Raw genomic sequence first — 72089 nt, 5'->3', positions numbered from 1 at the left:
CAAGAAGCATATTCCATTTCTAGGTAGAACAAATTACTCCTAGTCTGATCACCTCTTCCTATTAGACTTCCTTGAGAATCATAGATTTTGGCAACTCCATTTTCAAATTCAACCTTGCATCCTATGTTGCCTAATTGTGAGACACTTAACAAGTTATAATTTAGGCCTTCAACATAGTATGCATTATCACATGATATCTTTTTAGTAAGCTTGATACTACCTTTCCCTTTGATCTGACATGGTGCAGTGTTACCAAATCTAACACTATTTCCTTTATATGAATAAAGGTAATGAACTTACTTTTATCTCTAGTCATGTGATGAGAGCATCTACTGTCTATGATCCATTTGTTATTCTTGTTCATGCAGGTTACCAGGGAAATTGCTTCATCTTCATCTGATTCATCTTTCATAGCCACATAGACTACTTCATCATCATTCTCATCAGAGTCTTCTTCAACAATGCAGCATCTTTTTCCTTTACCTCTGTAGTCCTTGTTGTCCTCTTTCTTGTTCTTGAGGTTGCCTCCATCCTTGTAATTTTTCTTTTGTGTGCATCTGGCTGCAATGTGACCAACTTCATTACAATTGAAACAAATGATTGGCAACTTACCTTTGAATTTGCCTCTTCCTTTGTGAAATCTTCTTGCTAGTAATGCCTCCAATTGGTCTACATCATCTTCATCATTGCTACTGTCACTAGATGCATACTTTCCTTTTCCACTCTTTTTCTTTTTTTGCACCTCCTTGTTGTCTTTTATTATTGTCTTGGATTTGAATGTAGATTCAAAGTTTTTAGGCTTGTAGTTGTCAAAGTTGGATAGCTCAAAGGTAGTGAGTCTTCCAATTATTCCTTCAAATGACAATGTGTTGTCTGGTACACACCTTAGCTCTTGGATGGCTGATAATCTTATAGTATAGATAGCAAGAAAATTTCTCAAGTATTTTCTACATACTATTTCTTCTAATAACTGTCCTCTTGGGCTTCTTATGGTACTTACCACTTCTTTCATTCTTGCACCGTATTGAGCAACATTCTCTCCTTCTTCCATTTTCATGTCATCAAACTTTCCTCTTAGGCTCTCTCTTTTGGCTCTCTTGACATTATCATATCCTCCATAGATGTTTGATAATGTTTTCCACATCTGATGTGCAGTATCACATTCTTTGATGTCATCATACTTGGCATAGCTTAGTGCTGAAGCAATCTCTAACATCGCTTGATTGTGCTCCTTCTTGTTCATGTCTTCTATAGTGAGGGGTCCTGTAGGGTCTACATGATCAACTCTAATTGAGGCCTATGCATATTCACCTATTGATCCAAGGTGTAACTTCATCAGACTTTTCCATGCAACAAAGTTGTCTTTTTTTAGCTTGGGAACTTCTCTCTTGGACATCTTGATCTTCCTACTGCTAGTACCTTGAAACAAATCAGCAGTGGGCTCTGATACCAATTGTTAGAATTATTTTAGAATAACTAAGAGCGGGGGTGAATAAATTATTTAAGGTCCAATAATGTCCAATACAAATTTTTTAATAAAATGGGGGTGAATCAGAAGTACTAGCCTTTTTACTTTCTAGTCAAATCCTTAATGGCATATTATCATGCATGCAATTAAATATTGAATAACCATGAAAAGTAAACATGCATCACCACATAACACAAAGGAATTTGGTGACCTAGAAACCCTCTAGGAATAAGAAGGTAAAAATAGGGTGGGGATGACACCCAAAAAATTACTATGCAATTGATTTCAACCACTTCTGATGGTTTGCCTTGTTAAAGGCCTACCCTATTAAAGGCTTTACACACTATCAGATGTGACCCTGTTAAAGGATTTCTACACCCTATTAGGAGTGTTCCCTATTAGAGGACTTAAGAACATTCAACTTAGAATGCCACCCTATTAAAAGATTTACATAGAGCTATTATGCCCACCCAAGTCCATGGGATTTACAATCACCTTCTCAAAAGAATCTTTTATCCCTCTCTAAGGATCTCCTATCATTCTCTTGAGGATCTCTTATCCTTCTCCTAGGGATCTTCTATCCTTTTCTTGAGGCTTATCCACCTAGCTGTTAAGATAACCTGGCAGTTTAAGATTTCAATGTCTAATACAATGGTAAAAAAGTATTAGAAAGGTATTGAATTGATAAATATTGCAACTCTAACCTTGCAGATTTTAAATCACTCTTTTGTTCTTTTCTTTGCTTGGCTTTGCTTCCTTGTAGTGCTGACAGCTTGTCCACCCTTCAAGAGTTGTCTCCTTGGGTTCTTCCACTCATTATGCAATGCACTCTATGGTCACTTGATCAACTCAGAGTCTTAATCCTCTGTACTTACTCCTCACTATGTCCTCCTTTTGACACTTCACACTAGCATTCTCTTGGGTTTTTCACATGACCACACTTTGATCTCTGACCTGTAACTCCTTATAAAGAAGTTATTTTCTTCATTTCCCACTCAAATCTTCCCACTCATTAATTTGATTTGGTATGAGAGAATGATATTATTTTCCCTCCAAATTGTTTCTTCCAGAAAATTCATGATAAGTCTATCAGTATTCACTCAAAACTGGTTTGCATGGTTTAAATGAAATTGTATGACATCTACTCATCATCCTTATCATCCAACTAATTCACAAAATTCAATGTAACAAACTTATCATTACTGATCTAGAAAATTTTTTGTCTTATCAATAATGCAGAAACTCAACATCATTGGTTTACTGATGCTTGACACCTTCTGTGTTACTCGACTTCTACTACATTTGTTGATGCTCAACACCTTCTATGTTACTTCGCTTCTACTACATTTACTGATGCTCGACACCTTCTATGTTACTCAGCTTCTACTACATTTACTGATGCTCTACACATTCTATGTTACCTAGCTTCTACTACATTTACTGATGCTCAACACCTTTTGTGTTACTCAACACCCGAAGGATTGCTCGGCACACACTGAAGTTTAACTTTCTCGACTTTAACTAGCTTGCTCGGCACTCACAAATGAACTTAGTTAGGTTTTACAAATGACTAAGTTAAACCTTACATCTTTGATGTGTCTTAGTGTGTCCATTTCCCTATGTCTTAGAGTATGTCATCAATACACTATTTCATCAATGGCTTAGCTGATCCTTATACTTCATTACAACATCATAACTTCAACCTTTCTCTAGGTGCTCTAGTTACATCTTATTGACATCATTCCTACAAGTAGCAAGTTTGACATCAATGAAAAAACAATGATTGAAAACATTCTTTACGAGTTCCATCATTCTTAATTCATGATCTTTTCAATCATTTCCAATAGGTACCCACCCTTATTTATATTAACTAACAGGTGCATGAACATTTACATGACTTAAAAAAATGAAAGAAGAAGAAGTCAAGAAGAGAATAGCCATGAGATGATCTGAGAGTCACTAGGACTTCTACAAATGCAATTTTTGCTTTGTCTAGGTGTTTCTAGGAGTTAAATTATGGTCAAAATGTGTTTCCAATGCATGGAATGCTCAAAAATAGCAACTGGCAGTTAACTGTCGGTGCATTGCTTCTTCTTCAAAATTGTCAGTTCACCTCTTGATTTGGTGCACCTTTGGAAAGTGTACCTTTGAAAAATAACACCATTAAAAAGAGTACCTTGATAATAGGACCAAAATTGACAAAGAATTTATAACTCCACAATTTTCCAAGAGTGAGAATTTTTCTAACTGCACAATTTTTGGTTTCCATCATTTGGGTCTTGTTGACCTTCAACCAAAATGATGTGTGGATGTTCCCCTTTGAAATTTTGGATGGTGAAGGTGATTTTTTGAGGAGATAACAAGTATAGATATTCATACTTTTCCCTCACGTCCCTGTGGAAATCATGAAGTGAGACTTCTTTGGCATTCCTTGGAACTTGAAAGTCATGGGTTTGAGTGTAATTTTAGCTACTACAGAAGAAAATGAATCCATAGTAATGTTGGCAACCTCATGGGCCTCTGGATGTTTTAGATATGCACACTTGTAGACATATAGAGATAATTCATTCACCAAATCTTCAAATTGTCAACCTGCACAGCTTTAGGGAAGTGCACAAGATGCCCAATTCACCCAAAAATCAAAGTTCTCAATTTTGAAAATAATTTCTAAGTTTTTCTCAAATGAGGTCTAGGACAACTCTTGTGTATTTATTTTTCTCAATTTTTAAAATTATTTAGGCCCATTTGTGCACTTATCCACTTTACTCTTCAAAAACTTATAAAACTATGTACTTGTGCACCTTTGCATCTTTGGGACCTTAGGTATCTTCAAGACATTAGAATTACACACTTTCATACCTTGAAAAACTATACCTTTAAAAGCACAAGGTGCTCAATTCACCCAAAAATCAAAGTCTAATTTTGAAAATAGTTTTTGGATTTTCACATATGGGGTCTTGGAGCACTCTTGTTTATGTATTTTGCTCTTTTTAATGATTTAGGCTAATTTGTGCACCTATGCACTCTGCTCTTCAAAAAGATGCAAAATTGTCCACCTTAGCATCTTTGGGACCTTAGGCATCTTGAAGACTTTATAATTGCACATCTTCACACCTTTAAAAAATATAATTTCAAAAAGTGCACCTTCAAAAAGTGCAAGACGCTCAATTCACCCAAAAATCAAAGTTCCCTATTTTGAAAATAGTTTATGGGTTTTTCTTAGATGGGGCCTTGGAGAAATATAGTGTACTTATTCTTCATCTTTTTTATGATTTATTTCCTCTTTACAGTCCAACATTGTCATAGACTTGAACTCCTTCTACTTCTTCTATTTGAAATCCTAAGACGCCTATTTTGAAAATGCACATGTAATATAATGGTAATTTTTTGTGCTATGGACGATGATGATGCCATGATGACCTACACAAAAGATAAACATTAGTATACTAATGATAGGGGTTAAAAATGATGTTAACTAACCAGACTCCTAAACCTAAACTACAAAATTTCCACTCCCTAAGGCACCTTGGAAGATACCCTATTCTAAGCAATGATCTTTAGTGAGAAAAAAGGGGGTCCCCATTTCCAAAGTAAAAAATAGTGCATGTGTTGTAGAACTACAACCAAACCAAAGGCCTCAAATTTCCTATCATTGATGGTAATACAAGCATAAGCATCCCTAAAGAGCATTTCAATCAACTAGAGAAACACTTGACCAAATCTAATGGCTTGAAGCATAGAAAGAATGAAAGGCCATCCAATATGGTCATAAACCTTGGCAAAATCAATTTTGAGGAAAAGTGTTTCCTTCTTAGATCTATGAGTTCATTCCATACCTTCCCAAATAAAAATGATATTATCAAGGATATATCTAGATTTGATGAAACTAGACTACTTGGGCACATAATCAAAGGCTAAAGATGGTGAATTTTGTGAGCTAGGGCCTTAGCTAAGACCTTTTAGGAGACATTTATTAAAGTGGCAGGTCTCTAGTTACAAATGTTTTTAGGGTCTCTAGCTTTGGGTATGAATTTAATGTTTCCTTTGTTGATAATTTTACCAAGGGACTTAGAGTAGAAGGCTTCAAGGTAGATCATGTGCAGATCGGGCCTAATAGGATCCCACAAACCTTTGTAAAATTCACATGGGAAACCATCACACCTAGGAGCTTTGTCATATGCCATGGAGAAGATGACTTCCTTGAGGTCATTAAGGGTACGCATTTGCTCATAGAAAGCATGTTACTCAACTACAAGATATTTTGAAGTAACAACAATGCATTCCTTCAAACTTTGGCCCCTATCAGCTAAATTTCCCTTCATTGCGAACAACTTCTCATAGTGTTGGAAAAAATATTGAAGAATGTCAGGAAGGTCAAAGAGGATTTTTTTGTCTTCCCTAATTCTTTTGATCCCCAAAGAGGTATGATGAGCTCTGAGAGCCTAGAAAAATTCCTTTGATGCTTGGTCTCCAACTTAAAGCTTTAACTTCATATCTAAATTTGGCTATTGGCGAAGTGTTAAATTAGTTGTAAATCTAGATCTAGGACCTAGGAACTATAGTTACTATTTTGTAAATTTCTTGAAAAGTGCTAGGGACAAGTTAATAGGTTAATTTATTTCCAATTTATCTAAATCTTATGAAAATTTTTGAGGACTTGAAATTGTGTTTATGCCTTCCAAATCTAATCCTACAACTCCATATCATGTTCCTATATATATATATATATATATATATATATATATATATATATATATATATATATATATATATATATATATATATATATATATATATATATATATATATATATATATATATATATATATATATATATATATAAAAGAAGGGAAAGAAGGTTGAAGGTAAGGGATTTCCCTAATCAAATCTCTATTTAGGAATCAACCTTGAAATGAAAAAGAAAAAGAAATGGAAAGCCTGATGCAATGTAGTAGATGTTGGATACCATGTTGATGCAATTACCTCTTAAAATATAATCAATTATGTTGATACAATAGTTTTGAATCAAAACAAAAAAACTAAAATCAAATCCCATAAGATAAACCTTCAGTTGTAGATCCTATAATTTTCTAGAATGTTTTATTGGGGAAGAGGGAAGAAGAAGACTTGAATTATGAATATGGATCTCCTTAATTAATGTAAAAATCATTTTCTTGGCCTCCAATAATGCAAAGAAGCTAGACCTATGGAATAAATCACCTTGACTTCATGTTTGGAATAAAGACTTGAATTCTTGATGGCTCTTGATAGCTTCTTTTTTTGGCATAAATGACTAAATGATGAAGGACAACTTGATGGATTTATTGGTGTTCTCATTTTTAGTTGCTAAGCCCAAGTTTTCTATTAGTGTCTAACACTTACTCATTTCCAAGGAAGCCTTGGTCAGTCATCACTACAACTGATCCATCTAGAGAAAGTTGAGCTACAAAGGGCTTTTTTATATTTCTTCACATGTGGAGAGAGCAAAGATTACCAATCACTCTAGTACAAACTGAGTCAACATACATGTTGAGTAACATAATAGAGATTAAGCATTGGTAAATTTAATTAATGTTGAGCCTATAGAAGCTGAGTGAGAACATGAATCTTAGTTATGACTGAGCATTGGAACATTCAAGTGCCAAGGAAACTAGTTTTGACATGTGAGTTTGTAATGGCACAAACACTTATGTAAATCATTTTAGCTGACTTCTACACAATATTTAAAGATTTTAGATGATTAAGGAGAAGATTATGTATTTTTCCATAAGGATTTAGTCCCAAGAAATGAAGATTAACCAATAAGAAAATCAAAAGGATGAAATATGGATCATTGATTAAGATCTAGAAATTTCTATGATTATTTATTTAAGCAGGGTTCTAACCCTAAAATTATATTCAAATGAAATGGAATGGAAGCTATGAGAAGTGTGAAGATGAAAAGGAGCAAAAAAGCTTAGAATAGAGCAAGGAAGGATAAGTTTGAAAGGAGATCAGACAGAGCAATCTAGCGATGAAGGACAAAATAAAGCATATAAGATAAGGAAATCAGTTTGAGATATTAAAGAGAGGAGATCTATAAATAGCTTTTACAGAAAACTAAAGGATTAGGTACTAAGATATTCTAATAGATACATCAAGGAAAATATCTTAAATAAGTAGTTTTAATAGACCTTATTTAAATCTCCTACTAGAGTCCTTCATTGTAAGTGTAATATCCTTTAATCGAGGTAAGAACTAATAGTCTTGTAAATATTTTTATAGAGTAGACCCCTCATAGGGTAAATCATCAAAAGTGATCAAATTTTAGACCTATTAGGTGAAATTTTTTGTTACAATAGTAAATATTTGTGGGTTTCATCCCCACCTTAGTTTTACCTTCATCTTGAAGTTTTTTTAGGTTACCAAAATCTTTGTGATATGTGTTTATGTTTTCATGGATGTTATGATTGGATAGATTTCATTTTAGCATTAAAATTTTAATGATTATACAATATAAAATGTAGTATATGAGATGGATTAGGAGTGAATGGAATCAAATTGAGATATTATTTTAATAGTCAAAAGTTTATAGATCCCAATTCACACCCCCCCCCCCCCCCCATCTCACTATCTAGTTTCCCAATAAGAATTCCAAAAATTATTATAAAAGCACAATTCTCTTGATAAGAAGTCTAACATCTTGAGAGGATTAGATATTGGAAAAGGAGGAATACAAATTAGGAAAGATCATTGAGAATTAGATGATTGAAATCTAGATCATACTGCAACAACTTGAAGGAGCAAAAGAATAGTTAAGGAAATCCTTAAAGATAAATATAAAGAATTCCATTCAGAAGAATGACACAATATATAAGGAAGTTGATGTCAAATAATTTCTTAAAAGTGGAATTACTAGTGATAATGATGCAACAATAGTAGATCTATTAGAGAAGAAGAACATTCTAAGTAAAGACATCAGAGAACTTAAAAGAGAATAGGGAATTCAATCAGTGAAGGAACAAAAGAAGAAATCTAAAGAAGATAAGATCATGGTTCAAGAAGACAAAAGAAAAATGGCTGCCAGGCTTGAAGAAAGATTATTTGATGTGTAGAAGCTTACAAATACTCAGCTAGACATGATGAATTAGTTGTTACTTGCAAATCAAGAGTTGAATAGAAAGGACATGGAGATTACAAATCTAAGATCATAGGGTAACTAACTAATGAATGAGTTAAGAAAGAACTTTTGGAGAGAATGAACAATCCAAGTGAAGCTATCAAATACTTTGAAGAACTAATGAGATCACCAAGGTCATCTAGTGATACTTTTGGTCTAGGACATATCAAGCACTCTTTATCTACTGAAGTGGGAGAGTCATCAAAGAGTGGAGAGAAAAGAAATGCAAAATCTAAAGAAAAACCTACTTGTCATCATTGTGGTAAACTAAGACATACAACCAACATTTGTAGAAGCAAGAATGGTATGAAAAACCCTAAAACTAATTTTACTCGCAATTGTTTTAATTACAAGAAACAAGGACACAAAACACATGAATGCAGTTCAAAGACAAGCAATGCACCCACTACACCTAGATTTTAAGGACATTGTTACAAATATCAGAAATATGGACACAGGGCTCAAGAATGTAGATCCAAAGCAAAATCCAACTAGACATCTAAAGGGAAAACACATGCACCTAAGAAAGATAACTCTTACAATTAGGATTACAACACATGGTATAATTGTCATTATTGTGGAGAGTATGGACATATTCTAGAGAATTGCATTAAGACACATTTCAAAGGAAATTACAAGAAATGGTTGAATGGAAACCTAGTTTGTTTCAATTGTCCCAAAGTTGGACCCAAGCACCAACACCAAATAATAAAATTAGGACCTGAGCACCATCACCAAACAATGAAAGCAACAAAGGAAAAGGGAAAGTTGAGATGAGTACATCATGGAAAGAGATAGTAGAAGCTAGAAGCAGTGGATCAAGCAAAGTTGAGATCATCCAATACAATAGATTAGGTGATCACAACACATTCAACTAAGAAAAGAAGGTATCTAAGGGACTATATACATAAATGTTATATCACACATTAGTTCCTAACAAGATATGTCATTAAGATTCCATACTAGCATGAATCAAGATGCATTAGGATATACCCAAGACAAGAATTGGGCAATGGAAAAATTTACATTGTCAACTACAGAGCATTAGTAATATAGTTTCTATTGACCAAGAATTGCAATATAGACTGAGAGCTTACATTGATTGAGCTGATATATTGGCTGAACAAAATGTTATTAACCGAGAAAAGTGATGGAGACCAAGTATTTGAATGGAAAGAAGTGTGAACACAACTTCTGAAGGCCGAGATAGCTGTTGTGCACCTACTAGAGTACAATGCATTTAATGCAAACCTAAATGACAAGATTGAAGGTATATATCAAATTTTAGTACTCATTTTAATTTTACCAAGAAATTTTTGGTGCAAAGCCAATTCAAATGCGATTAACACAATTTAAATGACATAACAAGTGAATTGCAACGTGTTGTTGGAAAAATTGGAAGGACATAGTAAATAAAGTTCACTATCGAGTTAAGTTTTTTTTAAGTTGTTCAAAACCCTAATTTGGAAATGGAATCCTCTATAGCTATGTCTATTAAGGAAATTTTGAGGGAGAGAAATGCACAAATTGTTGGCAACAATTAGTGTCCTCCACCAAAATTCAAGGAGTATTCCAACATTGCATTCACTGGTGATGAATCTAGTGCCTTGTCATCAATTCCACCTATAATGTTAATGATTTATGATGTAAGATCACATTGCATGTGAAAATTGACATAAATTATAGATTATGAACTTCAATCGGCTTATGAGAAATTGAGTGATAATGGAATTTTGATTGATGAGAATAAAGTTGTTGCTGACAAAGGGCTTACCCATGCCATAGCTTTTTCAAAGGTTTTAAAAGTTGAATGGATAAAGATTGTGTTGAGAAGAGTTCACGACATGAAAATATGGTTAGAGGGTGGACCAATCAAGATAAACATGGCTATCATTCACCAAGTTATTGGTTACTCTACTTTGGAAAAACCAAAGAAAATGAGGTCTAAAGTGAAAGATGTTGTTGAACAACTAACGAAGGTAAAATGGAACGGTTGTGGAATTTTTATTGATGGGATTAGAGATCTAGTTATTGAATTTGTAGTACATGTGATTACACATAAATTCTATCAGTCAAGATGACTAAATAGTGTCCTTGCATTATTGTGACCTAGGATACAAGATTATAAAGAAAGATCATAGTTATGATCTAGCCAAACTGCAACTACAACAACTATCTGAGAATCTTGGAGCAACACGGAAGGAAAAGAACACTTCATGTAAGTTTGGATCCTTACTTGTATGTATATTTTTCTAAGTACAAAATTCATTCCCCACTATTAGCACAATTTCATGGGACAGGAATAGGCCGACAATCAACTAAATAAGTAACCTAATCAATTAATTGGGAGAAACTTTTCAAGCTATAATGGATAATTATTTTCAAGAACAAGATGAAGAACATGATGAGGATACCTAAGTCAATGGTAGACAACTATTTTTCCAATATATTCTTTATGGTAGATATATATTTCTTCTATGCATAGGAAATATTACCAAGGGTTGTGTGGCCAAGGCCAATGTGATATGAAGTTAATGTTGATGAGGCTACAATAGTAGTAACTACATTATTATTTGGAGAGGTTGACAAGAATTTTGAGCCATTTGGTACTAAATGAAAAATAAGGGAGACCACTTTAAACACCTAATTTGGGAAAGACACATATGTCTATAGGCCTAAAATATTTTGTAAATAAATTCTTACCTAAAGAGAGGAACTACAAAATTTTGAAGAACAAAGCTCATAAAATAGAGAAAAGAGCATTCTTATATGGAAGGAAGCATTTGGGTTGCTTGTTCCATCAAGTGACAAAAAAGAAAAGGAAGAAGGTAGAGATGCAATAGAGATAGAAGAGGAAGATGAAGACGAAGTTGCTAAGCTAGTAGAAGAAATAAGGCAATTAGTAGAGGGGTGTAAACAACAAGATGTTATCACCATTGAGGACATTCCTAATTCATCACCATTGAATTATAATGTATTAACAAAGGAAGTTTTGAAAAATGCTCAATCAAATGCCTCAGATACCTCTGTACCAAGCACCAATCTAGTGTTGCTACAAATACAAGATTATCCAAGGATTGATAGTGCAAAAATTAATGATTTTCAAGTTACATAAATTGAAATTACTTTTGACATGAGTGTTAAGCAATAAGGTAAGGTAATAATTGTGTTTCCACAATTCACTCATGTCACAGATGATAAACTAAATGAGAAAGGGGTAGAAGAGGATATAGATTCGACAAAGATAGAGAAACCCAAAGAACAATATGTTATTCAAGCTCTTATACAATTGTTGAGTGTCATGCCAATAGAGACATTAACTATTACACCTATACAATAGGTTAGATAACTCAGCAGGAGCCAAGATAGACATCTGAATCGAGTGTAAAGGGAAAACAATTGTAGGTATCACTACCTAGTTATAGCACCCCTTGATCCTACATAGTGGCACATAAAGATGATACACCAAAGGAGAGTGATTTTATATGAGGTCATCATACTACCTATGTATGACCTAAATAACATGACTCTGGCATAGGTGCAAGAATTGTAAACTTTTTTGTGTCACAAGACAAAGCAAGAGCAACTAAGAAGAGAACATAAGAAAAACTAGGTATTACATAATATCAAGGACATTTTTGTTGATGCTTTTGAGATTTTTGATGTTAATGAAAAACATCAAGTTTTGGATTAACTCATATATATATTTGATAAATTTTAAACAGAAGATAGAGACCAATGACAAATTGATGAGATGGCCTGAAAAGAAATTTGAGCACAAAGTTTTGGAGAAAGTCTCAACAAAACTTGCAATCTGGTGGGTTGAGCTTTCTAACCTTACCACTTAGTTGGAAGGATATTTGAAAGTAATTCATTCTTTGTATATAAAACTTTGTGATGTTGAGTTCCTCACATTGGAGAATCAATGTTCTATTGATATGATATAGGCAGATATTAATGTAGTGCAAGGCTAGAGAATCCCCAAAGGAGATGTCCTAGCCCCCAAAAAATAACCACACAATAGAAACACAATAACAGTGCAACAAAAATGCAAGATCTTATACCAAATCATAGCTCTTTATTTATAAAATAACTATTTACATGAAATATGTTCAACTATAAGGCCTTCCAAGTTCGGGCCAAATACAACAATAATTACACAAGATCCCTCAAGATCCAACTCAATCTTAGCTAGGCTAGATATGTAATATAACAAAAATATAGTAGAAACCTCCAAGATCTCAACTTGTGCTCACAAGCCACCAAGAAACCTCCTTGTTTCTAAACTATAGCCGCTAGCTCTTCTCACAAATGCACAACTCCACCACAATCCTACTGTAAACTACCTCACATTTGGTGCTTTGTCGATAGACTTAGGAAATCTCACCCTTTAGCTACTCCACATTGAACTTAGGATCCACTCCCTCTAAATGAATTAATTGTAAGGAAACTTGGCAACAAAGAATATAACCATTTCCACATAACCCATAATAGATCTGAAATAAACACAGAATTAAAATCCACATGCAAGAGAATAGACAATATACCCACAAAATTGTGACACAAGATATACCCTGGGAAACCCTCATTGAGGGAAAAACCCAGCCTCCAAAAGCATCCATCACCATGTATTATTCAGTAAAAAATACCATTTTCATACAACCATGGAAGCCTTCATGGCCATAGCCACAACCGAGCAGACTATGTGAACAAGCATGAATCCACACATCTCATGCCATGCTTTCAACCTTCACAAATGCTCCCTTGGCTAACCTGTCAAGCTTTGTCCCGCTCGACTCTTTCCTTTTTTCTTCTCTTTGTCACTCTCTTACTCTCACAACAACTACCCTTGTGGCTGCTTATATAGTAGCAAGTCCCACAAAACCACCAAGTGGTATTACATAAACCATGTGCTACCTAACCCACTGACCCCACATTTAATATTGGGCATTTAATTCTTTTCCCCAATATTAACTAATTACATCAAATATTATCACAATGTTACAATACAACTCATCAAGAATATTTCATGGGAATCTTTACATGTTGCATGTCCATCTAGGTACAACATTACATAATAAAAATAAAATAATAAAATAAAAATATTATGCAATGTGTGCAACACTCATTATCTCAACATTAATCACTCCATGAATGAATCACCTAGGACTCCACCAAACCCCCTACTTATACCAAACTAAGCCACAATTCGGCCTAGAAATTACAAATTAAATAAACCCCTTGCATTAAATGCATATTTAAGCCACAAGTTGGCTCACAAAAAATATTAAATACAAAATTTTTAACCCTCATGTTAACTTGCAACTAACACATGATAACCACATGAAATACTTAGGACAAGCCCCAAGTTTACAACCATAATTAAATGCACATAGGAGAGATAACCATGACTACAAATAGGTCCACACAAACTCCCAAATTGATCCACATCATGATCACATGCTACATGCATTAAATGCACCAAGAACTCTAGTTGGCAGCAACACACTATCGAGTGTCAACAAAATCCCAAGCATTGTCAAGCTCCCATAAGCATAGTCGAGAAACCAATACATGCCAAGCACAACAAACCATGCCGAGCTCCAAGACCATTCCATGCTCCAAGTGTATGCTAAGAAAACCCAAGATGCTCCTACATCAGACTACTCGGGTAAATAGAAAAGTGTGTCCCACACTTTGACATCCAAAGAAAGATCAAAAACCATATTCATATTCACCAAAGGCTTCCACTCCAATAGGAACAAGAAAACTAATGTACAAATCATCCACATCTACATCATTCTATTAAACACCTGAATCTCAACCACCCAATCATCATGCTCACTCCTAAGAACAAACTAAAAATAATGCTTCATCAACAAATCCACATCCATATCATCAACTAGTGAATCCACACTAGTAGCAAAAAACTACACATTAGTAACAATATGTAGATCTCCATTAACACATTCCAAACTCTCAACACCAATAATCTCATTTCTCACAACAAGATGCTATACAACATACAACTCATCACCAACAACAACCATATCATCCACAACCAAGTGTTCTATAATCTCCGTGTTAGACCCAACCGACTGATCATGAAAAACAATCTCCATCCCTACATCAACAAGATTAGGAATATCCTCAACAACAACCTCAAATTGCTCTACAAGTTTTATATCAAACTCCATAAACTAATCAAAAAAACTAAGCTCTTCCACCTCAACTTTTCCATGCCATCTTCTCTCTCAAACAAGTCTCTTAATTGGCCAAACAACTCTCTTCCAGATTGGTAGACTCCAACTCCACAAAAATCTATGAAATTCCTTATCTCATCCTTAACTCGATCAACCAAACTAGCTTCAAACTGAGCAGACACCTCTTTAGCTTGATCAACCAAACAAGTTTCAAACTAAGAAGACATCTCAGAAAACCTCCTTTCCACCACATCACAGATATTCACAATCATCCCAGGGTCCAATCCTCTCAAATCCATCTTCCAAGATCTTCACAAACCCTCTACAACAAATCCTTCCCACACTCCTTATGATAAACCAAAATTATTTTCAAATTAGATTGCAACCTACCACCTTGCATGGACAATGAGGAATCACATTACAAGTTTAGGACCATGGATCTTCAATCCACAAACTCTCTATGGCATGCCTCAACAAGATCAACCATCCATCGATCCATCTACAAACCCTCTACAATTGCAAGTTAGAACCACAATCTATCAGCTCACAACTAAGAGTTCTAGAACTCTAGAAAGAACAATCTACCACCAAATCAAAATCTTCTCAGATCAACTTCTTGTAACCCAAGTCTTAGTGTAAACTACCTCAACTTTGGTGATCTATTTACACACTCAGGAACAACCTTCACTCTAATAGCACCTAATGTAGTGCAAGGCTAGAGAATCCCCAAAGGAGATGTCCTAGCCCCTAGAAAATAACCACATGGTGGAAATACAATAATAATACAACACAAATGCAAGATCTTATACCTAATCATATCTTTTTATTTATAAAATAACTATTTACATGCTGTATGCCCAGTTGTAAGGCCTTTTGGGTTAAAGCCAAATACAACAATTAAAAAAACAACTCTACAAGATCCCTCAAGATCCAACTCAATCCTAGCTAGTTTAGATATGTAACATAATATGAATTTGGTAGAAACCTCCAAGATCTCAACTTATGCCCACAAACCACCAAGTAACCTCCTCATTTCTAAACCATAGCCACTAGCTCTTCTTGCAAATGTGCAACTATGCCACAATCCTACTATAAACTACCTCACATTCGGAGCTTTGTCCATAGACTCAGGAAAACATTCCATTTAGCTACTTCATGCTAAACTTAGGATCCACTCCCTTTGAATAAATTAATCGCTCCATGAATGAATCACCTAGGACTCTACAAAACTCCCTACTTATACCCAGCTAAGCCATAAGCCAACCTAGTAATTATAAATTAAATAAACCCCTTGCATTAAATGCATATTTAAGGCACAAGTTGGCTCACAACAAACATTAAATACAAAATGTTAACCTACAATTAATACACAATAACTACACAAAATACTTAGGACAAGCCCCAAGTTTACAACCATGATTAAATGCACATAGGAGAGATAACCAAGACCACAAATAGGTCCACAAAAACTCCTAGATTTATCCATGTCATGATCAAATGCTACATGCATTAAATGCACCAAGAACTCCAGTCAGCACTAGTACACTATCGAGTTTAGCAAACTCCCAATCATCGAGCTCCCACAAGCATAGCCAATTAACCAATACATGTTAAGCACAATAGACTATACCAACCTCCAAGACCATGCTAAGCTCCAAGTGTATGTTAAGCAAACCCAAGATGCTCCTACATCAGATATGAAGGCTTGTACTATTTCATTGGGTAAAATGCAAGTTCAAGCTCACAATCTTATAATAAATTGGCATTTGATCAGTAGAAATTAGCAAAGTTAATGGCTAGAGACCATAGCATCAGGAATAAATTGATTTCTATTCAATTCATGCTACTACCTTGTTTGGAGATAATTCAGAAGGAATTATCCGTGACTTAGAATTTAATAAGGAAAGATTCACATCTTTCAACAAGAGAGAGCCTAATTGATCTAGTTGCTTAGCTAAAGATTCACATTCAAGTCATAGAATTAGCAAGAAACAGATGTAATAAAGGACTTGAAATTTTTTGGCTAGCCATTAAACATTTTTGGTAAAATACAAACTAACCCCTACAAACCCCAAGACATAAGTGTGAAAAATAAGGGGGAAATATTGTCATGACATAAATTAAGGGGAAATCTACTTATGACTGGAATAAGGAGTCAGCAAAGGGGGAAACCAATAATTTTGATGTGTAAACCTTGTTAGGGGAAAAATAATGATGGGGATGAAACCTATTAGAATTTTTTAGAATAAATAGGGCACGAGGGGGGGGGGGGGGGGGGAATTAGTTACTCAAGGTTCTTAAGTATCATTTGAATAATTAAACAATCAAACTCTCACTATTCTTCTTATCATGTTGTTGCTTGGTCTCTCCTATAAACAAAATTTATTGTTCCAAATATAACATGCTTTGTCAAGTACAAAATATAAAACATATAAAGCATTCACCATTGATTTGACACTAGGATTTTTATGTGGAAACCCTATTTGGGAAAAACCACTAGGAACATGTCACCAATTTTTCACTCTTTCAAAGTGAGATCTATTAGGAGAAAACCCTGTTAAAGGTTACAATACACATTGTTAAATGATTTAATCACCTTGTTAGGAGTGTTCTTTTTAGAGGACTTTGATCATTCTATTTAGAATGTCACCTTGTGAAAGGATTTATACAAATTGTTAAGTGTTTCAAATGATTTTTAGGTCAACCTCTATTAAAAGGATTTCAATACAAACTATTTACAATGATCATAAGGAAAATAGTAGGTGTTGATCTATGTGATTACAACTCACTTTGCATGTTCTCATCTGTGTTTGTTTCAGGTGACGATTCACTAATAAGCTCCCCACTATCATCTCTATTCTTGATTCGCTCAACAACCCTTCAAGAAATTAGTCTTCCTCCTTCAACAACACTTAAGCCTTCTTGCTAAGATTTTACTTATCACTATCAACATCTTTGCAAGATTTATCCTTTAGATTCACATTCACTCTCATACTTGTGCATCTCTAATCCACATTGCTCTATATGCCTCTCTTCACATACGCACTTGCACACACCTTGATAATTTTTTTAGCTCTATACCTCTTTAAATAGAAAATTATTTCTTTACCATTTTCCATGATCATCGTAAATCTTAGGGTTATGATCAAGTTCAACATGAATCACTGTATCTATCCATCTTCTTGATCTTCTTCTAAAAAATTCTCTAGAATATGCTTGTTAGGTCTTTACCTGATCCTCATCTTGAATTTAATGACCTGACTCATCAATATTAACTTCAACATGATTTGCATGTACCATGAAATCAACTAAGTCAGTTGAGAATCATGATTTCCTTGAATTCATCTTCAACAATATTACTTGACAATCACTAAGTTTTGACACTCGGTCATCGCTTAACACATGGGCATTGTAAAACTTCTTGGATCAACATCAACTAGCTTGCTTGATTGAGACTTATGCTCAATCAACACTAGATTTTCTTGGCACTATTTTGGTGCGGTTGACACTAGCATCACTTGACATTCCTTTTCCATTTACCGTATTGCTCAACTTGGCTTAACTTTCTTGACATAAAAAATCACTTTGCTTTATCAAAGTCTATCTAATAAAATGTCCATTGTAGCTTCCTTTTCATAACTCAGCCTTTCCTCTAAGTGCTATTGTTATGATAAGTTTCTCAAATCCTCTTCGTCATTCACATAGATATGACATTTAGATTAGGTAGACATATGTCTCATCAATAGATTTAACATCAATGAAAAAAAACAATTGTTCCAATTGTAAGTTTCCAACATAAACCTACAAGATTATGTACTTGCATTCAAGAACACTGCTTAGGCTTCAATACTCAAATAAAAATGGGAAGACCAATTTCCTTATGGATTTACATGGACTATAACCCACAATTTATAGATTGTCTAATAGAATCTTGGTCATGCCAAGTTAATGCAAATGGAATACATTAGATATTTGTCTCAATTTTAGATTCCACTCAGACCTCTTTGCACGTTCATCAATACATCATCATTTTCCATGCTCCTACCTTCATAATTACAAATGATTACATTTGTTCATACAATTTATCAGCTTTGTAGGAATAAACAAGGTAGGCTCAACCTTAACATCTAGTTACAAAATATTTGATATGATCCATTGAATTTTGGAGAAGACATAGATATGACTCATATCATCATCCTTGGACATTAAACATTAATCATTAAATGTTCCTTGATCCATTGCAACATGCTACACCATCATCTTCATAAAAAAAATATGAAGAACATCAATATAGTTCCTGTCACAACCCATTTTCCTCACATCCAAATAAAATGGATATTTATCTACCACTTAGAAAAATAAATAAATCATTTCCTTAAATTAGAACCAAAAAAATATTAATATTGTATTCAACATATCCGATGACTGGAATTTAAATGGAAATTACAAATTATTATTTTTGAAAATCTTTCTCAGATCACTATCTATCATAATTATGGGTGTTTCATCCATTTTCTTAAATGAGGATGAAAACCAAATAGATCACATCTTTCAACAATATAGGGATCACCATTGTTTGCACATGCATTCTTGGAGGGGAATTTCCCTATGCTTTTATGAAAATAGGATTGCTTGTAGGAAAAATCATTCAAGTATTGTTGCAGGCCTTACATATTATTTCCATAGTTTTCAAAAAATTTAGGGGTGTGCACATGATAGTGGGAGGAGAGTTCATTATAGATCATTTCCATGGATGTATAAGATTCTTAAAAATCACTATGCATTTTACCCCTATGACTTAAACATCACACACTAAGACTTGATTCCTAGACTAAAAGTGCTAAATAGTCAAAGTTGACTTATTTTTCCAAGCTTAATCTTTTCCTTAGTGTGTGATGTTTAAGGGTGGCCAATAATATTTGATTAAGTGGTGTGAATTATTATTATTCAACCAATGCTTCCATGAAAGAAGGTAAACATGAGGGTCCAACAATCAGTTTATATCTATGCACAATATAGTCTTGCATGAGTGTGCAGTACTATGATTGGGTTGAGATCATAGCCAATGACTAGGGTAACAAGATGACACCTTCACATTTAGCATTTACTGATACTAAGTGCCTCATCAAAGATTTGATGAAGAATCAGGTAGCCATGAATCCTACCAACACTATTTTTTGTTAGTACATTTGGATCCTGGATTTTTCCTATATGGATTTACATTTAATTAAATCTTAAAATAAATGGAAAATTCCATTACTTTTTTAAATTTATAATGTGTTTCATGTGGATTTTGGTTTCTTAAGAAGCCCTAGTCAAATGCAATTGGCTTTGACAATTGATAAGTTACTCTAGATTGTGTGGAATTATAATTTAACACTTGATGTGTTACCTTAAGTATCAATCCAAAAGAAATTGGTCAGAAAATTTGTGATTGGTTTTAATTTTCACTCTAAGAATAGATGTGTGGATGTGTTATTATATTTTGACATATTTTATTGATAATGTTTATGCTTCTAGATGAGAGAAATAACTAATGTTTCCTACAATCATGAAAGGGTTGTTGATTTCAATAACATAATAATGAGATGTGCTTACCATGTGAGTATATTTTATATTGTATCAGTTTATGAGCTTATCTTTCTCACAATTTCATTACTTATCTTAGTTTTACTTGTTTAGACTTCCTTTTTATCAAGAACAATTCTAAGGGAGCTTAACAACTTTGTGGTAGGATGGAAAATAACTCCTACAATATTCTTGCCCTTTGTTTCTTGAGTAGGTTATGGAGCTCCTGTTAGCTTGGTCGTCATGTTTAGAATAACTTGGTATTCTGGTAAATGAGTTATGGTCTCTTGGCATATTAAGCTCATAAACCTTGAAAAATTATTATTTTAAATTTAGAAATTTTTTTTTTATGTTCTTTATTCATACTAGTATATCTATTTATTTAAATTTAATGGAAATTATAATTATTGACTAGTCAATTACCTTGACTCTTGTAGACTTTTCTAGATTTTATGGATAGTGTTGATGTGGCATTGGTTTTGCATATACAATTTCTACACTTCCAAAAAATCATCAAATGTGATCACACCAATTAGTGTGATCTAAAAACATAAATAGAAAATGATCATGAAGAATCAACAAGCACTAGTATATTCTACTATATCATCAATAACAACCATGTCTTAGAATTCATCACTATCTATAAGCTTGTGATCCTTGAAATCATGAACTGGTGATCCAAAGACACAAATCAAGTCCTAAACATGTTATAAGGTCCAAAACCAAATATATTGCATTATTGATCCTCACCAATCCTATTTATGTCACACTGTCTATTTCTGAACATGCAAAATCTAGAATTTGATCAATCGTCCACAACTTAATGAATTATCAATAGGATTCTCTCTAAATTAACATAATCTAATTACAAACATCTTTTAATAGACCTATACATTTTTTTACATCTAATCTTTAATACAGGAACTATACCAAACCTATAATGTCCCACTTGAGAATCCAAATGAAATAAGTCTAATATGTTACAAAGTTTGTGAAACTAATTTTTCAAAATTTTAAACAACATCAAAGTAACAATGCAAAAGAAATATAAACATACACAACATTTACACAAATAAAATTACAATGCATATTTCATTCCTGAAGGGTTCCTTCACATTGAGTCACATTTAATAATTTTTTATTAGTAACTTTAAGTCTCAATTACCATGTCCATAATCATAAAATGAATAAGCCTATACATAATCTCATATACACATACATAAAATAATTGATATGATAGAGTACATTCAAATAATATCATCCACTACTCATGTTGCAAGGTATACAATAATAAATACAAGTACATCAATATATAATACAATATTATGTAGGATCTCAAAATACATGATACATAAATACATCAAACGAATAGAAGTTTCCAAGATTAGATAATAATGATAATGGTACAACTATATCAATGAGCATCCAAAATCTATCAATTTGAGGGGGATCCAAATGGTAAGATGACACTACTTCCCACCATGTCATCACCTAATCAGGCTCCCACTCTCACTGTGCAGGAGAGATAATGTATGATCCACACACAGATAATAAAAAATCACAAAATAATCTTAGATAAGGAATTCTGATAGCCAAATCTACCTCAAGGGTAACACAACTAATAAGAAAAAAATAACCAAAGTAAAAAAGACACTCATTCAAACCAACATCTAATGCCAAAATCAACAATAGATACCAAGTACAAATCAAATATCATAACCAAAAAGATACAACCACCTCCAAATCAATGTCAAGTGTCAGAACTACAATAACTAATAAATAATAATTGTCATCAATAAAATTGAACTACCAATCACTAACTCCAAAAATAATAAAAAATACCACCAATAAATAACTGACATTCATTAATAAAGGTTATCTGTCAACGATAATTGACATTCAATCAATAAATAATAACTCACAATAAATACACCATCAAAAGTAATATTCAACAAGTACACCACCAATAAATACACCAATAGAGGGAAATATAAAAAAACATGAAGGAGACTTAGGCTACATATTATGGAGTGTTATCACATGAGCCAACTCTAAGGTTACCTTAAAAGTCTCTCAGGATCTTGACCCCTTAGTGACTCTATGTGGAAGAAGAATATTCTCTCATGAAGATGAAGAAACTAGTCACAGCTTTCAAGGTATCATTTCATTCTCATCCTTAACCTATACAAGCACTAAAGGCATGGATGAGAAAAAATCTCTAACTTATATTTTTAATGTATCTCAAGGCATAAGAGAGGAAATTATTTTAATTACTATGTTATCACTTGTTACACAACTTATAGTGAGTTACATTGGCAACTATTTTAGGCCCTAGCCTCAATTGCAAGCCACTCCCATAGACATGCACCTAGACTACCTTCTCAAAAATTACAAACCACAATTGCATCCCATACTAAAAAGGTAATATTGATCAAATTTGGTGCCTTAACAGGCAACCTGAAAAATAACATTGGTTCTCAAAACTTAAAATCTCATAAATTCTCATCAAAAGAAATCTCAATTTAAATCATAAAGTACATCATGACATTCAGTCAAATAATCATAAAAGGAATCTCAAAAATGCTTCTAGTGCACATCCTAACTTGGCCAACTAAACAATCCATAAAGAAAAACCATCACAAAAATAAATATCACTATACTATAAAATATAATATTTAAGAAAACACATAGTTTTTAGTTATATGATTTAATTCCATTATCTTCTCTTGTTTGGTTTGAACCATAAAGATGTGTTTAAAAATAAAGTAAGAATATACATGTTAATATAAATTGTTATGCTAATATACTCTTTTAAATTAATAAGTATTTGAATATCAAATCTCTTTGTTCGTACAAAATATCATGCAATATCATCATGTTATTATTTTAAACAATATTAAATCATGAATGATTTAATTAATAACATAAGTGTATATTATTAGATTAAATATTAATATCAATTTCATTTCTAAAATATTAATTTGACTTCTATTTAAGTCCAAGATTAACATTTACTTTTCCTTAAATTCATGATGCAACTAGAGATAACTCAAACTTGAAATTATAATTTTAATTAAGTTATTTACAATTTCTTAAATATTCATAACTAGATGATTATATAGTGAACTCCACATAACTTTTAAAATATAATTAAATCACAATTATATATTTATTAAATTGTACATCCACTTGCTTTAATAAATATATAATAAGTTATATCCCACTACGTGTTTTAAAAGTAATTGATATTAAAAATGCACTTATAAGAAAATAAATAGTATTTATTTATTTATTTTCTAAAATAAATAATTTTAATTTTTTTCTAATAATTAATAATAATACATAATAATTAATCTTGGCTTCAGCTTCTTACCAATAAAAAAAAAATTAATTTTTTAATGAAATCAATAATTAATAATTAATTTGTTTAAAAATAAATAAATTCAAAAATTAAATTAAATTATTATAAAATGAAAATAAACATACAATTAGTAGTTTTGCATGTTTTTAATCTCTCAAATCATGCAGCTATACTATATTTAATTTTGTATCTTTAGTATATTTGTTTTCACATACATGCATAAGTTTAGTTACAACATGCTTTCCTCTCTATTAATTTTTTATTTTTCTAATAAATTTTGTAACCAAATTATTTTATATATAGGAAGAATATTTATCTTTACTTAGAAAATTCATGATAATTACATGGTTCTAATGACAAATTTAAAGTTGAAACCTTAAATGTTCAATTTGTTATTTTCTTCTTATTTTTTATAATCAAAATTTCCTTATATTATAAAAGATTTTAAAACAATACAATCATAATAATTTTCTAGATTTTTTTACAATTTTTCTCAGTCAAGTTTTCTTGATTAATAAGTTTTACTTTTTCAAAATCTATAACATAATTCTTTATCCAAAAATCAATACAATAAATTAATAAGCATTATGCAAGCACTCGGGAAAACACAAAGTAGATAAATCTTTCAATAAAATTCTATAATGAGTTTTCAAACACTAACCCAAAACCATAGTTAAAATCTGAGACAATCTATGAAAGCATACAAATCCAAACTCTTTGAAACTTTCAATAATGATTTTGATCAAATTTTAAATTTTGCTCCCTAAAAATTTGTGTGTAGAAATGAGCTCGAATCTCTTAATAAAAAGTTTAACTCTACCTAGGGTTTTCAATTTTCAAACATGCAAAGGCCTCTCCTTAAAATAATTTTTCATTAATTAATCCTTTCATGCACGCTTAAAAAACTTTTTAATTAAAATATTATTTTCTTTTCTTTTCCTCCACTTTATTAATCGATGCAAATTCTTTTTAAAGCATAGTTTATTATTTAAATTAATAATAATAATTAAAGATCATTATTTAAATGCAACTCTAATTTGATTATTATTAATTAAATAATTATAATAAAGCAATATTAAATCTTTAATCTTTTAATTCTTTTTTTATCGAACTTCTTAAATTAGACTTTTAAATTAAATCTTTTTTTGATGAATAGCCAATTTCTATTAATAAATAATATACTAGTCACAATTCACAAAAAAAAGGTAAACCTTTTAAATTAAAGCACATAATTAAATAATTAAATATCACCATATTCTAATTTATCTTTAATCAATTTTCTAAATTAGAGTTCTAAATTAAGTCTTTTAAATTAAAGCACATATTTAATTAGTTTTTGATTAATTAAATATTTTCATATTTGAACATTTTTTCTTTAATCAAATAATATTTAATAATTCTTAATATTATATGATTAACCCAAATATTATAGTTAAATCATTTACCAAATAAATTACATAGTCAAATCCACATAAAAGCAATATTACCAAAACTGACCAAAAGTCAAAAGTAAACAATATAGACAAAGAAAAACTCATGAGTTTAAAAAGGGTGGAAATTCAGATACATGTCCTCCTTCTCAGGATAAGTAATTAGGCTATGGTTGGGATTGGACTTGAACATTATCTCTCCATTCTTACCATTGAGTTATTGCGATAGGCATGCTCATCCTAGCAATTCAGGAAAATCGATGCCTGATACCTACAAATCTGTATAAAATATGAGCATGTATATATGCATATATATCTAAGCTAAACAAATAATGGTGGGGAGTGGTACAACATATAGATCTCGACTAGTAGGTGACTACAACTCCCTCCCTCATCCATATTATGCATGTCAAACATAAATGTAAAATACACACAAACACACACACGCATGCACACAAACATGCAAGTATGGGGTATGTATAATAGTAAAATCTTAAATATAAATAACATCACACTCTAAAATGAATATCTCATCATTGTGAGGACATAATAAGCATCTTTCAAAGACACATCATATGACATCATCATAAGTAATTTTATTAACTAAGAGCAATTAAAGCATCACCTCTACTAGTAGGAAATTGTTACAACCTGACATAATCAATTACTCAATATATCAAAGTATTACATTTTAAATATCAAATAAGTGTTGACAATTGGCTAATGAAGAAATTTAATTGTTGTCATTTATAGAAACACATGATGTACATGCTTATAGGAAACCTCAGAAATAAAGATACTTAGATTTTAGTACTCAGAAAATTATGTAAGTATGAAATTGGTTGACAATAGTGTATTGTTTTGTATGTTACTGACATCATATTATTATTAGTGAAGTTAGATGGAGATAGTACACATGGTTATGATGATGTGTACAACCTCAAAAGTTAGTACAGATTGTATGGAAAAGAGATATTCATATTTTACTAATGAAACAGAACAATAGAATTAAAGGAAGGAATTATTTTCTTTACAAAATAATTACTTGACCAAGTTGAGCACCACATGAAGGAAGTGTTGTCTAGCAAGGACAAAGGTTTATATGATGGGATCCAAAATTAGTGGTCAAACAAGGTTGAAGATGATTATAAATCATTGGGCCCACTGATAGAAGGGTAATATGTAAGCTACTCTCCTTATTAAAATAAGGAATATATATGAGTCTTCTTAATATAATTATATGACATCAAGTAAAGGAACAGGGAGATTAAAATTAAGAGGGAGCTTGACATTTCATTAGAGTCAACTTTGAAAGAAAGGGAGAAAATAGAGAATATGGTTTAATCAAACTTCAATGATCTCGGTTGTATTGATTTAGAGGGAGTAGACCATGTTGAAGATGTATTCTCTAGTGGTCAATAAATTGTAGCTATCAAGAGGAATTTGATTTATGAATGTACTTCATGACTATTTGGGCCTACCCCCTGTTGTGATGTGGAGCTTAATTAGACTTAGAGGTTTATTTGGTACAATTTTCTGCCTATATTATTTCTATGGGGGTTTGGGGGTAGTGCCCCTAAGATGGGGTCAAGAGGCAATGCCCCAAGTGTGCTCCCTATCGTAGTACATGGTGAGGTTGAAGGAAAAAGCCCCCTTGGAGGTTTTCAGGAGACAGAAGCCAAAAATAACCTTATATTATAAAAAGCACTGACTGCTATTTTCCTATTAGATGACTTATTCTAGCCCTAATTTTGTAAGTGGCAAAAAAATGTATAAAAATGATTAGAGTTAGAGATTTCATAATGTAATGGTGATATTGTAGCTTCTTGCAGTAGTATTGAGTTGTAAAGGATTGCATATTATAATAATTGGATAATAATAATAGTGGACTTGTTGGTGGACGTAAACCTAGGGATTGCGTGAAACATGTTAAATCTTAGTGTCTTGTGTTCTCTTTTGTGGGATCTATTATTTTCTAATATTATTTGTATTTGCATGTAACTATTATTCTATCTAAGGTTAATCCTAACAAGTGGTATGAGAGCTAGATAGTCGTCATTTTTTTAGCTTAGACTATCATCATTTTTCTTTTAGCTAGACCATCAACATTTTTTTAGCGATCTTCTGCAGGAAGGTCTCATGATTGAGTGAGAGTCTCATAGTTGAGTGGGAGCTATGGGAGATGAGGATAAGCTAAAGGTGGAAAAATTTAATGGGTAGAACTTTTAATTATGGAAGATGCAAATGGAGGACTATCTTTATTAGAAGGATTTATGGAAGTCGTTGGAAGGAAAATTCAAGAAACAGGGAACTAGGATAGATGAGGAATGGGAGAATTTAGACAAAAAGGAACTTGGAAGCATTTGATTATGCTTGGCACCATCAGTTACATTTAACATTACAAAAGTGAAGATGTCAGAAGAGTTGATGCAAACCATAGCGAAACTATATGAAAATCTCTCTGCTTCAAATAAGGTATTTCTCATGAAGAGTTTATTTAATATGAAGATGATAGAAGGTTGATCTGTTGTAAATTATTTAAATAAGTTTAATACTATTAATAGTTAGTTATCTTCTGTGGGTATTAATTTTGATGAAAAAATTAGGGCTCTCTTGATTTTGTGTTCTTTTCCTGAAAGTTGGAATGACTTGGTAATGGTTGTGCATAATTTTGGTTTTGGATCTAATACTCTAAAATTTGATAATGTGATTGGTGTTATTCTGAGTGACGAATCTTGTATGAAAACCTCAGGTGGATCTACATTAGGAAATGCTTTGAACACACAAAGCAAAGGTAGAATGAATGAAAGAGGAAATAATTTTAGAAATCATGGAAAATCAAGAGGAAAGTCAAAGCGGAAGAGGTCTCAATCCAGAGGACCAAGAGATTACTGGCACTATGGTAAACTAGGGCATAAGAAGAAAGATTGTTGGACTCAAAAGAACAATGAAAGAGATAAACCAAAAGGGAACCAAGAGGCAAATATGGCGGCTTCATTTCATGCTACACTTCATAAAGGTTATTTTATTGATTATGTCTAAGAGGATTTTCAGCTTTTTTATTTGGGGAATAATGAACCTTGTCAAATTGTTGGAAAGAGAAAAGTTAAGATTAAGTTGCAGAATGAGAATCATTGGCTACTACATGAGGTTAGACATGTTCCAAGGCTGAGTAGGAATTAATTTTAGCATAGAAACTCAGTGATGAAGGTTGTGTACACTTTTAATGATAAAACTTGAAAGGTTTCAAAAGGTTCCCTTGTAGTAGAAAAAGGTGTCAAAGTAGGCACCTTATATCTTTGTATAGGTCATACCATTCCTTCTACTTTGATCATTTCAAAGAAAAATGATTGTTCAGGAATAATTGTTGTAGTTGAGTAGGGGGAACAAATGATTGCTATAGATTCTGATACAACACTATGGCACCACAGACCTGGACACATCAGTGAGAAAAGTATGAAATTAATTCATTCGAAAAAAGTTTTACTAGGTCTAAAAATGTGTTAATATGAATTTCTGTGAAAGTTGTATGTATGGAAAATAAAAGAGAGTGATTTTTGTGAAGACTGGGAAGGAAATAAAAATGAGAGATTAGAACTTGTGCATATAGATGTACAAGGACTAGATCATGTGTCTTCCCTTGGTGGCTCTCATTATTATCTTACATTTATTTATGATGCAACTAGAAAAGTATGAGTTTATTTCCTTAAACATAAATCTAATGTATTTAAATTTTTTAAGAAATGAAAATGCTTGGTTGAAAATGAGACTGGAAAGAAATTAAAATGTCTCATATCTGATAATGGTGGTGAGTATTGTAGCCATGAATTTGAAGATTATTGCTCCATTAATGGTATTTATAGACAAAAAATTGTTCCAAAGACTCCACAAGAGAATGAAGTGGCTAAATGCATGAATAAGACTATAATGGAGCATGCAAGAAGCACGAGGTTGCATGCAAGGTTTCTCTTAAACATGTGGGAAAAGGTTGTCAATAAAGCTATATATTTGATTAATAAAGGTCCCTCTACTCCTTTGGGTTGTGGTATTCTAGAGGAAGCGTGAATTGGTAAGAAGGTGAGTTATTCTTTTCTCAAAACTTTTGATTGTGAAGCATTTTCTCATATAGATTCTGAAAATAAAACTAAGTTGGAAGCTAAGTCAAAGAAATGTGTATTTATTAGATATGACATTCACAAATTTGGTTATAGGCTTTGGGATTTTTTAAATTGTAAAATTGTAAGAAGTAGGGATGTCATATTGATCCAAGTGGATCCAAAGGTCCAAAAAAAATTCACAATCTCAAAATCTCTTAAAATCAACACCATTGTGAAGAGCTCAAAAAAATGAACTCGATGCAACTTGAACAAGTGAAGAGGGAGCTTGTACATGAAAGATATGTTTGGTCAAAGTTTTGGCCAATAGGCATAATAGGTGGCTAGGGAAAAGGGTGAAATTTGACCATCTCAAAAGTGTTGAACAATAGGTTTCAAATTAAAGAGCTCGTTAAGAGCTTTCCAACAATGTTCATTTCATTGAAAACAAAGGTCGTATGAGAAAGTTATGAAAACTTGAAGTTTACAAGACAAAAAATAATTTTGATGACATCATAAATCTAGTCACTATGATGATGTGGAAAATACAATATATCCCCCTAAGTTTACTTATCACTACACCATTTTTTATTAGAAATAAAATGGTGGACTTTACTTTATTTCACAAAATCCATTTTTGTGGGATCCCAAAAAATTATGGATTTGAAAAAAAACTTCTCAAAATTAGAAAACAAAAAAAATTTAAACAAATAAGTAAAACAATATCCTAAACTTATTCATCCAAAATCGATTTATTTATTTTATATGGCTTATAATTTATAAGAGCTAAAAGGAGGTTTTCATATGGTTTTATATTTGTTAATTTGTTATGGTAAAATGGGGAAATGGTTATTATGTGGTTATTTGGTTTTAGGTCAAATATGAATAATTTTTATGTATTAAAGGAGAGTTAATCTCCTTTAGAAGACAATCAAAGTTTGGGAATGAATTAGTCCTTGGGAAAAAAAAGTCTTGGAGAATTTCTAAAGAGGGAGTTTTGTAAAGGAAGGAATAATTTTTCCTTGTGAGAGAATTTGTAAGCACAAATACACTATGCATTTTCTTCAAGTGCATAGGACAGATTGTAAATGCTTGAAGCTTGGAATTTTTAACAAAGAAATTTTGCTTGGCAAATTTAATAAAGCGGTCCCCAGATTGAGAAGCAGACCTGAAGACGTAGTCCTGACAGGGTGAACTCTATTATCAAATTGTTTGTATCTCTTTACTATCTCTTTCTTATTCTCTCAGGTCTTTCAGTTTATTTATTATTTGATGTATTTAAACACATTGTTAAATTTAAGTGTTTAAACATAAATCTTCTTGTAATTTCAATGGTTAAAACACATAGCCACACAATTACTACCTGGATTAGGGATTAAATTTGTATTTTGGATTAAGTTATAAAAACTTGTAAATCTTAGTTTACAGACCGCATATTCAATGATAAAGTGTTGTACAAAGATTTGTTGCAACAACGTCATGAGAAGAAAGAAAATGATTATGTAGTGCTAGATAATACTACAAAAGATGATGTTCTAGAAATTCTTCATAATTTGCAACAACCACAACAACACATACCACACACCCCAGTGAATGTTAGATGGTCAACAAGGCTAAGTAGACCTCTAGAAAGATTTTCTTCTTCTTTGTATTCTATTTTACTTACAGATGTTGGTGAACCTGAATGTTATGATGAAGTTGTGTAGGTGGATACAAAGATTCAATGGGAGTCTACAATGAAAGAAGAAATGGACTCTTTGTTAAAAAATACGACGTGAAATTTATGCAAATTTTTGACAAGTAAAAGGGCTTTACAAAATAAACAGATTTATAGGTTGAAAGAAGGGAATGAAGGCAAGAAATGATTTAATGCTAGGTTCATAGTAAAAGGATTTGCACAAAAAAAGACATTGATTTTGATGAGATATTTTCTCCTATCAAGTTAAAATGACTTCTATTTGCACTATTTTAAGTATTGTGGCTACTAAAGATTTGCATTTGGAGTAGCTTGATGTTAAAACAACCTTCCTTCATGGTGATTTAGATGAAGAGACATATATGGCACAACCATAGGGATTTGAGGTCAAAGGTAAGGAGAACTTAGTGTGCAGATTGAAGAAAAGTTTGTATGGCTTGAAGTAAGCACCTCGGTAGTGGTATCTAAAATTTGATAGCTTTATGCATGAGCATGGATATAGTAAGTTTCATTTAGATCATTGTGTTTATTTTAAGAGGTTGGATGATGACAACTACATTATTTTATGTTTATATATTGATGATATGCTTGTAGCTAGGTCTAACATGAAACACATTAAGGGGTTAAAGGAATAGTTAGCACATTCATTCACTATGAAGGATTTGGGGGCTACAAAACAAATCCTTGGTATGAAAATTTGTAGAGATAAGAAAAATAAAAAATTGACACTATCTCAAGTTGATTATATTACAAAGGTGTTGCAATGTGTAATGCCCACCCGTAGTTTTCTTTATGTTCCGATTGCCAAATTCTTTTAGGCCAATTTTATTTATTGATTAGTTTTAGAGATACTAAATTTATAATTTTATGATATTATTTCATGACTTGGACTAGGGATATATTAGTGATGATTACTTGGTTGATTATATTTCATGTGTTGTTTAATGATTTTGGTTACTAGTGCATTAATGATGCTATAATGATTCATAGTTAACAAATAAGATTTATTTCATAGCAATGTGAGATGATGTTGTTAATGATGGCTATTTTATATTCATAACAATGCATTATTATAATTGAGCATTTGATGTTTGACTCATCATTTATTATGGTACTCGCCCCATACTTGCATGTGTATGGTGTGTGTGTTTATTTTATCTTCTATTTGATGTGGTTAAGGGAGAGAGTTGTAGTCACCTACTAGTTGGGATCTACATGATGTACCACTCCCTACCATTGTCTGTTTAGTTTAGATATATTTATATACATGCACATTCTCATCTTTTATGTAGGATACAAGTATTGGGCATCAACTTCCCTGAATTGCTAGGATGAGTGTGCCTAATTACAAATGCTCAAATGGTGAGAATGATAAGATAATGATCAGGTCCAATCCCAGACATAGCCTAAATACTTGTCTTGCAAGGAGGACTCGTAATAGATTGTCTACCCTTTTTAAATTCGTGAGTTTATCTTTGTTTGTGTTGTTTGATTTTGAGCTTTGGTCTATTTTGGTAATGTTGCTTTTATGTGGATTTCGTTGTGTGATTTGTTTGGTAAATGATTTAATTATAATATTTCGGTTAATCATATAATATTGAGTATTATCAAATATTATTTGATTAAAAAGAAAATATTAAAGCATGAGAATATTTAATTAATTAAAAAATTAATTAAATATTGCTTAAATTTAAAAGTTTTAATTTAGAAGTCTAAATTTAGAAAATTGGTTAAAGAGAAATTAGAACATGATGATATTTAATTAATTATAAATTAATTAAATATTTACTTCAGCTTAAAAGATTTAATTTAAAAGTCTAATTTAAGAAGTTGGACTAAAAAAGAGAATTAAAATATTAAAATATTAAAAATTTAATATTGTTTTATAAACTAGAGAAAAATAAAATTTAAAGATAAAGTTATAGCTTTAATTGTGGTGTAGTTATATTTATTTAATTTAATGATAATTATTTAAGAGTTTTATTTTAATAATAAACTCTAAATAATGTTATTAATTAAATTAATAAATATATTATTAAAACGCTTCGAAAATTAATTAAAGAGAGAAAGTTAATTATTTAAATTAAGATACCTTGTAATTAAATATCTAAAAGAGTTGAGCATGAAAAGGTAAAAGGTAATAAAGTAATAAACAATAATTGATTAGTGAGTTTCCTCTCGTGATTGCACAATCAAAGCCCCAATTTAGGGAGAAATCTTTAACAGAGATTTAGAACTCATTTTGCAATGACAAAAGTTTTGTGGAACAAAATTAAGAATTGAATCAAAAGAATTATTGAAAGTTTTACAGGGTTTGGATTTGTATGCATTCACAATTTGTCTTAGATTTTAGCTATGGTTTTCAGGTAGGATTTGAAAATCCATTGTATAATTTTATTGAAAGATTTGTCTACTTTGTGTCTTCCTAGGTGTTTGCATGTTGCTTGTTAATTTATTGTATTGATTGTTGAATAAAGAATTATGTTGTAGATTTTGAAAAAGGAAAACTTATTAATAAAAAAAACTTGACTGAAAAAAATTATAGGAAAAAAATTGTAAAAAATTATTGTGATTGTATTCTTATAAAACCTTTTCTAATACAACAAAAAATTTTATTATTGAAAATTGGAAGAAAACATTAAATTAAATAGCTATGGTTTCAACTTTAAATTTGTCATTAGAACTATGCGATTTTCATGAATTTTCTAAATATAGATGAATATTATTCTTACATCTAAAATAATTCAATTGCAATATTTATTTGAAAAAAAAAAAATTGAGAGGAAAGCACGTTGTATCTAAACATATACATGCATGTGAAAACAAATATGCTAAAAATAGAATAAAAACTAATTATAGTATGCTTGCATGATTTGAGAGATCAAAGACATGTGAAAATACTAATTGCATGTTTATTTTAATTTTATAAAAATATAATATAATTTTTCAAGTTTATTTATTTAAAAATAACAATAATAATTAATCAATTTCAAAAATTAAATTAATACTACTTATTTAGTTAAAGTGAATGTTAGTATTAGTGATTATTTAAGTCTAATTAAACTCTTAGTTGCATATAAATAATTTTATATTTATTGATGCAAGAGGGAGGTTAATAAATAAATATTTAGAATTTTATTATATTTTAAGAGAAGTTGTGGTAGAGTTCACTTTGTAATCATCTAGTCTAATAACTATTTGACTTTGAGAGAAATTATAAATAATTCAATTAAATTTATAATTTTATCTCTAGTTGCATTATGAATTAAAGGAAAAGTAAATATTAATATTGGACTTAAATAAAAGTCAAATTAATATTTGAGAAATGAAATTGATATTAGTATTTAATCTAATAATATACATTTATGTTATTAATTAAATTATTTATGATTTAAGATTTTTTAAATTAATAACATGATAATATTGTAGGATATTCTATATTCACAGAAAGATTGGATATTTAAATACTTATTGTTTTAAATAAGTTTATTAGCATAACAATTTATATTAACATGTATATTCTTACTTTATTTATAAACACATCCTTATGATTCAAACTAAACAAGAAAAATTGGTAGAATTAAATCATGTGACTGAAAATTATGTGTTTTCTAATATTTTATTTATAGTCTTGTGATGTTTATTTTCTTGATAATTTTTCTTTGTGAGTTGTTTAGTTGGCCAAGTTAGGATGTGCACTAGAGGTTGTCTTTGTGATTTCTTTTATGACGTATATTTATTTTGAATATTATGATGATCTTGTGTTTTCTTTTAAATCTAAAAGAGCATTTATGAGTTTTTCTATGTGGTGCATTTATATCTACTTGGTTTGGGAGAACCAACTTATTTTCAGGTTGCCTATTAAGGAATCAGGTTTGATCTTTATGGGTGTTATGGTATGGGACGCAACTATATTTTATGTACTTAGGAGAGGTTGTCTAGGTACATGTCTTTGGGAGTCGCTTGCAGTAGGGGTCCAAGACCCAAAGAGGTAAGTGCTAGGGTAACCCTATTGTAAGTTATGAAATAAGTGATAATCTAGTAATTAATATTTTGGGGAAACACACTAAATAGATAAGTTAGAGATATTTGCCTCGATCATGCCTTGAGTGCTTGTATAGGCTAAGGATGGGAATGGGAGATAGTATGACTGGTTTACCTCATCTTCTTGAGAGGGTTCTCTGATTTTGCATGTGTCACATTGAGGGTCTAGGGTCTATTGAGAGACCAGTCTAGGGTAACTCAAGTAGTTTTACTATGTGATGACACTCCCTAGAATGTAGCCTGAGTCTCCTCTATAGATTTTGTTTGTACCTCTGGTGGTGCACTTATTGTTGGATGCATTTAATGTGGTTATTTACTTTCATTGATGGTGATTGGTGATTTATGGATATTATACTTTTGTCATGTGGTCCTTGACTTGAGGCAGATATCTTTCATTTACTTTATCTTATGATTTTGGTGATTTGATATATTCTCGATCAATGTATGATGTTTGTTATGCGATGTTGGTATTGGATTTAGTGTTCTTTCTTTTGGAGTATCTTATCTTCTTGAGTAGTATGTGTTACCTTTGAGGTGGTTTTGAATTTTAGGATTCATATCCTAAGAATGCTTTATGTTTGATTAGCTATTTGTGGATCGTTCATTATCTTCCCTACGTAGTGGGAGTAGAAGCCTGACTAGGTAACCACACGGTTGGTGGGTAGTGTCTTCTCACCATTTGGATCCCCCTCACATTTTCAATTGTTGGATGTTTGGTGATGCAATTGTACCTTTATCATTCTTATTTCTTATTTCAAAGACTTCTTTTCAATTGAAGTATATATGTTATCATGTATTATGATGTATTGTATCTATTCTCACATACCCTGCAACATGTGTAGTGAATGTTATTTATTGGATGTACTTTCATTGTATTAGTTATACTTATGCATTTTCTTATGTGATTATATGTATCTGTTGTTTCTTTATATTTAGGAGACATTGTACTTGAAACTTAAACTAATTAATTTAAACTTCTTAAATGTGACTCAATGTAAAGGAACCTTTGAGGAATTGAAATTGTATCTGTAATTGCTTATGTGTATATTCATATTTCTTTCACATTAATGTTATATTGATGTTTTCAAACTTTAAAAAAAAAAAATAGTTCATTAAACATTGTAACATAATAGGTTTATTTCTCTTGGGTTCTTGACTAGGGTGTTACACAATGTTTCTCTATGGAGAATGCTAAAGCTATCAGCACACCTTTACTCAATCATTTGAAATTTACTAAGGAGAAAGACATAAGAAGAGGAGGCTAAGATGTCCAAGGTACCTTATGCTTTAGTTGTGGGAGGCTTGATGCATGCTACGGTATGTACTAGACCAAATATTGCACATGTAGTGGGAGTTGTTAGCAGGTATATGAGTCATCCAAGAATTGAGCATTGGAATGTAGTTAAATGGATTCTTAGATATTTGAGAGGAACATCTAGTAAGTGTTTACATTTTAGGGGCTCTACTACTAATTTACAAGGCAATGTTGACTCAAATTTGGCAGGGGATATTAATACCAGACAAAGTACTATAGGTTATGTATTTACTATTGGTGGGACAACAGTGAGCTAGGTTTCTCGATTATAGAAGGTTAATGCTTTATCCACTATAAAAGAAGAGTATGTTTCTACTACAGAAGCAACCAAGGAGATGATATGGCTTTAGTTCTTTATGAAAGAATTGGGACACCTATATAGGGATAATTATTTGTTCATAAATAACTATTGTGTTAGTCATCTTACAAAGAATTTAGGTTTACATTCAAATACAAAACACATACAGTTGCAGTACCATTTCATTTGGTTAGTTTTGGATGATGGACAGTTAAAGCTAGAAAAGATACATAGAAATGATAATCTAGCAGATATGTTTACCAAAGTAGTAACAAGGGAGAAGCTAAACTCCTCTTCAAATTCGATTTGTCTTCTAGATTGAATAAAATAAAAGAGCAACATAGTCCAAGGTGGTTTGATATTCCGGTGGGAACTACAAGTTTAGCAGTTCTATGATCAATCTCCAAGTGAGAGGTATTGTTGTGGAGTTTGATCCGTCTCCAAGTGGGATATTGTTGTGATGTGGAGCCCAATCAGACTTAGAAGTTTATTCAACATGGTTTTCTCTCCATATTATTTCTATGGGGGTCATGGGGTAGCACCCTTGTAGGGTCTTGGGGCATGACCCCAGGTGTGCTCCTTATTGCAGTACAGGGTGGGGTCGAGGGGCAATGCCCTTGTGGGGGTTTTGAGGGACAAATCCCTTGAAGCCAAAAATGACCTTATATTGTAAAAGGCATTGGATGCTACGTTCCTATTGGATGACTTATTCTAGCCCTAATTTTGTAAGCGGTAAAAAGATTGTATCAAAAAGCTTAGTGTTAGGGATTTCATAATGTAATGGTGATATTGTAGCTTCTTGCGGAAGTATTGAACTGTAAAAGATTGCAGATTGTAATCACTATCCATAATAATAATATTGGACTTGTTTTTGGTGGATATAGCCCAGGGATTGGGTGAACTATGTTAAATCCTAGTGTCTTATGTTTTCTTTTGTGTGATCTATTATTTTTTGATATTGTTTATATTTGCATGTAATTGTTATTTTTGTCTGAGGTTAATCCTAAAAACCCCTATGTACATCATGAGGAAGTGACGACTTGCAAATGATTATCACCTATATTTTTAGGAGTTTTGAAAGGTGACGATCTTTCAATAACTTAATCTATTATGATGGTTGAAAGATCACGATATATCATATCTTACATGGTGGATTAAGTTCTTTAAATAGAACGTGACCTTCTATTGTGATGGACATCTTAAGATGTCTAAGAAGATCACAATAAAAAAATTACTTGCATGGTGGATTAAGTTCCTTAAATAGACCATGGTCATCTACTATGATAGACATCTTATGATATTTAAGAAGACCACAATAGAAGATTACTTACATGGTGGCTTAATTTTCTTATATAGACCATGGCTATTCATATAGTAAGCATTATTGAGAATGTGCTTACATATATTATGAACATTTTAGGTACTTGTTGAATGTCATATGACTTGACATTCATGAGGTCATTACTATTGATATCATGAGATGATATCTAAATGATGGATATCTTCTAATCTAAGATATCTTTAATATTGCTAACATGATATTACATTGAGGTAATACCTAACCATGTATTTATCCTCCCTAGATAAGAGGGAGGGTTAATGTTTTGTAGCTTCTCTTAGGTAAATTATAGTTGGTGTGTGTGTGTGTGTGTGTGTGTGTGTGTGTTAGAGATATTATATAATATATATGACTATTAGATTTTGATTTTGTTAATGAATAGACGTGTCCCATGAAGGGACATGTCTATTCTTGACTCATTCTTATATAAATATAAGATGCTGTTGGATTTGGAACACACATAACTATACAAGAAATGTAATTATATCTGTAAGTGAGCCTTGAAATTAACACTTCCATCTTAATGGTAGGAGAATAGAAACCAACAACAAAATAATTATGTCAAATATGTTTTTTTTTTAGAGGTTTATTTACTAGTATTCTTAATATTGATGTAAGTTTATAATTCCTCACACTTTTCAATGTGTCATACTTATTGAGGTCGTCTAAGACTCCCTTATTCCTACTTAGATGGCTAGGATATACAATTTCAATGAGTAGATTTCTTATATTAATGGGGTGGGAGTATAATTATTTAGAGAGGTAGAAATTATAAGTATGAGTTTCCTTAAGAGAGTTATTGGTATAAAAAAGGTATTGGGATATGTGATTGGAGCAGCTTTAGGTGAATTAGAAGACTAGGTAATCAAATATAAGCATAATAAAAATTTGAATAACATGGCCTTTGGATGCATATCCTCTAATGTAGATGATTCACAAGATGAAGTGTTGTAAACACATAAATATTGAATAATGATGCTGATGAACGAAGAACCTCTTCTAAGGAAGACATGGTTGGGCCTTCCACAAGAGCATGGCACCCTTCTTCAAGAGTCACATGTTCTTCTAGGTTTAATGAAACCTTTAGTTTCTTTTATATAATTTAGTTTAGAAACTTATGCTTTAGCTCTTTTGGGTTGATATGATACTAGATTTTATCTTTAGTGACATTCTTTGGTTAGTTTTTCATCTTGTTTAGATTACAATTGATGTTATATTTGATAAATGGGATATGATATTTTGATGATATACTAATAATAAAATGATAAATAAAGTCATAGTTCTAATATTTAGATGATAGATGTTAAGGTTGTAGCTTCTGTTGAACTAATTTTAACATGAGATACCTTGTTGATGGTGAATCATGTTTAAGATAAATATCTTATATATATAATATATATAATATATTATCATATAATAATATAATAATAATATATTATATATTATTATTACATATATGGTTAAAATATTAATATTAATGTGTTAACTAGTGGTGTTTAATTGTAGAGGTTAAACATCACTAATGAGACATGTCTCCTCCTCTCATATTTATAAATCTTCATTTGCATTTGGAAAATCATCAATCATAATGGCCATGATAATACATTTGCAAAAAAAAGATCTATGTTACTCAACATGGTATCAGAGTAGAATTGCAAATGTAAGAAATGATAAAAGAAAATCAACAATCCATTCAACATCAGTGGCAACATATTTACTATGTCAGGAATATTGGAATGAAAATAATGGATAGTAGCACATCACAAACAAAGAATATACTAACTATGAACAACATATAGGGAATCGAGACTGTGTTCCTTGTCACTATTTTATGACAAGACAATAGATAGTTTATATTTATGGAGACTCGAGGTTCATGTCATACATTTTCCTCTATGCATGTGAAAAATCATCTTTTTGGGAGTCCTATGTCTATGACACACCAATGAGTTCATCGCATCACAAACTGGTCATTATGCAACAGTATAGATTCAGCAGATGTGCTCTTAAACATCACTCCCTTCAGCCCAGCCATGTTACCCCTCCAAGGGTTTCATTTCCATTCCGTTGTGGATGGATCACTTCCGAATCAAGCAGATTTTTGTTTGTGGAAAAATAAAGGGATTTTCTTTAGGAAGTACGGTAGTGCCTAAGGGGAGAGGTCATAAGTATTTTGTCTAGGAAGTCAATCCAAAGTGTGAAATTAATCAGCCAGCGGAGCTTCATCTCTGCGCTATGCAGAAGCGACAATAATTAAATCTGGCGCAATCATCAAACACTGGCTTCTTCTAGCCGAAATCTAAGAGAAGGAAACTAGTTCTGTGGAGTTTCATTCCTCGAGGGTTCAATCCCCTCTTGCTTTGAAGGGCCACTTAAGCACTAAAGAGCATTGAGTTTCTCTACAGAGGGGCATGCTTTCTATATCTTTTGTGTCACATGCAATGTTCTTTTGAGAAATTCTTATCTACCAATTGTTATTGTGGTAGCAACGAATGAGCTTGGTATGTTTGTCAACTCTTTACATCTTGTGTCTTTTGTTCTGCTAGTCTTTACATTGCATGTTTTTGCATATTATCAGATATTTCTTGTTCCTTAAAGTTGTTGTTTTGGTTATAAGAATCAGTTCTAAACAAAACTAAAACAAATTCCATGATATGGGTCTGTAAAATTCATTCCTTTTAGATTATACAATACAGGTTTTCATTGGCTGTGAAAGTGCACTAAGTTTAATCACTAGCTTTATTTATTCGAAGTGCTATTCATTCATTATGAATTGGTTTGAGTGTTGAAGTAAATTAGAAATTAGTATAGCTTGTTGGCATTGCATTTCCATTGATTTGGATGAAGAAATTGGGTAGAATGAAACCTATTTCAAAGAGTCAACTTTTCTCATTGTTGGAGAGTGATAATGGTTTGGGAAGTGATGGTATCGGGTTCTCTTTTTGAAATGCACAGTATTGATGGAATTGAATTTGGTAGGCTATTAATATCATGATATTGCAAATATAACTAAGTGTTGCAAGAGCTTTATGGAGAACAGTTTGAGAAAATACAATTGCAGTTCATGTGAGTTGTAGGACAGGGGAGTTTAACGCGGTAAAAATATTATCGAGTTTAATTTCATGTGAATATGTAACGAACATTGGAAGGTTCAAGGGTCATACATTGAGTTGGCTGTCCAAATTTAATAGTAAGCTAAAAATGCAACATATTGTTTGAGTAACTATTTTAGTGCTTTTGAATTCAGAGAAGTTTGAATCTTTAATCTTTGCGTGTTGGAGATTTTGTTGAATTCCCAAAGTTGTGAGTAGAGCTTCTTTATTATGATCCAATAAGTAGTGTTTGGGCCTCTAATAAAGAAGGTTATTGATAAGAGAAATGGCATTCCAGATGGAATTTTTGGTGTTGTGACATTGTTTTTGCAGATTTAGCGAAGTTGTTTTGTTTGTGAATTCTCACTCACATCACTAGTTGGTCTACAATAAACTTTAAAATCAAAATGCATTGAATTAGCTTTAATTTGAATATGTTCGTAAGGTCCACGGTAACCAATGAAGGGGGATTGACGAATTTGTTTTAAAAATTATGAGTAAAACGTTCATAGCTAAGGGTTTGAAAAGATTTGTTCATTTGTTTTAATTTGGGCATATTGTATATTATTGTATTAAGTTTAAGTGGATGAACAATGAATGTCTATGTTTATATTTTTGGTTAATGTTTAAATGTCGCTTGTGTTGTTTCTTTGGAATAACTAATGGAAATGTCTATGTATAAATAGTGCATATTGAGAAATTGTGAATGTGTTCATTTTCTTTATGTTGCATGAGTGCATTATGTTACCTTTTGGGATGGATGGAGATTTTATGAATATGTTATAAATAATGTATTGCACAGTTCCATTACTTCTCCTGGTTAGCTTTCCTTGTTGTTGGGTTGGGTATCTTTCATTTTAGGAAAGATTTCACGGAAGCTTAACAACTTTATGGTAGGGTGATAATGCAGTCTTACAATATTCTCGCCCTTTTGTTCTTAGATAGGTTTTGGAGCTCATTTCAACATGGTCATCTTGGTTAGGCCATCTGGTATCTAGTATCTGGTATTGGTAATTTGGTAATGAATTTATAGTTTATTTAAAAATTTTGAGCATATATGTATATATATCATTTTGTTTAAAGTTAATGATAGTTACTCAATTAATGTTGACCGATCAATTTTCAAAAGACTTTGACTCTCATTGAATCTTCCAAAAGACTGACTCTCATTGAATCTTCCGCATTTTATAGAAATTGCTAATGTGGCATTGATTTTGCAGGGAGCAGTCCTTACAAAAATACCATTGTTGTTAAACACTTTTGTACCACCCTAGCCATTATCGTCTTATGACAAAAAATCCCATATATCATAAGAAAATTATGTTTAACCCTTTAATGAACTATGCAATTTCATACAATGATAATATTCATAAAATACTATATCGGCTTATCCTTTGAACCTCTTATAGGTACGAATGCTAGTTTATATCTTCTTTTTATGTATTTTATATGAGTTCGGATGCAATCTCATAGGTATCCAAGAAGCAACCAATTGTTGCTCAATCTATAGCAAAGGCTGAATACATATCAGCAAATGCAATGGCATGTCAAGTTATTTGACTAACAAAAATCTTGGCTAATTTGAAGGAAAAACAAGAGGATGAAACCACAATCTATTGTGACAATATTTTCCCAATAGCTTTGACAAGGAATCCAGTTTTTCATGGAAGAAGCAAGCTCATTGAAATAAAGTGTTATTTTATTAGAGAGTTGGTTGAAAATGGTGAAATTAAGATGGAGTATTGTAAGTCCGAGCAACAACTGGTGGACATTTTCACTAAGCCACTGGGCATCACAAATTCTGTGTGTCTAAATCTCTAGACATAGTTGATTTGGATTAATAGTGATCCTTATATTATTGGCTCGGGACAAAGCGAGGTGTTAAAATTTTGAATACATTTGGTTTGTCTCGTGAGCCTCCAACTCACCTACCCGTTAGAAATTGAGATCTTCAGATCTCCTCTAACACTGCAGCTCCAACAGCCAACAGTCAAAGACATTTAATGCGGTAGGTAAGTTTGAATTTGCAAATGTGTGAAAAAATTTTGTGTGGACAACAAAAGACAAAAGGAGAGAATGTTTTATTTATTCCATATTCATTCGGTGTGATTTAGAAGAGTTCAACAGAGCAGCCACAACAGAAGAATTTATCAGTATGCAGCAGCACATGTGTATAAGTATTCTGTGTTTTGTGAAAGTGAAAGTCTGTCTTGTATGAGCAGCAATTGCTCTAGGTTCATTGTATGTAGCCACGTATTGTTGCACAAGTTTGTTTAGTAATTAGTTATTTTGTTGCAAGTTTGTTTAGTAATTAGTTATTTAGTTTCTGGGTTTGTAGCTTTTCATTTCCGATTTCTAAGCTTTTCATTTCCGATTTCTAATTATTCATCAATTTAATAGTTGAAAGCAAGAAAGCAAACTTGTCCATCTCCAGTGTATTGAGGTTGTGGTCTCTCCATTTCTTATTCCACTGTGTGTTTCGTTATTTGGCAGAGCAACAAACTCTGTTCTTGCTTGTGTTTTTTCTGAAACACAATTTTTATTTTTTTGCAATGGGTTAACACGCTATTTTACCGAATGTTAACATTGCTTGGTCTCGTCTCGGTTTGTGTCATTGGCTAGTGGTTCCTATATTGACCGAGTGATTCGGTCCTTGCTTTGCTGAGCTACTCAGGGTTAACACATCGGTTCGGTCCTTGCTTTGCTAAGCTACTCAGGGTTAACACATCGGTTATTTCGTCTATTTCTACTTTTTTGATAAGCCAAGTTGCCATATGGTTCAAAATATACAAATTGGGATTCAGTTTTAAGATATATGTTGAGGTCATCAAAAATAATTTATTTGTTTACACACAAAACAAATGCCTTATGGCTCAAAATAAACAAATTGGGATTCAGTTTAAAGAGATATGTGGAGGACATCAAAAATAATTTATTTGTTTATACGGAAAACAAATGCCTTAATGGGCACTTAATCAAAGAACCAACGATTAACTATCATGAAGCTGATAAAATTAAGAACAAATATTGATAAGATTAAGAACAAATATTTAAAATCCGAGGATCCGAGGAAATAAAAATTGCAACCCTACGAACCTCTCTAAACACAATCATTTCCATAAGGACACAATGAATGTAAACATTTGATCGCATAGATTGGAAGGCTACTTTCACATTAAAAAAGAAAACTAGGGCATCTTGCATAATGCTGCTCGACCAAAAAGTAAAAGTAACGATTTTCTGACCAAAAAGTAAAAGTAAACGATTTTCTGAGAACAATTCATGGATCTTACAAGTTATTGGAAGTTACTGATGTTAAAGATAGGAAAAACATGTAAACACCTCTTTTCCATTTAAGAAGACTAGCTTAGCAAAATTCCCTGTGATCCTTAAGAAATTAAATTGCTCTTATGCTGAGAAAATATATGGTGGGATTTGGAACACAATACTTGCTTATGGCATAATTCAAATATGTGAAACAAAGGAGATTCATAGCACCACAACAAAAAGTGGAAGTTTGATCAATTACAAGTTCGAAATAACTAACTTTTCCAGCTGCAATCCTGTTCTGAAACAGAACAGCATCTTAATGGATTTCTGCATCTTATTCATTACCACAGCATCTTATTCCTTAACACTATGTGTTCACTGTAGAAATGCTGTATCATTTTCTATTCTGAAGAATTAGGCAGTTCCTAGGAGCTTCTTGATATGTTTCTGCAAACATACAGTACAACTATTATTGATTATCTTATTGACACATCAAACATTCGCTATTTAAAAATAGGATCTTGCTGATATCATCATAGACATGCAGCAGAAAGAACAAACGGTAAATCATTAAAGAAAGTATATAGAGAAGGCATGAAACTACAAAAGAGGGATTGTCAAGTACTTCAATATTCAAGGGAGAAGTAGTTGGAGCATATCTATCAACCACATTTCCATCTTTGTCCACCAGAAATTTGGTGAAGTTCCACTTAATTTTGTCGCCCAAAAGGCCGCCTTTCTTTGATTTCAAGAACTTATAAATAGGTGCTGCATTATCACCATTCACCTCAACCTACATTTCATAGCTACAATATAAATGCTGAAAAATCTAATAAGCATACTAAATAAGCTAGTTATTACTTTTTTACAAGATTGTTTCACTTATGACAGATGAATTCCCATAAATAGCTAAACAAAATAGTGACCAAATAGAAAAATAGGAGTGATGTACTTACCTTCTCAAATACTGGAAATTCTGCTTTAAAACGAGTACATGCCACTTCTGCGATCTGCTCATTGTCACCTGGTTCCTCTCCAGCAAACTGATTGCATGGGAAGGCCAGTATTTCCAATCCTGCAAAAAATTGGCCAACAAACTCTATAATATTACATAATATAAAGATGAGAAATAAAAGTCTGCAATCAAACTTAAAAGAAATTAATTTCTTATAGCTATCGATGAGAGCAATCAGATGTAAGCAGATTCCATTAAGTTCTTGATTATGTTCTGGAGACAACCCAATTCCATTTACTCCTACAGGTTAAAAGATTATACATCAAATTTTATAAGGGGAACAAAAACATTGAATTCGATGCTTCCAATGGCTTCACATTTCCTGGGCTTCATTCATTGATCTAGTTCTCAGGAGATTACGATGTCTTATATTGAAGCATCAAAATTAGAGCACCTCCAGTGACTCATTTCAAATGGTCTCAAGGAGCCTGCTAAGGACATCTAAGCACTAAGCTGACAAGCAAAAATGATTTTTGGGGGATTATTTTGTCAACACATTTTGAATTATTTATAATCATTACCCATCCACATAATCTTGGAAAAGAAAGAACTAGATTATTTTCTTAAAATCTACTATTTATCAATGTATGCGTGTTTGATCTATTTATGAGAAAAATGAGTCATCAAACATCACTTATTAAATAGATCATCTATGTTTCCTCAGGTTACCTTGGTTTTTGTACTACAAAGGCTATGTTTGTCATCCATAACTTATTCAAAGGAGTATTAGGGCCTAAGCGAAAGGACAGAAAAACTCCAAATCAATTAGCACTCTCACAAAAGTGCCACTAAATGGGAAGATCATATGAAAATCCATAAAAGAAAATGTGTATTAGATTAAACTTCCAAGAAGTAATGCTATGGAGTACTAGGATGGGTGACCTTGAAAGATTGCAAGAAGAGTGACGCTCAAGCTCAGAGTAGTAATGTGAGCAAGCTCGAAAGCTCGAGTAGTAATGGATTGGGTGGGAAGATCATATGAAAATCCATAAATGAAAATGTGTATTAGATTAAACTTCCAAGAAGTAATACTATGGAGTACTAGGAGGGGTGACCTTGAAAGATTGCAAGAAGAGTGACGCTCAAGCTCAAGCTTGAGTAGTAACGTGAGCAAGCTCGAGTAGTAATGGGATGGGTGACCTCTTAGGAAATCTTGGTGCTTCACTTTTGAATGAACAGAATATAGGTATAACTGTTTCTTTTAACTATTAAAGAAACTCTTAGTTAACCATGATTGAGCTTGAACAGTGCTGGGATGGGTGACCTACTGGAAAGTCTCAGTGCAGTCTAGGTGACCTACTGGAAAGTCTCAGTGCTTCACTTTAAGCTACTTCACTTTTAGGTTCTTTTGGTTGATAGTAGTGTGGATTTAACTATAAAAGAAATTACATAGTTAAGTCTAGTTGACCTACTGGAAAGTCTTAGTACAGTGTAGGTGACCTACTTTTGGTTTAGGTGCTTCACTTTTGGTTGATAGTAGTGTGGATTTAACTATAAAAGAAATTCCATAGTTAGGCGCACTTCAGCTACAGTACTACTAGGATGAGTGGAAGTCTTGGGTGCTTTCACCTCTGTGAGCATCTAACATCTAGATGTGATGAGATATCTATTCCAAACATTATAGGTTTTATCAAGGAGGAAACTCTGTAATTAAGTGATGTCAAGCCTGTTCCCAGAAAATTCCAGGTGCTTGCCTCTATGAGCATTTAGATGTGAGATGGGTTCATGATTGGTCAATGAGTTTGACTCAGAAAACTACACAGTTCGATCCTGATAGTAATATAGGATCAGAAAACTACACAGTTGGATCCTAGTAGCAATATTACAGTTGGATCCTGATAGGAATATCACAGTTTAGCCTCCGTCATTCCCTACCCATATTTCCCAGTAACCATACCTAAATGATTCTAAATATAGACATACTCTCTATTCAAAACGATGTCCCTATACCTATAGTTCGGACTATAACTGATAGGATACGAATTCAGAATGTAAACATTAAAAAGAAAAAGGGGAAAAAATTCCCACAAGATTCTAAACGGATCCTATACAGTAAGTATTCCATCACAGCATCTTGAACGGCATCCAAATCTTATGACATAATCACCTCACAGTTTGTTGCCCATTCAAAAGTGGACAAAACCTTAAAGGCTAATGCAGGAAAAATGTTAAAGCATATTCATGGAGAATCACCTTGATCCTTGTACTTTGCATACAATTCATTCATCTCCTTGTAGTTAGAGGTAGTTAATCCACTGCCAAAACAAAAAATAAATTCTGTCAATCATCTATAATTTGAAAATAGGGCAAAATACGAATGTGAGGAGGAGGGTTGCAACCACTCACATAACCACCTCCAAAACTGCCCGCAATGGTAGAAGTCACAAAAAATTTAAAATGATAAATTTCTCCATGATGAGTTTAAAAGTAAATTTGAACGAGAAGGGGAAATTACCATTCAGAAGCAACATTGACAATGAGTAGAGCTTTGCCCTTGTAAATACCGAGATCTACATCATTGCCCCTGATGTCCTGCAATTAAACATTACTGATATATTATATGAATTTCATATACAATTTTCAACCTCAAGTCTACGAAAAACAAGATAACAATCTTCAGATTTAATGCTATAAAATGGATCTGAAAGTACCTTGACCGTAAAATTATGGACATTAGCAGGCCCTTCCGACGAACTGCCACCCATGGTTAAAAAGTTGGTGGTAGAGGAAAATAGAAGGAACCCAATTCGGTATGGATATTTTTTTCAATTGGGTACTCTTGAATTGATCTACAAATAACTTCTTGTTGATAGATTAATATTAGAGAGAGCTACAGTGTGGAAGCTGTGAGATTTACTGAATGTTTTTGGGTTTATATAGAGAAACGCAGCTTTTGCAGCGATTATAAAGTGTGAAGTGGTATATGAGCGGCACGTTACCGTCGGAGAAAGCACATGTCATGACTCATGGGGTTTGTCGAGGTGTTCGATAAGATCACAAGTCCTGTCTAGACATATGACTCACTCCGAGGAGATATTTGTGTTTTCAATATGAGGCCATTCAAGGATAATGTTCAAATATGCAACCCTGAAATATCAGATTTGGATTGAGGTTTTTAAAGTTAGGTGTTTTGGCTTTCTTTCTAATGGTTATTATCTATTGTCCAATCTATAGGTCACCCCATCCTCACAATACATCTATGATGTTATCTGCGCGTATCCTCCAATTTATGTAGTGGAATATAGAGGTGAAAATAGACATCTAATCTAATAAGAATAAAAAAAAAAAATATTGTTAACATAATTATAAAATATAGTTAGATGCGTTGAAGTCAAATAATGTTGAAAGATATCATAAGAATAAATATAAAGTTGTGGTAAGTAATAATTTCAATATAAATTAGGTAATAATTTTGATAGAAATTAGGTAAGAGCTTATAACACAATAGTAAATTGTCAAGGTCTTAGGGTTTGAGTTTACTTGAGCTGAATAAATAATAATAAATAAATAAATTAGAACACATAATTATTAACATATAATAATTAATGACTTTGGCCTCTTACTGATAAAAAAAAAATCTTGAAAGAAGTTTGTAAATAGAGAGATGTAGCACCAAATTTAGGTGCATGTTGTTAAGTAGAAAAGAATGAACTCCATTTAAACTTAAATATTAAATAAACTAAAATAATAATGAAAATTTGTATATTTTATAATTTTTATAATTTTTTTTAAAGAGATAAAGATCTATATGGTGTATAGTTGTGAGGTAATGGAAAAGAAAATTGAATTAAAATTCATAATTTGTATTTCCTCTTTAAATTAGAAGTCGTAATTAAATCTTTTAAATGGTCAAAATTGAATGAGATGAGTAGGATTAATGGTAAAGTTGTATGGTGTTTCATAACACATCATGTATGCAATGGTGAGATTGGCTTATACAAACATTCAGAACAATGGGACCTCCCTTTTTGGTTTCTTGTTTCCTTTTTTATGTGGTCTTGTTGTAATAGGTTATCTATCTTTTATTAATGTCAGTTTCAGTTTGAATGTTTATATAAATATTTGATATTGTAACTTCAATCTCATGTTAAGAGTGCATTTCTATAGTGTCATAACTGAATTTTCATACTCCTACTTTTTAGTATATTTTTAGTGACTATGTTTGATTTATTTTGCCTTGGTATGATGTTTGTCGACCCAAGTGGTTGTGAATATACTATTGTTAGACATATTGATTTGGTATCCTTTTTTATAGACATGTGAAAGATAGACATATTATGACAACCAATCATAACTAAAAGTGAATCATGTGTCATTAATTACATTGATGTTAATGATAAGTTGCTATGACGATGTTGAATAAATATGCAATCTCAATTAGATTATGGTTTTTGTACTAACATAGTAATGTTGAATTGAGTTTGGACTAACAAACAAGGATCAAAGATGGGGATGTGGCTGACATAGATAAGGCTAGCTCCTTGGTAGGATGGGTTCAAAAAAATATGTGTAACTCCAAGGGGGAAAATATCGTATAATTAAAAGTATATGATTTGATTTGGGAGAGGGAGTAATTATTTAAACTAGGAGTGATCATTTAAGAAACTAAGATCTTCATTAATAATAGAGAGAGGGAGACCAAAGTGGGGAAGGGGAAAAAAGATTGTCTAAAAAGAGTCAAAAGTAAGAATTGAAAAAAGGAGAAAAAAAACATGCATGCAAAAGAGAAAAAATAAATCTAGGCAAAATGTTGGAGAGAGAGGCTAATGTGAGTGAAGAGATTAAAATCAAGTTCTCTTCTAAATTATCACTCTTGTGAATAGTTTTGAGAAATTTTTCAAAGAAAATGAAATCAATTTTTTTAAGGAAGACTAGGAAGCTATAGAAAAATAGTAAGACCTTATATAGAGAAGATTGTTAATTGAAGTTCTATTGGTTTGGCCGATACTTTCTAGAACTTTTCTAATTCTTGATTTTTTTTTAAAGGATAATAGGTTGAAGCCAAGGTTAATATAATTATTTGTTTTGACTAGTTAAGCTTAAGTAGATTCAAACCCAACACCTCCCAAATAAGAGGCTAACGATTTACCTTTGTGTTGTAGGCTCTTCCCTAATTCTTTGACATTTTTTTATTTCTTATGAAATGAGCATTTTTTCATTTGAATCATTCAACACAATTGTACGTCTTTCTTTTTATATGTTTATGATGTAGAGGAGCTTTTGTTCTTATTCCATAAAAATTTTTTTCAACCCTAATCAAATACATTAAGAGATTTTGCAATAATGATTGTTAGAAAATATTTATGTTTCTACTGCTTCTTACTAGATAGCTTCTAGAGCTTGGAAAAAAAAATGTTTTTTTGGCCTAATGTTCCTTATCTCAAAACTTCAAGTCCATAGCATGGCCTAGTTGGGCTTTATCTTTTTTGTTGAGTAGCACCTATATTTGGATATTCTTGTTTTTATATTCATGTTGTGATCAAAAGTGGAAGTGCTTTTTTGTGTCTCTGAAACTCTCTTCCAACTGATTTCTTAACTAGTTGGCATTCCCAAACTCATCTAATATCAAAAGATATCATTGTATGTGATAGAAATTAGCATGCAACAAATACAAAGAATAGACCAAGCATTTACAAACTAAAACCAACGCAAACAAATAGATTGACCAAAAAGGAAACCCAAAAATAGAGAATGCAAACTTTGATGCATTTGTAGCTTACTCAATGTGTAGATATGGTCATGATTGTGGATGTGTGCTTAATGGTATGCTCAATGCTTCAATAGTGGATGATTTTTGATGGATGTGTAAGAATTCGAGTATAGTAATAGCACTTTTTCAATAATCAACTCTAAAAAAGGTATAGTAGTTCTACTCAAAAGGTGGATGATTTGTAAGGAGAAAAGGGTTCAATTTATAGACAATTGGGTGAGGAGGAGATAAGGATTCTTGATGGATAGTTAATTGAGTGAGGTGTGAGATAGGCTTCTGTTCACTACGATAGGTGTGGGATATGGACTTCTATGTTTAGAGGTGGAAGAGGGAGATGTGGCAGGAGAGTGGACCTAGGCTTGAGTTAGGGCGAATAAATCATGACTTGATTTATGCAAGTGATCTAGAGAGGGATTTTGGACATGGAAGAGGGGTGGTGTGTCTTAGTTAAGATGGGTGGGGTGGATCAATTGGCTAGATGATGTGGTTAGTGGATTGATGCATTAGAGAAAAGGTTGGTGGAGGGTTTTAATTAAATATATTAACTTATTTAATTAAAAAGAGAATATTTTGTGCATGAGATTTAATTAAATAAATAAGATATTTAACCAAAAGAGGAATTATTGGTGCATGGGTTGAGTTAGACTAACCACTGGTTAGGAATGAGTTTGTGATTAGAGGGATTTAATTAATTAAATGGAGAGGGTTTAGGGGATTAAATTAAATGGGTTATGCATTTATTTTATTTAATAGAGGAAGGGGGATTTAATAAATAAATTATACTATTGTGTATTGTTTAATTTATTAATTGAGCTTTAATTAAAATATATCTTAGAAGATGACTAAACGTGACTACAGATTTGTGTGACCAAATTTAGGTGTCTACAATCATGACTCTAAAGTTTTGCCTTCACAATTAGACATCATTTGACTCGTCCTTCTTTTATATTGTATCTTCTTCTTAGATTTTTGCTACACATGCTTAGGAAGACAAGGATTTTATTACTTGTATGTAATTAGAATGAAAGGCCTTATACATAGATGATAGATTCCTCTACATTAGAGTTAAAATGGAAGATTAAAAATTGTCTGGGATTATAAGTCAATATCTTCCTAGAATTGCAAGTCGATCTCTTATAGTTTAACTCAATCGGGCATATCATTTCAAGGAATTAATAAACACCCCCTTTTAGAGTTTTCAAAACCCTCCAACATAGGAAAACTTATTGTCACCATGTATCGTCAGTAATATTCTTATTTTGTATGCCTTTACAAATTTAGAATTTTTTCGTTGTTGGAAATAATTGAATGAACACTCGGTAATGAGTAGACAATTGTGTATTTGGGAAATCTTCATTAGTTTTTAAAAAATTATATATTCAAATTTGAAGTGGTTTTTGTCCTATTTGTATGACACCAATAACAATTTTGGTGTTGGTCATACCTTTATGATAATGTTTAATTCTTTTTATTTTGTAATCTTAATAACCAAAATACTCCAAATCTTACACTTTTTTCCTGTGTATGGTCCATGTTCAAAGACACTTAAGTCACCTTGGAAAGAAACCTAAACAATATGATTTTTAGGATTTTAATTTGGGTTTTGTAGTGATTGTAGATATGTTGTTGGCTTGAAATTTTGACTAGATCACATAGCCAAAATATCTACATAAGGACATCAAAAAAATATTAGAATGGTTTTAGGAGATAAATTTGCCTATGTAGTTATTTAGTTAATTCCTTGATAAAATAAGAGCATTACAAAAGAAGGGAAATATAATATTTACATTGCTGCAAGAGTTTGATAAAGATTTTTTAAAACTACTCAATGGATTATCACCTTGTTTTTATCAAAAAGGAAATTAATTTTATTTATTTGAAGATGTAAATTATGATGATTTATTCAAAAATAACATATATCATAGAAATGTGAATTTGGAAAGGAATAGTATTTGCAACTTGGAAACTTGGTGGCAATCTTACAAATTCTAAAAAGTCTTATAGTGATGAGTTATTTTTCTTTATATATTCGAAACTTGTTGATAGAAATTAAGGTTCTCAAATTGTGTTCTTAAAGAAATCATAGTTTTGAGTAACGAAGGTATTTATTTTATAATTTGTGTGTAATGTGAAAAGGACAAAGAAGGGTAAATTGGTTATATTTTACTTGCCAGTTAAAATTTAGTTTAAAAGTTTCTTTAACCAAAGCTCATCTGCATATATTTCATTTATATGCTTGGTTGGTTGTTGTCTTATTTCTCTTTGCCACCTCATGCTTAGGATTTCTGCTTGATCTAAAGATTGGAAGGTATCTAGGATTCTTAGCTAGGGTTGGTGTGCTTTTCATTTTAGGAAAAGCCCCAAGGAAGCTAACCACTATGTGATTGGGCGAAGAAAATGTTTAGGCCACACTTATGTCTCAAGATTTGTAGGTGGACACATCATCCATAGGCTTAGTAGACATAGATGTAGATGGGCATTTGTCCATAGATAGTGTGGTGTCATGATATCATATGGCCTTGGTGGTCTTGTATATGATTTACTATGTATTTGCATGATGTACTTTAGTTAATAATTGATGTTTGACAGTTGGTTGACATCCTTGTATTAGAAAGTAAAGTCCACCAACACAGTTGAGAGGTAGGAGTGAATAAGTTGGGTGCCAATTACAACTTAATTTAATCTCATAAAATCCAATTTTAATAACTAATAGATGCACCAACCATAAGATAAGAAACATGCATAGTAACACAAGATTTGTTAACTAGAGAAACCCTTGATTAGAGGGAAAACCTTGGTGAGAATAATGCCCATAAGATGATGTACTAATATAAAAGTTCCTTACAAAAGGATATGACCCTATTAGGATTCAATTACATATAATCAATAGATGTGAGTCCATGTGAGGAGACTTTAAATCATTATTAAAAGATTCCAACCCTCTTTGAGAAGAAGACAAATGACCCACTGTCCAAATTGCTTCAAAACTATTACACAAATCAGATCTATAGGATACCATATCCAAGTGTGAAATGGTCGATACAATAACCTCTTTGCCAATATAAATCCTTTGAAGTTCTCAATACAATCTCATAATCATCATCTACTCTTCTTTGATCAAATTTTCATCTTCTAACCACATCAATAATACACTACAATTTGGTACTGTTACAACCAAGAAAATAACCTTTCCTTTATACCTTTTCCTAATAACTAATTGAGTCATCCTTGAGGTCTCCTTAATGTACAATGTATAATACTGTTAGAATGATTTAGAATAACTAAAAGCTGGGGGGAATCAATTATCCTCATGTCCTAATAATTATCAAACTTACAAAATGTAAAACATTAATAGTAAAATATCTCAAATGACATCCACACAAGTATAACACCAAGATAATGTGGAAACCCAATTTGGAAAAAACCACCAGTAACATGTAACCAATTTGATGTAGTGTAAGCTAGGGGAATCCCCAAAGGACATTTCCTAACCCCCAACAAATAACCACATAGTGGAAACACAAAAAAAATGCAAGATCTGATACCAAATCACAACTCTTTATTCATAAAATAATTGATTACATGCAATGTTTTAGGATGTAAGGCATTCCCAATTAGAGCCAAATACAAAGCAAGTGATAGTTTTCCAAGATACTTCAAGATCCAATCCAAACCCTAGCTACTCCAGATCCACACTCTAATAGAAACCTCCAAGGAAGATCTAAAATTGTGCTTTCAAGCCCACCAAGCAATCTCCTTGTTTCCCAAGCCTTGGCTACTAGCCCTTCTTAAAGTTTGCTCCTCTACCACAGCCTCTTCTCTAAGATGGATGAGTAATGACCAAAGCCTCCATAAGACCCCCTACTTATACCCAACTAAGCCACAAGTCAGTCCAATAAGCTATAAATTGAATATCCCTTACATTGAATACATGTAGAGCCACAAGTCGGTCTCCAACAGAAACTAAATACCAAATGACTTAAAGGGGTTACAACACTTATTAAATACATAAAAAAAATTTAACCAAGACCCAAATAGGTCCACACAACTCCACCAAAATCCCTCCAACACATGGGATGGCCAACTACCTTAGGATGCTCCTGCATCAGACTCCCCAGATGCAAAAAGATGTTCTCAATAGATGGAAGAACATCTTCTGGGATTCAACACACAAATCCAAAACTAGTTCTTGAAATACATGTCCTCCAAGTCGACAACTTGTATAATCTTTCCCTTGCTCTTCTTCTACTTCTTCATCTCCATCGTTGGTGTTCCACAGTTTTTCTATCCACACTGATTATTAACCCTTTCAAAATCTGCCAACTCAACTCGGCTACCAATACTCAAGTTTCTTCTACCAATTTCTTTATTCTACAAAGGAATTAGGGAAGGTTTCCTATCACCTTTCACAATTGTAAACACATTCTTGACATAATCATGCACATCCCTACAATCATACTATTAAGTTCTACCAAGCAACGCATGACAACTATTCATGTCCACAATATCACACAACACTTGATCCTTATACTACCCAATATGGAAATCAACAAGGCACTACTCCCTTAATTCTAAAGCATGCTCACCTTACAACTAGTCAATCCTATTAGGATAAGAATGCCTCATTCTTCTCAACCTAGTTTTCTAAACCATCTCCTTAGAAACAAGGTTATTAGGTTTACCATCATCCATGATCACATTGCAGACTTTACCACTAGACTTACAATGAGTCCTAAAAAAATTAATCCTTTGACAAGATTGTAGTGTTCTTTGACCAACTAGTAATCACCAAGCTAGCAAAATCTCTCCCTACTTAGGTTCATAGTCTTCAACCTCATTCACAAAAATAACTCTTCTATCACCAGCCTTTTGTGGAAACTCATAAGGTCTAAGTCCTTCTTCATGACATCTCAAATAAGTCCCCTTAAACTCACCTCTACCTATCCTCCTTTGATCAATAGGTTTTGGTTCATCTTTTGCACTCAATTTAACTTTTGTCAAGTAGTCTTGCTTCTCCTTCCCTCTAGAATTACCTTGATTCTTCCTCTTTAACTTTTATTCTTCTCTCAAAGCATAATGATAAGCATCCTCAATCGAAGAAATATTCAGCATACCAACCTCATCCAGAATATTGAATCTCAAGCCATTAATATACTACACTACCTTCTCCTTAGTCAATGTGTAGAACTCCTCGATGTAATCTTTCATGGTCATATCCTTATGTTTTAGATTTTGCAATCTCTTAAACAACTCAAGTTCATAATCAATAGGAATGAACTTAGCCTTCAACTTAGTCACCATCAATCTCCATCTAGTGATCTTTATTTCACCTTCCTCCTCTCTATCTCTTCGGAGTTACTTCGACCAAAGAGAAACATGCCCCTTCATCTTAGTTTGTGCCAACCTTACTCTGAGTGGATCCTCAATATCCTCAAGCTCAAAGTATTCTTCCAATTCACCAATCTAATAAATCATGTCTTCAAGATTCAAAGTACTTGAGAAATTAGAAACCTCCATCTTATGCTTCAACTTTAACTGAGATCTAGGTGATGAGTTTTTTCCTCACCATTCGATATAATAACTTCATGGTCTTCGCAACTTCCTCATAACCATCTTTAGTACCTACATGCTTAGGTACACCACCTATAACACTTATGTTCTCAATGATCATATCACTCTTGATCAATTCCATCATAGATCTAAAACTATCTTTAACCTCCTCCATTTCAGATCTAAAATTTGCTTTAACCTTCTTTGAGATCCTTTCTTCCACAACATCACTAAGATCATCAATCATCCTAGGGTCTAATCTTCTTGAAGGAATCTTCCAATATTTTCATAAACCCAAAGCAATAAATCCACAAATCCAGAAGATCAATCAACTCCACAAGATCAACCTTCTCTTCCAAACTCCACCCAATTCTTGGTGCAAATTGCCTCAACTTCAGCTCTCAATCTACACACTTAGGAAAAACCTTCACTCTAATAACATTTGATGTAGTGTAAGGTAGGAGAATCCCCAAAGGAGATATCCTAGCCCTTAGAAAATAACTACATAGCATAAACACAACAACAACTCACAACTCTATTCATAAAATAATTGATTACATGCAATGTGTTACGTTGTAAGGCCTTCCCAGTTATGGCCAAATACAAAACAAGTAATAGGTCTACAAGATCCCTTAAGATCTAATCCAAACCCTAGCTAGTCCAGATCCATACTCTGATAGAAACCTCCAAGGAAGATCTAAACTTGTGCTCACAAGCCCACCAAGTAATCTCCTTATTTCCCAAGCCTTGGCTACTAGCCCTTCTCAAAGTTTTCTCCTCTACCACATCCTCTTCTCTAAGGTGGATGAATAATGAACAAAGACTCCACAAGATCCCCTACTTATACCCAACTAAGTCACAAGTTGGCCTTTAACAAAAATTAAATACCAAATTCCTTAAAAGGCTTACAACACTTATTAAATATATCAAAAATAATTAACCAAGCCCCAAAAAGTCCACCCAACTCCACCAAAATCCCTCTAACATGTAGGATAGCCAACTATCTTATTATTAAGAATTAATAATAGGGTTAGCTCCTAATAAAGCTCACTTCAAAAGTGTTGTATAAAGATCTGTTGTAGCAACATGAGAAGAAAGAAAATGCTTATGTAGTGCTAGATGATACTCCAAAAGATGGTGTTCCAACAATTCCTCATGATCTGCAACAATCACAAGAACAATTACCACACACCCTAGTGAATACTAGATGATCAACAAGGCTAAGTAGACCTCCAGATATATTTTCTCCTTCTTTGTATTCTATTTTATTTATCGATGTTGGTGAGTTTGAATGTTATGATGAAGCTGTGTAGGGGGATACAAAGATTTAGTGGGAGTTTGCAATGAAAGAAGAAATGGACTCTTTGCTGAAAATTAATACATGAGATTTATGCAAGTTGCCTACAGGGAAAAGGGCTTTATAGAATAAATGGGTTTATAGGTTGAAAGAAGAGAATGGAGATAAGAAATGATTTAAAGCCAGGTTAGTGGTAAAAGGATTTGGACAGAAAAAGGGCATTGATTTTGATGAGATATTCTCTCCTATTGTTAAAATGACTTCTATTTGTACTATTTTAAGTATTGTGGCTACTAAAGATTTGTATTTGGAGTAGCTTGATGTTAAAACAACCTTCCTTCATGGTGATTTGGATGAAGAGATATATATGGCACAACAACAGGGATTTGAGGTCAAAGGTAAGGAAAACTTAGTGTGTAGATTGAAGAAAAGTTCATATGGTTTGAAGCAAGCATCTCAGAAATGGTATCTTAAATTTGACAATTTTATGCATGAGCCTGGTTATAGTAGGTGCCATTCATATCATTGTGTTTACTTTAAGAGTTTGGATGATGACAACTACATTATTCTATGTTTATATGTTTATGATATGCTTGTAGCTAGGTCTAACATGGATCACATTAAGGGGTTAAAAGAATAGTTAGCACATTCATTTTCTGTGACAGATTTAGGGGTAGAATACCATATCCCTGGTATGAATATTTGCAAAGATAGGAAGAACATGAAACTAACATTATCTTAGGCTGATTATATTGTGAAGGTGTTGCAATGTTTCTCTATGGAGAATGCTAAAGTTGTTAGTAGACCTTTACTTGGTCATTTGAAGTTGCCTAAGGAGATGTGTCCAAAGCCACAAGAAGAGGAGGAAAAGATGTTTAAGGTACCTTATGCTTTAGCTGTAGGAAGCTTGATGTATGCTATGGTATGTACAAGGCCAAATATTGCACATGTAGTGGGAGTTGCTAGTAGGTATATAAGTCATCGAGGAATTGAGCATTGGAATGCAATAAAATGGATTCTCGGATATTTGAGAGGAACATCTAGAGTAAGTGTCTACATTTTGGGGGCTCTACTATTGATTTATAAGGATATGTTGACTCAGATTTGATAGAGGATATTGATACTAGGTGGAATACTACAAGTTGTGTATTTACTATTGGTGGGGCAGTAGAAACTTGGGTTTCTCATTTGCAGAGTTTTCCACTATAGAGATAGAGTATGTTGCTACTACAGAGGAAGAAAAGGAGATGATATGGCTTTAGTTTCTCATGGAAGAATTGGGACACCCATAGAGGGATAATTATTTATTTACAAATAGCTAGAGTGTCATTTATCTTGTGAAAAATTTTGCTCTATATTCAAAGACAAAACACATATAGTTGCGGTACTATTTCATTTAGTCAGTTTTGGATGATGGACAATTAAAGCTAGATAAGATTCATATAGATGACAATCTAGTAGATATGTTTACCAAGGTAGTGACAAGGGAGAAGTTGAACTCCTCTTTAGCTTTAGTTGGTCTTCTAGATTGAACATAATAAAAGAATAGAGTCTAGGGTGGTTTGATATTCCAATGGGAGCTATAGGTTTAACAGTGCTATGATTAGTCTCCAAGTGGGAGGTTATTGTTGTGGAGTTTGATTAGTCTCCAAGTGGGAGATTATTGTGATGTGGAGCCTAATTAGACTCGAAGGTTTATTCGATGCACTTTTCTCCCCATATTATTTGTATGATGGTTTGGAGGTAGTGCCCCTAAGATGGGGCCAAGGGGTAGTACCCTTGCAGGGTCTTGGGGCAACACCCTAGGTGCACTCCCTATCGCAGTATAGGGTGGGGTCAAGGGGGAACTCCCCCATGGGGGTTTTTAGGTGTAGCACCCCTAAAGCCAAAAATGATCTTATATTGTAAAAGGCATTGACTACTATTTTTCTATTGGACGACTTATTCTAGCCTTAATTTTGTACGTGATAAAAGCTTGTATAAAAAGGCTTAGGGTTAGGGATTTCATTAATGTAATACTGATATTACAACTTCTTGTGGTAGTAGTGAGCTATAAGGTATCACAAATTGTAATCACTATATAATAATAATATTGGACTTGCTATTGGTAGACATAGCCCAGGGATTGGGTGAACCATGTTAAATCCTAGTGTCTTGTGTTCTCCTATGTGTGATCTATTATTTTTTGATATTGGTTATATTTGCATGTAACTATTATTTCTGTCTAAGGTTAATCCTAACAATGTGTTCATGGTTATTCTTTCAATGATGATGCTTTACATGTTGTGTTTAGTTATTTCACTTATTTCATAAGGATAGTTACATGGATGATTTATATACAATTTTTATAGTAACTTACCTCATAATTGCATGTGTATGGTGTACATGTATGTTTTACTTTATGTTTGACATTTCTGATGTGGTTGAGGGAGAGAGTCGTAGTTATAATATCCCTAAATTGGCACATTGGTATTTTGATCCAATTTTGGTGCCTCAATCTTACAGCATCTATTTGTTGATTAAATTTAAGTCCTATTGTACTAGGCATTTCTAATTCTAATCATCTCTACTTGACCTAAGTGTCAAATGTAGAAAATTGTTAATTTGTATTAATCACATACTTTATTTAATTCTTATATATTGATTGAAATTAGCTAAATTAATCTCCTAGTTGAGCTAATTTAATTATAAGTCCTAAGTACTCTAATTAAATTAAATACACCCTCTTTAGCTAATACATATAAAAAGGAATAAAAATACATTGATTTAAATATATATATATATATATATATATATATATATATATACATCATAAGTGTTGAAACTAATTATTTATTTAATTAGAATATTCTATTATGATGTCATGTTTGAATAGATCAATATTCTTTCCAAATTCATCTCATATGAAAAAGGAATTAAATATATTGATTAAATGAAATATGCTCATCATAATTGTTGAAACTAATTATTTAATTAATTAGAAAAATAATTATGAGAACATATTTGAATGGATCAATGTTATCTCCTATTTCATCTCATTCAACTCCATAAAAAATGGAGGACTCAATCTCACATTTAATTTGAACCGTACACTCAGTTTAATCTTGACCATTGGATCAAAGATTTTATAAAAGGGACCACTGACCTCTCATTTGAGGAGGATGCGTATGGAGAGCCTCAAATCTCTGTTGGATTGATCACTCAAATGCTTTGCATTTGAATATCCTTTTCTTTATATGCTCATCATTTAGATTAACAATGCATTCATTTAGCTTAACTTTCTCTCATTTGTTCTTGGATTAATTTAAAATTTATTTAGATTAATCTACATCTTTGCATTTGAAAAACATAAAAAACATAGATTAGATTGCATTTGCATTCATAAATCCTTTGTACTAGTTTGGTCTATTTACTAAGATCTCAATTTTGAGAGCGAATAGTAAAACCTCATCTAGTTAGAAGACAACCAATCAACTTGTGCAAACATACTGAATGGACAATCTCATGTTAATTTTAGGATGTTACTAACAAATAATGATCATGTTGAAGTGTGTGTTGATTTAGAGGCCCATACTTAGCACTCACATTTCTGGTGCCCATCGTGGAGCACAAAAATCAATTTTCTAGCCTCATTTTATTCATTTTTTTGACATTCTAATTTTTGTCTATACAATATAGCGAATCCTTGCACAACAAGATATTTTCTTGCATGAAGAATTTGAAACTTCATGCCACTCTCTATACTTTCTTACACAAGAAAGTGTATGCTCATGCAAAGAAAGTAATTTCTTATGTGGCTTAAAGTGAATCCTTGTGCGAAACCCTACAAAGTCTCGCACAAGACTAGACATCAGAATAGGGGAAAATTGCATTTTGAGTCTATTTTTCATGATTTCTTTGATCTAAATCCTATTTATGAAGCATATGTTTTATGATTTCTGATTTTTGAGGCATCTTGATAATGGTTTGCAGGATGATTGGAATAAACATAAAAATATTACTAATGGTTTGATTATAGGGATTTTTGTCAAAGATCTGCTTGTTAAAGAATAAATTTAAACCTACTCAAACAATGTGTCTATTTTAATACTTTCTTATACACATAGTTTAATAGGGCTTGTGAACTTCATAGGGCTCTAGCCAAAGGAATAAGGGAGTATGCCCTTTGCTACTTGGAAGTGATGCCCAAGAGTAAATCATAAATCTAGACAATTTGGAAGACGGTACCCGAGGGAGGTAAGAAAGGTAGTGGTTCTCCCAAGAAGAGCTTTTTATGAAGACATGATGCTCTTTTCCTTTTAAGAAAATCAAAATCTTGGAAAAAGATAAGTTGGGATTGATAAGCTAGCTCAAATATGAATATGTTCTATGTGTTTGGGTAAGGTGACGAGGTAGAGGAGTATGCTATTTTCCTTTTGAGAAAATCAAAATCTTGGACCCTTGAATCAAAGGTACCCGATTCACCTCCAAAAGGGGGCATAATCTTTATGCAAGGAGGGGGAAGAATCTCTACTATAGATCCTCACTGTAGGCATGTACTTGTATATTGAAAGGTGGTATACACCCTTGCCCCTACCACAAGGGTGCTCATTAAGTGTATATGTTTGAGTCCTTGGAATACACCAAAAACACGGGTGACCTCTAGTGGGGTGACATAGTTGTGTAAGATGAATGCATGCACCTAAGTTGTGAGACAAATATTTTGTTGCCTCTACCATTTCTGGTTATAGGGATAAAACAATGTCTTTTTTTGAGTCCACAAATTGTCCAAACTATTCAACAAAAAGGTCAAGACTCCCCCATCCCTTTGAGTTGCTTTATCCTTAGTTAGATTGTTTACAACTACTATTTGCATCCCTTGTCTAAAAATCAACTATCTACTTGCAATCCAAAATGATGTCAAATCTAAAAACAATGTTCACATCTGACTAAAAACTACAAATGTTGTTAATACTCTATCCATAAACTGTCAAAACTTATCAAAATCTCTTCAAATTTAGTGAAAACTTTCCAGTCTGTCATTTACTTGCTTGTACTTTTACAAAATTTTGTGTGAGTAAATACCATAAGTCTATCATTCTGTGTTTCCTCATGTGGTCCTATGCACTTCCTCACATCGGAGGCTAAGAATCCCCATGTTAGAATCTACCAAAACACTGCCAACTGGCATAAAATTGTCAAAACATTGCTCAAATTATCAGTCTATCAATTCCTCATGTGGTCCAACACAAAACTTCGTGTAAGAAAATGCTAGGAAATTTGTTGGTCTATTTCCTTAGATGGGTCCCTATACTTCCTTGCATGGTTCTCCTAGAATCCTCGCACAAGTTTTGGTCATTAAATAATCAAAATTGGTTTGTTAGATGTGTTTCCTTTCCTGGTTCACAATAGTTTCTCACCTTAGAGTCATTTCCTTACGCGGTTCTATTAAGAATCTTCAAAAACTAGTGAGCTATTCTAAGCTCCCTTATCAAAACTCTATCCAAATCTGGTCTTTTTTTGAAAACATTAAATCATTCGTTTATATGCAACAGTCTTAAACTTAGACATCTTACTTAGTTGATCACTTGATCTATACACAAACAAGTCTGTTCCTTTTTTGTCCTACTTACTCTCTTGGGTTTTTCATATCTAGCATCATGATAGTAAAAAATCTTGGCTATTCTAGCCATTTCTTTGATGATTCATACCTAGGTATACAATACTCTTATTGAATCTTACTTACTTTAAGATAACATTCTAGTGTGATCCTTGTTTAAACTTTGTCATAAGTAATTGCCTATGACTATTGCAAATAGGATTGGAAACATGTCTCCTCCCCATAGGCCAAGATGAGGTAGAGATAGAGGTCAAAATTATGGTAGAGGTCATTCCTAGGTTTACGTACAGTCCGATTACAGTGAAGGGTCCTCACGATCTCTTTCACCTGTTGGTCCACCTAGTGCTCAAAGAGTTTTTTCCATAAAATTGCAACAAGTTAGGATTTTGTTATTCCAAAAACATCTGAAAATTGACAAGACACCTACATATTTAAATAGAATAGCTAAACTTTTTTTTGAAACACCTATACAACCTAAACTTACAAAAACCTTCTATCTTCCTAGAATAGTAGATCAAGATTAAAAAAAAAGGGAAAACAATAGTCCTGGACAATACCAAGAAGAATCCCAAAGAAATAAAAGGATGAAGGACTCTTATACGAATGATTATGGGGATACTAAAGAGATACCCCTAGAAGACATGGAGAAATTTCATAATGATAAAAACTTCTAGCAAATGATGGCAATATTACTCCATGATGAGAAAGAAAAATATTTCCTCAAACTTTCTCAAGAAGGAGAAAAACTACCTCAACACTTCAATGTTGAAACAATAGTCATAAAAGAAGAGGAAATTGAAACCTCCAAATTACAAAAACAACTCCAAGCCATGCAAGAGAAATTGGCCCAAATGTTGAAAGAAAAAGATAAACCAACCAAACAATACATGTTAGACACTATTTGTCCATTTCCTTTCGACAAGGATTTGAATATGCCTCCTTTTCCTAGAGGATTTGAGTTAACCAAATATGACAAATACTTAGGAACAACTGATCCTCAAGATTAGTTAAGGGAGTTATGTGCTTTGTTTATGGAATTCATGCATGATTAGACGTATCTTAAGTGTTTTTTCCCACATAGTCTAGGTGGTCAATCCATGGAATGGTTTCCAAGATTACCTACAAGAATTAAAACATTTGATGAGATTGCTAATATGTTTATTCAAAATTACTCACACAATATATAACATTTAGCCAACATACGAGATTTGTGTAACCTTTAACAAAGAATTGGAGAATCTTTCTTTATGTTTTTCCAAAGATGGCAACAATTGTATACCAAATACTCACATAAAATCCCTGAAACTAAAAAACTTGATATCTTTATGGATAATCATTTACTTGATTTTGGGTATAGAATACAACTTCAAGGTCCACATACCTTTGAGGACATTATTATGCAAGGTATCCAAATAGAATATTTCATGGTAAAGAAAGGAGAATTAACCCTTCAAAAAGATATCAAACAAGGGTCTACCTCTAGAAATGATAAATCCAAGTATGTTAATAAAAAATGAGAGGTAGTGCACAATGGAGTGGTTGATAATATCACTCCTAATCCTTATAAGGTGTCTTTTAAGCTCATAGATAATATCAATGCATCTAAAACCACTAAAAAATATACTTTAGATAACAAGACATTTGGAAACAAAGCAAATAACTCATCGTGGATTACTCGACCCAAACATGAATACACATCCCTTGGTGAACCTCTAGATGTGGTCTATAAAACTTTGCTTCAAAATTAGATAATCATTCCACTTAATAATTCTCATCCTTATGATCCACAACCATGAGCCACATGGTGGAATGAGAATGCATATTGTGAATACCATCAGAATAAGGGTCATAAAACACACAATTGTTTTAACTTGCGTCATAAGATTTAGGACTTCATTGTTGATGGTGAAATAGTTGTTGGTGGACATAATAAGAATTTAGAATACAAAGCTTTTAAAGAACCATTTCCACATTATGATAAGGGAGAAATTTCTAAACATAAAAATAATAACAAGGTCAACTATACATATACCAATGATGATAACATAATCAACATGGTTAAACCTTTTGATTTTGGACATTGTGATGAACCTTTAGAATTTGAACATTTTGATGTTCTCACAATTAAAGGAAAACATGACAATATGAAACATAAGACTCCATTTTTCTTAAGAGGTGGTACATCTCTTACATATGATCATGAACAATCACAATCTTGTGCCAATGTTGTTACACATTCTCATGCCAAGATACTAATCAATTCTCATATGCCTTCTGCTCCTAAGGTAGATCAACATAAAGAAAAACCTATTGCTGGTCCATCTAATAAAAATATAAAAATCACAACATCCTCCATAGCTTCAAACTATAGTATCCTTGAACAATTGCAACAAATGAGTGCTCAAATAAAAATATTTGAACCACTTTAAATCTTTCTTGCTCATAGGAAGATTCTTGACAAAGCCTTCAATGAGGCAAGCATACCTCAAGATATTGATCTTGATAGGTTTTAGTCTATGGTAGGTCACTTGACCTCACCTCATTATTTTTCCTTTTTTGAAGAGGATGATAATTCATCGAGTCATCCTCATAATTAACTATTGCATATTAAAGTCATGATACATCAAAAACATGTTCATCACATGCTTATAGATAATGGAGTTGGTCTTAATAGCTATTCTGCTAATTTTCTCAAACAATTTGGTTATGCAAAAGAGTCTATTGATCCTTGTCACAAAATAAGCATCAAAGCATATGATGAAGTAGAACACAAATCTCTAGGTCTTGTTGTGTTGCATCTCCAAGTTGGTCCTATAGAAAGAGATGTTACATATTAGGTCCTTGATATTCCTCTAGCATATAACATACTTTTAGGGAGACCATGGACTCATGAAATGAAAGAAGGATCTTCAACATACCATCAATGTGTCAAGTTTCCATTCCATGGATCAGAAGTTACTATACCCGGTAATACTAGTTACACATATAACATGCTTAAGTCTATTGATAGTTTTGTTCCTAATAATAGAGAGTCTACAAAAAATCATGTTAACAAGCTCAAAGAAATGGAAAAGATTCTAAAATTAACTGAAAAAAGGAATGGGTGAATATCACATTGAACTAGTTTTGTCTTTGACATCTCTTCCTAAATCTCCATGTCATTATGGGAGACCTGAAGAAAAGAGACCTTTTGTGGTATCACCTAAGACTAAATTCAATGGTGCCATTTTAAAATCCACTATACCTCTAGAAGATGAAGATGAAAATAGAGTTATTGCTACTTGGTTATACAAAGAAGAAGTCCCAACTAATCTCATAGCATAGTCTCGTGAGATAACTCCTAAAAAGTATGGACTAGGTCTTAAATTGATAAAGTGCCTTGGCTACAAAGGCTATGGTCCTATTATATGTAATGACAATGGACTGATTGGTCTAATTAAGGCATCATCTAGAAGGCCTCATGACACAATAGGCTTAGGTTTCAAGAGAGTTCCCTTTCATCTAGGGATTAATAAATTTTTGCTAGAATCTGATAGTTCATCTAAAAATGAGTCACAAACTAAGTCTAATGATCAAGTAGACAACTCTGATGATGAGGATAGTTTTCCTTATCCTATTTTACTAGATCTTGCTATATTATTTGTAGAACTGAATGGTTGTAGACCACGTGTTAGTACTATTGATTTTGATAGTGATTCCTCTGATAATACTACTGATACTCCCCAAATTCAATAGGAATAGGGGAGTCTGGTCATATTATAGTTGTTGAACAACTTTGTGAAAATCAAGATGTTAATGAAAGTGGAGAATGGGTCCCCATAATTGGAGAATTCTCTAGTTTTCCTTCATGTAGCACAAACTCCTGAGAATATGAATTTGATTCTATCTCAGAGGAAACTTCCAAGAAGGATGTAGATCAAATTCATACATATGAAAATTAGCTCAAAATAGGAGAGTTGTAATGCCCTGCCAAGGGATCCAAAAGAAATTACCTAAAGTTTTACTAAGTTTGCCAAACATTTTTTTTTTAAACAAGAAAGATAATCATACACATCAAACACACAGTAGCAGAAATAATAACATACAATCAACTGCAAACATACATAACATGTTACATTCCTTAAGGATCCCAAGACGTTGAGTCACATTTAAATTTAATTAATTCTAAGTCTAATAACTACCATATCCATACAATAATTGAAAAGTCCAATGTGCATAATATACATTTGTTCTGAATGCCTCTTGGAAAATTAAATTCAAAATGCACAATAATCCACTATACATGTCACAGGGTATGAAAGGCTTAAAAGAATATACATATGAAGAAATATAAATACAACATCCTCCTCAGATCCATGATACAAGTACAATAAAATAAATGAAACCATATACCATACATGATACATCCATCCACCATAAATATATAACATCATAAAACACATCTAACTAAGTGTGTGGTTCCTCCCAACCATCAATAACATCATTAGACCATCGTGGGCCCTAGCCATCCCCTACATGTAACATCCCAAGCCATCGAAGAGATCATTGGTACTATCATAATAGGGACGTCACCCCGAAAACATGCTACAACATGTGCATAAAGAAATCTAACATGCTACAATAAAGCATAAGTAAACAACATCATCTAAACATGATAAACAAGTATACCAAGAAGCTCCAGCCACAGTGATTATGGACAGATCTCAATGGTAAGAGTGAGAAAGCACTACCACTTGATCACATGGAACCTAAATGGTCCACTCCCACCACGCTAAGGAGATAGTCTCAAGTCCCAAATAGGATATCAAATCACATAACACAAGTACTCTCTAAGTACAAGATTCCTAAAAGTATACTAACTCAAGGGTTCCAGCATAGATCGACATCTAGACCCAAAGGTACACAAAGACATGTAGGAAACCTACTATGTAAGTGGGAAAGTGTCATCACACAAATCATGTTAGAAGTTACCCGAGAAATCCCCTAGGAATCCTGGGTCCCTAGTGATCCTACAACCACTAGTATCCTCTTGTACTGACAAGGCATACTATGGAATGCAAGGTCGTAACCAAGCATTCTCTCAATTCCCATCCTAGTTTATACTAGCACTCAAGGCATGGGTGAGAACATTCGATTGATCTTATTAGGTTCATTTAAGTCAACATTTAGCGTAATGTTATCACTTATTAAAAAAAACTTACAATGAGTCATCCCCAGAGCCTCTTAGGGCCCTTGTCCCCCATTGCAAGCCACTTCCTGACACTATGCATAGATAACCTACCCTAGGCTCATGAAATCATAAATCATAAAATCACCTTAGCCCTATGCAAGCGACTAGGAAGCAACGAAAGATAAGCCAAAATAATCACATCAGTTCTCCATGAGCAACTAAAAAGCATCAAATGATAATCATAATAATAACAACAGTTCTCTATCAGCAACTGAAGGCATCAATGATAAATCATAACATCCAATGGTTCTCAATGAGAAACCAGAAAGCATCCCAAAATAATACTGATCGAAGGCTCCAAAATGGTCAAGTCAAACATGTCACAACATGACATCATCTTAAAAAAATCATCCAAAACATCTCAGTCCTCTCAAAGTGATTGGAAGGTAAATCAAATATAACTGATTGATGACTCAAAAATGGTTTAAAAGTCAGGTATCTCCTATACATGCACCTCAGCTTCACACAAGAAGATTGGAAAGCAATAACAATCAATAAATACATCCATCATAGAACATCCTAAACACATCACCATGGTTGGGTTTAAAAAGATTGAGACCAAATCATCATAAGATCACATTCATGGAACCCCCAAGCCTCTGGTAACAACCTAGGACTGGTCAATGTTAGGAAAACTCGAAACCCCAAAGCTTAGACAGTACACAAAAACAACATAGTCTCACAGTTGGTTTAGTCTTGAGAACACATATCTTTAAATTACAATAACGTTTCCAATTTTCATTCTCAGTGTAAGTTTTCAAGTACATAGTTTTTTTAGTTTACCCTACACATTAACCCACTTGTCTCCTTAAATAACATATAAATTTTACCCCATTTATATATTTGAATAAAAAGTACAATTACCCTACTTTTGATTTAAGTCAATTAATCAATATAACTTAAAGGGTATTTATTTATTTAATTATTAAAATAATTCCTAGTAATTTTTAAATAAACTAATTACGACTTTATATAGACCCATAATAATAATCAATTGATAATCTTTAATATTCATTATTAACTACACCTAATTAAACTAACTTTAATTTAAAACAACTAAAATCATAAAGTAAACTATGTTAATATATATTATTAATTACTCAATAATTAATAATATTATTAATATAATTTATTAATAACAAAATTCATTAATTAATGTTAATAATTAATAATAAAACTTATTAATAAAATTAATTATAAAAATTATTAAATAAATTATTAATGAAATTTTATAAAATTTATAACAAAATTTTAAAAAAATGCATACATTTAAGCATTTACGGCCCACGTGGGCTACTGCCATGGCAGCGCAGCTACTACAGTAGTGGCAGTGTAGTGTCATAAAGGTAGTACCTACTGCTATGACAACAGATGTGGCTACTGTGCAACATAGTCAAAAAGTGTCATGGGTAGGTAAGTAGGGGGGGGGGGTGGGGGTTGGTGACCCTACCCACCCCAATTTATTTATTTTTTTATATTATTTATTTTTAAATGTATTTTATTATAAATTAAATTATAATTTAAAATACAATTACAATTAAATTTTTATTATATATATATATATATATTTATAAAAGTTCCAACCCAATTCTGATAGATGAAGTTCAACCAACCGGTCAAATTTTCAAATTAAAATTTTTGCATTTAACTTAAAAGCCTTTCCTGATCAATTTTTGAAAAGCTAACAATTTGCAATATAAAGTTTCTATTTTGTTCAAATCCTTCCTGATTAAATCCTATTTTCTTTAATCTAGAAAATGAGGGTTTTTGATAACTCTTCTATTCTCCACATATACAAAAATTATTGACAAGCGATTAATAATTCACAATAATGAAATGCTTAAACTTTCATCACAGAGAATTCAGATTTACAATCCATAGACACAAAGAAGACATGAAAGGATAGTTGCGTAATTATTCAGTGATCAAAACACAAGACCCTACCTGAGCCTGATGCTAATACGCAATCTCCAAAAACTATGAGAGAATTCACTCCTCTTTAAGAACCTTTCTCTAAAAACTTTCCCAGAATTCTCCTTCTGAAATTCACTTTTGAATTTCGCATCCAAAATTTGTCTCCCAAAATTCATGTCCAAAAATCATCTCCAAAATTCACCATCCTTCAAAAATGAACCCTCAAGTGATAATAAGGAGTTCCCTCCTCAAATTGGGGCACTAATTGTGCATTCACCTGAGAGGACTCCTTGTTCACTAGAGTTAACAGTAAAATTAACTTTTATTTATCTTATCTTTTATATTTTCATGCATGTTAAGTGAATTATTAAATTACTTTATTTAATTTTCCACTTGACTTCTATTTTTAATTAATTTATTAATTTTAATCCTATAAACACTTTATGCAAACTAAAATATCTTTATTAAGTTCACTGGTTTTATCTTTTTAATTAATTTATTTTATATTCAACTCATGCATGCATCATGCGATCTAGAATTTTTTAATAATTTAATATCTTTTTCACTTTTAATTTATTTTAGAAACTTAATTGATATAATATTTATTAACTTAAATAACAATAATATTTGGCATTTATTTAAAAATGAACTCTAAATATATTATTATTAAATTAAATAAATATTATCACGTTCTAAATTTATACTTACAACTTTAATCTCTAGTTTTAATTCTTTTTACTTAATTAATTTCTCAACTAATTAAATATAATTAAATATTAAAATATCATAATAATTTTCCATTAAATTAAATCATTAATTTAATCTTTTAATTAGATTTAATTAATAGAAAATACACCAAAGACTCATAAAGTAAAATACGAAAACCCATCATTGCAAAACACATACTAAATCAAACAAAAGGGTTATAATCATGAATTAACATCATTCAACACATTCAGAGGGTACTCAACTCAGATACTCGTCCTAATTTTCAATTAGGACAAATGGCTTAAAGATTTAGCATTTAGACTTAAGAATTTATCTCCCCTCTCTTACCATTGAGATAACGCGATAGGGTATGCTCATCCTAGCAATTTAGGGAAGTCGATACTCGATACCTGCAACCTACATAAAATCCACACATGTACAGACACAATATTCTAAACTAAATAGGAAATGGCAAGAAATGGCAGGTGACTACGACTCCCTTCCTTAACCACATCAAAAACACCATACATAAAGAAAACAAACATGCCCACCATACTCATGTAGTACAGGGTAAGTATCCATAAGAAAATGCATGTGATAATAAACCATCTAACTAATCATCATCAATAACTGAAAACATTGAATAGTCATCATACATACATGAAATATAGAGTACCAAGCAATCTCATCATATAATAAACTGAGTGTAAAACAATATCTGATAATCTC

General features: G+C 32.3%; 1 protein-coding gene across 1 annotated transcript; it reads right to left on the bottom strand.

Annotated features, from left to right (window-relative positions):
- Window positions 1-44434: 44434 nt before the first annotated feature.
- LOC149571996 (putative phospholipid hydroperoxide glutathione peroxidase) lies at window positions 44435-48200 on the bottom strand. The gene is made up of 6 exons (XM_089813364.1): window positions 48004-48200; window positions 47808-47884; window positions 47546-47607; window positions 45294-45412; window positions 44963-45130; window positions 44435-44784 (listed from the first exon to the last, which is right to left on the bottom strand). Exons 1-6 carry the CDS (start codon window positions 48055-48057, stop codon window positions 44752-44754), a joined length of 513 nt encoding a protein of 170 aa, XP_089669490.1. The 5' UTR covers window positions 48058-48200; the 3' UTR covers window positions 44435-44751.
- Between the last annotated feature and the right edge of the window lie 23889 nt (window positions 48201-72089).

Source organism: Cupressus sempervirens, chromosome 2, assembly GCF_028749045.1.
Source record: "Cupressus sempervirens isolate cs-2001-9-10 chromosome 2, ASM2874904v1, whole genome shotgun sequence".
Taxonomy (NCBI): Eukaryota; Viridiplantae; Streptophyta; class Pinopsida; order Cupressales; family Cupressaceae; genus Cupressus; species Cupressus sempervirens.
This window is presented reverse-complemented; position numbering and strand designations above follow the sequence as displayed.

Excerpts from the sequence above, each read along its gene's own strand:
- LOC149571996 (XM_089813364.1), bottom strand. The coding sequence starts at position 48,057 with ATGGGTGGCAGTTCGTCGGAAGGGCCTGCTAATGTCCATAATTTTACG. Across the intron at positions 45,413-47,545 it reads TGCAAAGTACAAGGATCAAG|GATTGGAAATACTGGCCTTC; the intron begins GTGATTCTCCAT and ends AATTTTTTGCAG. Across the intron at positions 45,131-45,293 it reads AATTTCCAGTATTTGAGAAG|GTTGAGGTGAATGGTGATAA; the intron begins GTAAGTACATCA and ends TATGAAATGTAG.